The sequence below is a fragment of the Macaca thibetana genome, chromosome 1 (genome assembly GCF_024542745.1).
Source record: "Macaca thibetana thibetana isolate TM-01 chromosome 1, ASM2454274v1, whole genome shotgun sequence".
In the NCBI taxonomy this organism is placed as follows: Eukaryota; Metazoa; Chordata; class Mammalia; order Primates; family Cercopithecidae; genus Macaca; species Macaca thibetana.
This window is the reverse complement of record NC_065578.1, coordinates 79,675,088-79,747,176: the sequence shown is the minus strand read 5'-3', so window position 1 is coordinate 79,747,176 and position 72,089 is coordinate 79,675,088. Positions and strand designations below refer to the sequence as shown.

Below are 72,089 nucleotides of genomic sequence, written 5' to 3'. Positions count from 1 at the left end.
TGAGAATTTCCTTTCATGTTGATGGCCTTTCAAAGGTATTTTCTTTTCATACTTGAAGCTGATTTTTAATAATATTTTACTATTCAAGAGCTTTTAGTGATAGAGCATTTTAGAAATGTTTTGATATTGAATGATATCAACAGCTTTCTAGGCTGAATCCAGCATAAAATAAACTACTTCTACAGCATGATTTACTTGAAATTATACTTCATGGTATACATGGTTTCAGAAAAGATATGATTAAACCATTTTTAAACTTTGAACTAAAAAAAAATCTGTCTATATATCTCCTTATCTATAAATCTGGATGAAAATATGAACTGCCAGTAATGGTTGATACAAATTACCATTTTATACATAGTGGGCCCAGCAATGTGTGTGTGTGTGTGTGTGTGTGTGTGTGTATACATGCACAGAATAGGAAAAACAAAAATAAATACACTGATTAAAAGAAGAAACGAATTTATGAGGCCAACATCATCCTGATACCAAAGCCTGGCAGAGACACAACAAAAAAGAGAATTTTAGACCAATATCCCTGATGAACCTCGATGCAAAAATCCTCCATAAAATACTGGCAAACCGAATCCAGCAGCACATCAAAAAGCTTATCCACTATGATCAAGTGGGCTTCATCCCTGGTATGCAAGGCTGGTTCAACATACGCAAATCAATAAACGTAATCCAGCGTATAAACAGAACCAAACACAAGAAACACATAATTATCTCAATAGATACAGAAAAGGCCTTTGAAAGAATTCAACAGCCCTTCATGCTAAAAACTCTCAATAAATTCGGTATTGATGGAATGTATCTCAAAATAATAAGAGCTATTTATGACAAACCCACAGCCAATATCATACTGAATGGGCGAAAACTGGAAGCATTCCCCTTAAAAAAGGGGACAAGACAGGGATGCTCTCTCTCACCACTCCTATTCAACATAGTGTTGGAAGTTCTGGGCAGGGCAATCAGGCAAGAGAAAGAAATAAAGGGTATTCAATTAGGAAAAGAAGAAGTCAAATTGTCCCTGTTTGCAGATGACATGATTGTCTATTTAGAAAACTCCATCGTCTCAGCCCAAAATCTCCTCAAGCTGATAAGCAACTTCAGAAAAGTCTCAGGATACAAAATCAATGTGCAAAAATCACAGGCATTCTTATACACCAATAACAGACAAACAGAGAGACAAATCATGAATTAACTCCCATTCACAATTGCTTCAAAGAGAATAAAATACCTAGGAATCCAATTTACAAGGTATGTGAAGGAACTCTTCAAGGAGAACTACAAACCACTGCTCAATGAAATAAAAGAGGACACAAACAAATGGAAGAACATTCCATACTCATGGATAGGAAGAATCAATATCGTGAAAATGGCCATACTGCCCAAGGTAATTTATCCCCATTAAGCTACCAATGACTTTCTTCACAGAATTGGAAAAAAAACTACTTTAAAGTTCATATGAAACCAAAAAAGAGCCCACATTGCCAAGAAATCCTAAGTCAAAAGAAAAAAGCTGGTGGCATCATGCTACCTGACTTCAAACTATACTACAAGGCTACAGTAACCAAAACAGCATGGTACTGGTACCAAAACAGGTATATAGACCAATGGAACAGAACAGAGTTCTCAGAAATAATACCACACATCTAAAACCATCTGATCTTTGACAAACCTGAGAGAAACAAGAAATGGGGAAAGGATTCCCTATTTAATAAATGGTGCTGGGAAAACTGGCTAGCCATAAGTAGAAAGCTGAAACTGGATCCTTTCCTTACTCCTTATACGAAAATTAATTCAAGATGGATTAGAGACTTAAATGTTAGACCTAATACCATAAAAACCCTAGAAGAAAACCTAGGCAATACCATTCAGGACATAGGCATGGACAAGTACTTCATGTCTAAAACACCAAAAGCAAAGGCCACAAAAGCCAAAATTGACAAATGGGATCTAATTAAAGTAAAGAGCTTCTGCACAGCAAAAGTGACTAGCATCAGAGTGAACAGGAAACCTACAGAATGGGAGAAAGTTTTTGCAATCTACTCATCTGACAAAGGGCTAATATCCAGAACCTACAAAGAACTCAAACAAATTTACAAGAAAAAAACAAACAACTCCATCAAAAAGTGGGCAAAGGATATGAACAGACATTTCTCAAAAAAAGACATTTTTGCAGCCAACAGACACATGAAAAAATGCTCATCATCACTGGCCATCAGAGAAATGCAAATCAAAACCACAATGAGATACCATCTCACACCAGTTGGAATGGCAATCATTAAAAAGTCAGGAAACAACAGGTGCTGGAGAGGATGTGGAGGAAAAGGAACACTTTTACACTGTTGGTGGGACTGTAAACTAGTTCAACCATTGTGGAAGACAGTGTGGCGATTCCTCAAGGATCTAGAACTAGAAATACCATTTGACCCAGTCATCCCATTACTGGGTATATACTCAAAGGATTATAAATCATGCTACTATAAAGACACATGCACATATATGTTTATTGCGGCACTATTCACAATAGCAAAGACTTGGGATCAACCCAAATGTCCATCAATGACAGACTGGATTAAGAAAATGTGGCACATATACACCATGGACTACTATGCAGCCATAAAAAAGGATGAGTTCGTGTCCTTTGTAAGGACATGGATGCAGCTGGAAACCATCGTTCTCAGCAAACTATCACAAGACCAGAAAACCAAACACCACCTGTTCTCACTCATAGGTGGGAATTGAACAATGAGATCACTTGGACTTGGGAAGGGGAACATCACACACCAGGGCCTGTTGTGTGGTGGGGGTGGGGGGGAATAGCATTAGGAGATATACCTAATGTAAATGACAAGTTAATAGGTGCAGCACACCAACATGGCACATGTATACACACATAACAAACCCGCACGTTGTGCACATGTACCCTAGAACATAAAGTATAATAAAAAAAGAAAAAAGAAAGAAGAAATGAAGAAAAAGCAGTATTTCTTTCACCATCTCTACCAAATGGTATTTGACATTGCTATGAATGATTTTCTGTATTGTGATTGAGGAACAACAAATCTTTCATACTTTTTTTCATGTTTAAATATTTATTTTATGAAATATTTTGTAACATATTTTACAGACACTTCAGAAGAATCAATAATGACTTGATTAGTATCAAAATTAAATAAAATGTTAATTAAACATTTAATTGTAGATAGGTGAGCAGATTATTTTGGCCAAAATATATTAGAACGACAACCATTTCTAGAAATAAGATATATTTTAATATTTTAGCAAATAAGATGATTTTTTATATTCTGAATTTGTTTTCAACTTTCATTTTAGATTCAGGTGGTACATGCTGACATTTGGCATATGAATTATTCCATTACCCAGGTACTGAGCGTGGTACCCAACAATTTTTCATCCCTTGTCTCTCTCCTCTCCTCATAGCTCTAGTAGCCCCCAGGTTTTATTCTTGCCATCTTTAGGTCCCTGAGTACCTGATAGTTAGCTCATAGTTATGTGTGACCCTGAAATATTTGGTTTTCTGTTTCTGAATTAATTTGCTTAGGATAATGGCCTCCAGCTGCATCCATGTTGCTGCAAAGGTCATTATTTCATTCTTTTTATGGCTGCATCGTATACCCTGGTGTATATGAACCCCATTTTCTTTATTTAACCCACCATTGAGGGAGCACCTAGGTTGATTCTATGTCTTTGCTATTGTGAATAGTGTTGTAATGAACATGAGATTGCTTGTGTCTTTTTGGTAGAATAATATGTTTTCTTTTGAATATATATCCAAAATGGGATTTCTGGGTTGAATGGTACCTCTGTTTAAAGTTCTTTGAGAAATCTCCTAGCTGCTTCCCACAGTGGCTAATTTACTTTCCCACCACCAGTGTCTAAACACTCTCTTTTCTTTTCAACCTCGCCAACATCTGATATTTTTCTGATTTTCCAAAAATAGCCATTCTGACTGGTATGAAATGGTATCTCATGATTTTAGCTTGTATTTCTCTGATGATTAGTGATATAGTTTTGATATTTGTCACCACCCAAATCTCGGGTTGAGTACTAAATCCCAGTGCTGGAAGTGGGCCCTGGTGGAAAGTGTTTGGATCATCGGGGCGAAACCCTCATGACTATCTTGGGCCACCTCCTTGGTGGTGAGCTCTCTCTCTGAGTTCACATGAGACCTGCTCACTTAAAAGTGTATGGCACCTCCCCTTCCACTCTCTTTCTCTCTCTCTCTCTTTCTCTTTTGCTCCTGCTTCCACCATGCTATCTGCCTGCTTCCCCTTTGCTTTCCACCAAGTTTGGAAGCTTTCTGAGGAATCTCCAGAAGCAGATGTTGGCATTATGCTTCCTATACAGCCTGCAGAACCATAAGCCAATTAAACTTATTTTCTTATAAATTGCCCAGTCTCAGGTATTTCTTTATAACAGTGTGAGAACAGCGTAATACTATTAGTGATGTGGAGCATTCTTTCATATATTTGTTGACTGCTTGTGTGTATTCTTTTGAGAAGTGTCTGCTCATGTCCTTTGCCCATTTTTAATATAATTATTTGATATTTTTTGCTTCTTTTGCTGTTTAGGTTCCTTAGAGATTCTGGATGTTACACCTTTATTGGATGTGTAGTTTGCAAATATTTTCTCTCGTTTTGTAGGTTGTCTGTTTTCTCTGCCAATAGTTTCTTTTGCTGTGGAGATGGCTTTTAGTTTAATTGAGTCCCACTTTTCAATTTTTATTTTTGTTGCAATTACTTTTGAGGGCTTAGTCATAAATTCTTCCCCAAGGCTGATGTCCAGAATGGTGTTACCTAGATTTTCTTCTAGAATTCTTACAGTTTGAGGTCTTATATTTAAATCTTTAATCCATCTTGAGTTAATTTTTTATATGGTGACATGTAGTGGCCCAGTTTCATTCTTCTGAATATAACTAGTCAGTTATCCCAGCACCATTTATTGAATAGGGAGTCCTTTTTCCATTGCTTATTTTTGTTGACCTTGTCAAAGATCAGATGGCTGTAGGTGTATAGCTTTACTTCAGGGTTCTCTATTCTGTTCCATTGGTCTATTTGATTTTGTGTTTTAATACCATGTTATTTTCACTATCGTAGCCTTATAGTATAGTTTGAAGTCAGGTGATACATGCTTCCAGTTTTGTTCTTTTGGCTTAGGATTGCTTTGGCAATTCAGGTAATCTTTTATATTGTAAATAGACAATAACTGAGGAATTCAAGATAGAATTACTTATTGTGGTTTAATTTACTATTTCACATTGACATAAAAGATTTCAGGTGATGCATTCAATAAAATACCATTGTATTCATTCTGTAGGGCTGCTACAAAAAGAGCAGTACAAACTTGACCACTTAAAAGAACAAACATTTATTCACTCATAATTTTAGAGGCTAGAATTTCAAAATCAAGGTATTTTCAGGCCCACACTCTCTCTGAAGGCTGTAGGAAAGATCCTTCCTCTCCCTTTCTAGCTTCTGGTGATTGCCTGCAATTCTTGATGTCCCTTGGCTTATAGGCACATTACTCCATCTCTGCCCCATCATTGCATGACTTTCCCCCTGTGTGTGTCTGTCTGTGTAACTGTGTCCAAATTTTCATTTTCTTATAAGGACACTAAGGACACTAATCACTGGATTAGGGCCCACACTAATCTACTATAGCCTCATCTTAACTTGATTACATTTGCAAATACCTTATTTTCAGATAAAGTCATATTCACAGACAGCAGGGCTTAGGACTTCAACATATCATTCTGGGGTACACAATTCAATCCACAACAAATAAAATACTTCAATTTTTTTTAGTCTAATAATTATTAAAGAGATGGTGAGCATAGACAATTATATTGAATATGGTATCCAAAGAGCAAATCTAGTTGAAATGAGTTTACAACACATTGGAAGTTGACTGGAGGTTCAATTGTCTTACGTTTTTAATTGAAATTCTTGTTGAGATAATTTTAGGTTAATATTTGAAAGTTTTTAAAATTATAATTAGTTTACATTATTTTAAAATAGTAGGGAGAGATCTCATGTGACCCTTATGCAGTCTCCCCCAGTGATAATATCATGCAAACTATAGTAAAATATCACAACCAGGATATTGACATTGATATAATTCACCAATTTTACTCAGATTTCCAAGTTTCACTTGTACTCGTGTGTGTGTGTGTGTGTGTCTAGTTGTGTAAAAATTTATCGCATTCATTTGTCTGTTTACATCTTCAGGGTCAAGTCACAGAACAGTTTGGTCATTAGTATCTCCTGTGTTGCCCTTCTATAATCACACTCCCTCTTTCTTACCCACAGCCCCCACCACTACTTCTGTCAATCACTAATCAGTTTTCCACTTCTAAGAAGTTGTCATTTAAAAAATATTGTATAAATTAAACACATAATATGTAACTTTTTGATGTTTTCTTTTTTATTTAACATAATTCCCTGCAGATTCATCCAAGCTGTAGCCTGTATCAAGAATTTGTTATGCTTTATTGCTGGTATTAATCCATGGTTTGTATGTATCAGTCTGTGTCTCTGTTCCAGCTGTCCTACTTCTAATAGTTGAATTTTATTTTAATTGCTGTTTAAGTATAAATAACTTTTTTGATTTCACTTCAAATATTTCTGTTGTTCTTTTCCAAAGTTCTTAGGTCATTTTGTATTAGTTTAATGTAAGAGTTTTGTATTGATAAGTGGGGTTGTTTTGATGTGTGGTGAGTTTGGGTGTGAAGAATTAAAATCATAAGTACCTAAAACAAAGACAAGAGAAGAGCAGAACTTTGGATATTCTCTAGTTTTCTTCTCCTTCTTTCAGTTTTTCCAATGAATTATTAAGTTTAAAATACAATGTTACATTCCATTTTCCTTCTAAAAGTGAGATATGAGATATGAGCTATATAAAAGATGTTTATATTATTTGTTATAAGTAGGAGAAAAAATATTAATTAATTATTAATATACTGCAAGTTAATAGTATGTTAATAAATCAACAAATCATGTCAAGCTTTAAAAGAATAATAGTCATCTTCATTAGATTTTTTAATATGCAAAAGAAGAGCATATGTAATTGAAATTCAGAAAATAACCAAAACGTTTTGTCAACAATAATTCTACCATATAATACTTGCTATTTCTGTCTTTTCTGTATTTCACCTTATCCTTGGCACTAAACTTAAGTTTCTTTTTAAGGGAAGATAAAAGGGGATATTATAATTTATTGACTTAATTCTGTGTTGGGAACTTTATCCATATTTTTATCACATTTGGTTTTCACAAAATCACTCTTTTTGCTTATTTTTATGAAAATTAAAATGTAATTCCAGAACAAAAATGGAATACAAATTTGATTAACAGGACAGATTTCTGAAGCTATACATATCTAATTCAGAGTCAGATCTCTATTCACTGAATATCAGGACATAAGCAAGTTACATAAATGCTCTTAAATTCCATATTCCTCACCTGTACAGTGGGGTTAGCAATTTCAGTCTATCAAGTTTTCAATAAATAATTTAATCAATGTACACAAAACACTCAAGATTGCCTTGAGTAGGACTCAGTACTGGAATTTAAAATAATTATTTAAAAGCATTAATATTTTAAATTGACTAAGATTAATACTTAAAAGATAACTAGGAAATTACAGAGAAGAGCTTTAAATGTAAGTCTAGGTGTATCTCAGTTAGGTTTGCATAGGTTTTGCTGCAGTAACATATCTTTCTAAATCTCAGTAGCTAAAAATCCAAAGGATTGTTTTCTGCTCTTTCTACCTGTCCATCTTGGTTCAGTAGGTGGTTTCTGCTAATTTAAGTACCTTAGAGACATACTTAAATAGTGCTTGCAACATTTTGAATTTTTCTAGTTACAATACCAGAGAAAATCAATTTTTATGAATTACCTGTTACCTCTTAAGACTATCCGCATATAACACATTTCACATTTGTTCATATCTCATTGATCAAAGCAAATTATATGGCATATTTGAAATCAAAAGAGAAGTGCCATCTTCTCATGTGCTCAGAATGTGAAAGAAGACTATTTTTTGATAGCAGTCCTAGGGGCTTTTCCATTATACTGTAATAATTCCCAGTTCTTTCTGTCCCTCTCTTGTTCAGTCCACTGACAAGAGTGATGTAGAAAATTGCTAATTTTCATATAGAACACTTTGTGGACACTGAAAAATGATGGGACAGATGATTTTTTAAAAACAGGAAGGAGATGGCATTTTCTTCTTTGCCTTCACATATATGTTCATATTTTCATTCATTAAAACCAACATTCTTTGAGCTCCTAATATGTGTTGGGCATTTACTAGATCACCCATCATTCTCATGTTGTAAGTCATACAGATACTAGTCATTATACTACTCCCGTAGAAACTAAGAGACAAAAACTGTAGTTCAATTTCCAATGAAACGTCTGAAAGAAAAATCAACAGAAAAAACAACCCCAAATCGGTTATGCTTAGACATCACCAAATGATGTGAAGTGAAACAAATAAAAAAAAATTGTTCACTGTTGTTTAATCTACTCAGCATTTAAAAATGATATATCCTTGTCAGGCTACCTGACAATAAAACACAGAGGTTGTAGGTGGAATCTTACTGAAAATTCTGCAACTGAGAGCTAATTAGTGTGTTGGCAAAGCTGTCAGCTAAAACTGTTTTTATCAGTGGAAAATAAATGAAGGTAGGTTTTAGAGATATATGAATACAATTTGGTGTTACACATACATATATAAATATCTTTTATCTTATACCTTTAAGAAACTAATAAAAGTTATTGCTTTAATTTGCCACTTGTACTTGATAAATGGAGATAAAAAGTGCTCATATAAAGGAATTCATTCCTTTATTTAAATACATAATATACACCTAGTTAGAGCAATGAGCATAACTATGTACATAAAATATGGCATATATTCAGACCACACAGTCTGTGCTTGATTGTTGTACCTCAAAAGACTTAAATAAGACATTAAATTTTCTACTTAGGAAAGATGTTGAATGACGAAGAGAAGACAGAGCACATGGAGCTGGGAGTATCGATAGCAGAGAATTCCTCTTGCTAAATGATTAATTTAGTTCTAGCACACAGTCACTAACAAATGCAAAAAGACCCTGAGGATGCAACTAAAGCTAGTCTCCATTGACCTTATAATCACAAGTGCCTACCCAGTGATTACTGCTAGCCTTTCACATTAGGTATATTTTTAAACATTCCAAAGAATCTATGAAATGTTAATATTACAGGTATAAGGAAAAAGAGCCTTATTTAGAGAGGTTAAGTAAAAGTTCTAAAGTGAGTAGTAATTTGTATTCATGCTCATACACATGTTTTGGTCACACAGGTCTCCATTTAGTTTCTGGAATGTTCTAAGCTTTTTGCTCCCTTTGGGCTCAGAATACTTAAACATGCAGTACCCTCTTCCTCTCACTCTGAGGAAAAACTATCTTACCAATTTCCAGCTAAATCGTAGTCTTAATTATGTTTATGAACTCCTTGATGGCAGTTAAGAAACCATAGTGTGGTAAACAGAATAATGGGTCCATCCAAGACATCAGCATTTTACTTTCCAAAAGCTGAATATGCTGCTTTTTGTGGCAGAAAAGATTTTGTAGATGTGATTAAGGTCAGAATCTTGAGCTGGAAGTTTATCCTTGACAATCTTGGTAGGGACACAAGAGTTGCAAGAGGGAATTGGGAAGGTCAGAGAAAGAGATGTGACAATGGAAGCAGGAGTTGGAATGATAAGCTCTGAAGATGGAGAAAGGGGCCTGAGCCCAGAAATGCAGATGGCCTCAAGAAGCTGAAAACAGATTCTCTTCTAGAGCCTCCAAAAAGAACTCAGCTCTGTCAACATCTTGAAGTTAGCACATTCTTATACACCAGTCACAGACAAACAGAGAGCCAAATCAGGAATGAACTCCCATTCACAATAGCTTCAAACAGAATAAAATACCTAGGAATCCAACTTACAAGGAATGTAAAGGACCTCTTCAAGGAGAACCACAAACCACTGCTCAGTGAAATAAAAGAGGACACAAACAAATGGAAGAACATACCATGCTCATGGATAGGAAGAATCAATGTTGTAAAAATGGCCATACTGCCCAAGGTAATTTATAGATTCAATGCCATCCCCATCAAGCTACCAATGACTTTCTTCACAGAATTGGAAAAAAACTGCTTTAAAGTTCATATGGAACCAAAAAAGAGCTCGCATTGCCAAGACAATCCTAAGTCAAAAGAACAAAGCTGGAGGCATCACGCTACCTGACTTCAAACTATATTACAAGGCTGCAGTAACCAAAACAGCATGGTACTGGTACCAAAACAGAGATATAGACCAATGGAACAGAACAGAGTCCTCAGAAATAATACCACACATCTACAGCCATCTGATCTTTAACAAACCTGACAAAAACAAGAAATGGGGAAAAGATTCCCTATTTAATAAATGGTGCTGGGAAAGTTGGCTAGCCATAAGTAGAAAGCTGAAACTGGATCCCTTCCTTACTCCTTATACAAAAATTAATTCAAGATGGATTAGAGACTTAAATGTTAGACCTAATATCATAAAAACCCTAGAAGAAAACCTAGGTAATACCATTCAGGACATAGGCATGGGCAAGGACTTCATGTCTAAAACACCAAAAGCAACGGCAACAAAAGCCAAAATTGACAAATGGTATCTAATTAAACTAAAGAGCTTCTGCACAGCAAAAGAAACTAGCATCAGAGTGAACAGGCAACCTACAGAATGGGAGAAAATTTTTGCAATCTACTCATCTGACAAAGGGCTAATATCCAGGACCCACAAAGAACTCAAACAAATTTACAAGAAAAAAAAACAACCCCATCAAAAAGTGGGCAAAGGATATGAACAGACATTTCTCAAAAGAAGACATTCATACAGCCATCAGACACATGAAAAAATGCTCATCATCACTGGCCATCAGAAAAATGTAAATCAAAACCACAATGAGATACCATCTCACACCAGTTGGAATGGCAATCATTAAAAAGTCAGGAAACAACAGGTGCTGGAGAGGATGTGGAGAAATAGGAACACTTTTACCCTGCTGGTGGGAGTGTAAACTAGTTCAACCATTGTGGAAGACAGTGGGGTGATTCCACAAAGATCTAGAACTAGAAATACCATTTGACCCACCCATCCCATTACTGGGTATATACCCAAAGGATTATAAATCATGCTGCTATAAAGACATATGCACATGTATGTTTATTGTGGCACTATTCACAATAGCAAAGACTTGGAATCAACCCAAATGTCCATCAGTGACAGACTGGATTAAGAATATGTGGCACATATACACCATGGAATACTATGCAGCCATAAAAAAGGATGAGTTTATGTCCTTTGTAGGGACATGGATGCAGCTGGAAACCATCATTCTCAGCAAACTATTGCAAGAACAGAAATCCTGACACTGCATGTTCTCACTCATAGGTGGGAACTGAACAATGAGATCACTTGGACACAGGAAGGGGAACATCACACACCAGGGGCTATTGTGGGGACGGGGGAGAGGGGAGGGATGGCATTGGGAGTTATACCTGATGTAAATGACAAGTTGATGGGTGCTGACGAGTTGATGGGTGTGGCACACCAACATGGCACTTGTATACATATGTAGCAAACCTGCACGTTGTGCACATGTACCCTAGAACTTAAAGTATAATTTAAAAAAAATAAAAATAAAAAAATAAAAACTGTTCAGAATTCAGAAAAATTTTAAAAATCATTTAAACTAAATATTACATATATTGACTATAGCTTAAATTTCAAAATGTAAACATTAATCATCTATTATCATTATAATTTGAATTATCTGGATAAAAAGCAATAAAAAAGTATACAAAATAAAGTAAACATTGTATAAAATGAAGAAAATGAATCCTGAAAATTGAAGATGAATTAAATTGGATTTTCTGGCAAAAAAAAAAAAAAAAAAAAAAAAGATAGATTTCAGACTCCGACCCCGACCCCTAGAGTGTCAAGATAATACATTTGTGCTGTTTTGAGTCACTAGGCTTGTGATAATGTGTTAGAACAACAGAAAACAAATATATATAGCTCATCAAAATCACAACGAGTCCCTCAAATCTTAATATCCTCTCTCCTCAAAAAGGTTCTCATAAATAAAAATGGAGTATGGCAATGAGGTCAAGGGTCAGAAGCATGATCTTCTTTAGTAGAGAAAATTTCTTGTAAATATAATATAAATCTTTACTTGAACCTATCTTACCTCTTTTCTCTTGCCTTTTCCTTTACCTATCTCAAATATTTATATGCCATGGGACAGAGAAGGCTACATGATAAAACTAAAAATTGTAACTACAAGTCCCAGATCTTCCTTAAGAAACCTCTAAAAAAATGAAACTTTAGGAAGATGTGATTTTTTAAAGTATCATCTAAAGATTGGGTCAGCAAGGAGAGAAGAGAACATCTTGAAAGAGAAGAGACGAGAAAGATTCCCTAGGAGGCTCTGGAGACATGTATTAGAACAACACGACCACACAGATTACGTTTGTATGTCAATACAGAGTATAAGTATCTTAATTTGTAAAAGTTTTCAGCACCATTTTACATAACTTTTATCTTAGTTTTTATAAATAAACTTTACACCGCTATGGTAGATATTATTTGAACCAAGGCATGTAATTATCCAGTGACATGTTTAAGTTCACCTTTCTACTAGGTGGTAGAAATTAGATTTAATTCAGGATTTCCTGATTCCAAAATCCTTATATTTAACCACTAATAGGAAAAAAGCCTTGACATTTGACTGTAATATTTAAATAGAAATATCTCTTCAACGTTTAAAGGCAAAAATGTCCAGTGCTGTCTTGCACTGACACACACACGCAAAACATGGAATGGAAAATCTCATACTCAAAGGAGGATTTTATTCCATGGCTTCTAAAACTCTGTTGGGAAGAATTAAGAATTTGTTTATTTGTTTTATATTTTTGTTTTTTGTTTTCCAATCTGTTGAAAGATTGATGTTTTGTAAAGCACTGCAGAAATAAATTACTTTCCTTTTTTCACTGTATCATTGTGAACTGGTTAAAAAAAAAAAAAAAAAAAAAACAGTTTGAGAACTCTAGTCTGTGGAACACATTTCATACAGCTCAGTTTTAGACAAGACCGTGATCAACATAATGCATTTTTCATAATGTATCTGTGTAACACAAATTAACAACTGTCCTGCATGGCTGAATCAATGTCCGATGTACATTCAAAGGAACAGCACTTTGATGCTAGAACTCTTGCTTGATATATTATAGATATGTACAAGTTACTGTGAGGAGATCACTCCAAACTTGACATAGAAAGTTTCCTAAATTTTCTGTTCAGAATTCTGCCCTACTCTTTAATTATTCCAACTTATAGCAAGAGCTAAAATTCCTTCTTCTATCTGTCCATGTCATACTCCCTTTATATACATAATTGTTACATTACCCTGCACTCTCTCCCTGAAATGAGCCCACTTGCTGACCATATTGGGCCAATCTTGTGCAGCTTAAGAACTCAGTGAGTCTCTGGCTTCTACTCCAGGCTTATGTCTCTCACTAACTGTCTGGTCCTCATCTGAAAAATAAAGGAGTATTTTCTGAGGGTGAGGGGAGAGTCTGTAATAACAATGTCTACCTCATAAGGTTACTACAAACATTAATGAGTTAGTATACACACGGTAGTTGGCATAGGACAAATACTGTGTAATGTTAGGTAGTATTATTTTTCATCATAAAGGGAAGCCAATGTGATTTCCTGGGAAATATAGTTCTTTTTATTTAAAGTTGATTTCTTTAAAAAAAAAAAAAAGTTTTACTTTTAAAAAATGTATCTGAAAATCTCTGCCTTTGGGATGTTTAAACCACCTTTAATATAATTTTGAATCTGGTTGAGTTTAAATATATCATCTTACTCCTTGTTTTCTAATTGTTTCACTACTATTTATTGCCTTTTTTACTACTATTCTGCCTACTTCTGAGTTTATTGAGTATTTTTCTGATTTCATTTTATTTTCTCCATTAGCTCATAAGCTGTAAACCTTGATTGTGATATTTTAATGGCTGACTTATGGTTTATAGTATACATTTTTAATTTATCATCATCCACTTTCAAATGATATTATCAAATTAATGTTCTCAATGTGAACCTTACAATGGGATAGAGTTGTCACTCAGTATCCATGGAATATCAGTGGGGCTCCAGGACCTTCTGTGAATACCAAAATCTGTCCCTTATATAAAATGACATTGTATTTGCATATAATCTATGCACATCCTCCCATATATTTAAAATCATCTTTAGAGTACTTATAATATCTAATAAAATGTAAATTTTTGTAAATACTTGTTATACTATATTATTTTTTGTTTTTGTATTGTTATTTTTTGTTACCTTTTTCCTGATTATTTTCATCTGTGGTTAGTTGAATCCATGGGTATGGAAACCACAGATATGGAGCATCAAATGTATTTATTTCCATTTCTCCCCTCCCTGTCTCCATGTCATCATTGTTTTGCATGTTACTTTTGCTAATATTTAAGAAACCTACAAAACATTATAATTATTTTGTTTGAAATAATCAATAATAATTTTAAAAGATTATAAGTACTTACATATAAACATTATAAATGAAAGACTTTAAGATCTTTTAAATAAGAAAAAGTCTTTAATATTTACCTTCATAGTTATCTTGTCCTTTGTCAATCCAGACTTCTTTGTGGCATCATTTTTCTTCTGCTTAATAAACTCCATTTGACATTGCTTATACTGCAGTTCTGCTTATGGAAAATTATTTCAGTCTTCATATGTCCAAAAAATCTTTATTGGCTGGGCGCGGTGGCTCACGCCTGCAATCCCAGCACTCTGGGAGGCCGAGGCGGGCGGATCACGAGGTCAGGAGATCGAGACCATCCTGGCTAACACAGTGAAATCCCGTCTCTACTAAAAAATACAAAAAACTAGCCGGGCGAGGTGGCGGGCGCCTGTAGTCCCAGCTACTCGGGAGGCTGAGGCAGGAGAATGGCGTAAACCCGGGGGGCGGAGCTTGCAGTGAGCCGAGATCGCGCCACTGTACTCCAGCCTGGGTGACAGAGCGAGACTCTGCCTCAAAAAAAAAAAAAAAAAAAAAAAAAAAAAAAAAAAAAAAAAAAAAAAAGAATCTTTATTTCGTGGGTTTTTAAAAGATATTATTGAATTGTAGATTGACAGTAACTTTCAGTACTTTAAAGAAGCTGAAAACTGTCCTCTGGCTTGCATTTTCTAAAAAGTCATCTGCTGTCATCCTTATATCTGTTTCTATGTACAGAATGAGTCTTTTTTTCTGACTACTTTTGTAATTTTTTCTTTGTCATTGGCAGTTTGATTCATGTTTGTTTTACTTGAGTTTGCTGAGCTTCTTGGGATCTGTGGCTTATACTTTTCATCAAATTTAAAAATTTCAGGCAGTACTTTTTTTTTTTTTTTTACAAATAGTGTTTGTATGTCTTCAAGTTCACTATCATTTTTTTCCTGCTGTTATATAGAGTATTTGTCACAGGACAAATTCTATATAACTGTTAGGTAATAATATTTGTATTTTTATCTCAGAAATTGTAGTTTTCACTAAAAGTTCAATTCAGGTAGGTCTTTTTTATATCTCCTGTGTCAATTTAATTTTTTGAACACATCAAATGCAGATATAATCCTTGTTTGATGTTCTTTTATGCTAAATCTCACACTGATGTCAGCTCTGGGTTTCCATTTATTGATCTGGCTCTTCAGTATGGATTGTATTTTCCTGATTCCTTGTATGTCTAGTAATTTTTGATTTATTGTCAGACTGTGAATTTCACCCTGTCAAGTACTGAATGTTTTTGAGTTCCTACAAATATTCTTGAGTTTTGTTGCATGATGCAGTTAAATTACTTGGAAATATGTTGATCCTTCAGAAGCTTGTTTTTAATCTTAGTTAGAGAAGGACAGAGCAACATTTAATGTAGGTATCATTTGTCTCACCATCGGCAGAACCATTCTGAGTATTCTACATGATGGTCTTTAAATGAGGAGGTTTCCTACTCTGGCTGGTAAAAACCGACATCTCTAGTCCTGTATGAATTCAGAAAATCGTTCCCTCTAACTATTTTAATCAGTTCTTTCCCTGGATTTGGGATATTTTTCCAAACATTGATGTGGTGATTAGTATACAAAGCTGAAGACACAAGGGAGGCCCTCTGTAGCCTTTAGAGTTCTTTCTCGGAATAGTTCTCTCCTCTGTGGTACTTTACTCTGCAAACACTAGCTGCTTTATCTTTTCTGATCAACAGTTCTCCTCATTCCAGAGAGACTTCTGGGCTTCCTGGGTCTCCTCTCCTAAGCCACAGGCTAGACATTCTCTTCAGTCAATAAGTGGGGCCATTCGTGAGGCTCACCCCGTTTGCTTTCACCTCTCATGGATCACTGTCCTTTGTTGCCTGATATCAAATACCTTCAGAATTGTTTCTAAATATATTTTGTCCACTTTTTCAGTTGATTCAGTTAGGAAGGTAAATCTGACCTGTACTACTACATCTTGGCTGGAAGCAAAAGTTCTAAGTACAAATCTTATTTTAGTGCATTTCTCCTGGAAAGTTTGTACATATTAGACACTACACTACATTACATTGAACAAAGGAAAAATTCAGGGGAAACGTTACAATTTCTATTCTTTAATCACAGACAATGCAAAAATACATAACCTATTTAAATAATCAGGCTTTGACAATTAAAGAGCAAGTTTAATTTCCTTAGAAATCCATTAGTAACTACAAGCTATTATATATAGCTCAGTGGTGGCATCTTAGAACAGTGTTAAGTAAAAGCTAGATAATAGCTTCAGTGAAATAAAAAGTTCTTGCTTACTCTTAAAAAATATTTTACATTTTTTAATGCTTACACAAATATGCAAATTCTGATACAAGAATATTTTTTAAAATATGAGCAACTTTTAAATGAGTAAGTTGGTTATCAAATCTGTGAAGACAATCAATAGAAAAATGTTATGCAGTCCAACGTAATAATCTCTGGCCACATGTGGCTAGTGGGAAATTGTAATGAGGCTAGTATAACTATGGAAGTGTATTTTTAAATTTACTCAATTTCAATTAATTTAAATTTAAATTTTGTAACTAAAATTTTAAGTGTGGTTTGAACTATCATTTAAAATTGTGACTCTAATTTTTCATGTATAAATTTTATAAAATCTAAATACAAATTAAATATTGTTGATGAAAATTGTGTCCAGATTTCCCAATTGAGGAAGTTACCATAAGTATAAAACATATACCATATTTTAAAGACCATGCAGGGAAAAAAGGACTTAAAATGTCACCTTTTTTTTTTTTCTTTTTGAGGGAGAGTCTTGCTCTGTCGCCAAGCTGGAGTGCAGTGGCTCAACCTAGGCTCACTGCAACCTCTGCCTCTCAGATTCAGGCGATTCCCCTGCCTCAGCCCCCCGAGTAGCTGGGACTAGAGTCATATCCCCATGCCCAGCTAATTTTTTCTATTTTAGTAGAGATGGGGTTTCACCATGTTGGCCAGGATGGTCTCGATCTCCTGACCTCGTGACCCACCCACCTCGGCCTCCCAAAGTGCTGCGATTACCATGTATTACATTCCTAAATGACAAAGTTTTTGTTGTATTAGGTTTACTAAAATATGTCATCAAATTATTTTTACCTGTTTCTTTTTACTTTGTTTTAATATAACTATTGGAACAGTTAAAAGCACATGGGTGGCTGGTTATATTTCTGTTGAACTAGTGCTGATATAAATACTTGTGTTTTGATATATATACCCAATATTTAAGAATTGTTTTGTAAAGTCAGCATAATTCTGTGGTCAACATCTAAGCTAAGAGAATGGAGACTACCATACCTTTTCCAAATCAAGAGAGGTCTCACGTACTATGAATGTTACTGGAATTGCAAATCTGAAGCCTGTCACTGAATTTTGCTACTTAGACATGTATTTTTAAATGATGAATTAATCACCATAAATCAAAGAAATCTTAAAATATGAGACAACCAATTTGTCTTTTGGAAATCAGAGAGAAATAGAGAAGGGGCAGCCAAAGTGTCATCAAAGCTCTAGACATTGCTAACTGGTAACTTAATGTTCAACAATTTATTCGGACTATGACTCCTTAGAGAATTTGACTAGGTAATAGTCAAACTTCCTTCCAGACTTGTTTTATAAGTCTGCAAACACATTAATCAGTAAATATATATTGAGTAGCACTATATGAATATCTTTTAAAATGTATGGTTAAGGAAATAAGATTTAAGCAAAACAATTTGTGAAATAATGCAGTAAATGTATTGGCAATTCCTTGAGGCATACTGAGATAACCCTGAATTTGGCTTTTGGAAAATCTTAAGGTAAAGGCTAACCTGCGTTAACAAAGTAAATGAAATAGAAGCTTATCTCTCTTTCAAGTACTATTCGCCCTAGCCACACTTTCAGAGAAATGCTACTAAGCAATATCTATTAGTGGTCTAGGCTAATTCAATCTTTTTTGTATCTCCTAGATTGTTGATTTTGTCTATGTGATTAATTTTAGATTGTTGGAGTATCCATATGCTGATTTCATGGGAATAAGGAAAAACAAATCAGGGTAAGTCACAGAAAATTGCACATATTACTTCTGCTCCTATATCATGAGTGAGAATTTAGTGACATAGACTAAGAAGTTAGAAAGGTCAGAAAATACATTCCCAACTGTGTGGTCATATGGCCAACTGAAGTTCTTTTATCATGCATTATGGGACATAATGAGGCCTACTAGAAGTAAAGAAGCTAGGTTCTGATGAATTATCTCAGAACCTGAACCTATGCTCTAGTAAATATGTACAGTTGCACAGTGACAGCAATATTATATAAGAATGCTGAGTACATATTGAGAGTTAATCATTGTCAGATACATGAGTATAACATGGCAGCATTTCTATAGAAACTATGGATTTGTTAGTTGTACAATCTCTGCTTGAAATGTTTAAGGAAGGTAAACTTGAAGGGAACCCTAAGACTGAAATATCCTGATCCTCTTCAATCTGTTTGTTTTCTCATTTGTCACATAAACTATATATAGAGAGATCTTTCGGAGAAAGGAAGAATAAATTATTGAGGAAAAATTTGCGAATTTTATTTCTGTCTCCATCATTTCAAAGTTGTTTCATGTTGAGCAAGTTACTTAGTTTCTCTGAATTTCATTTTTCTTATATGGAAATGTTGAAGAATAGCACTGATTTTCAATAGATTTTGTGGAGATAAAATGAGAAAATATATGTGAATAAACCTAGAATATGGTGAGCATCCAGTGTTTTTATGTAGATTAATCAAGATGATGAAGACTTCCACTTGGGTTTTACTTTGTGTTATACATGACAGATTAATGTTGTGTATAACGTAATATACTTATTTTGCGTAAAGAACTTCAATAAGAAGTGCTTGGAGGAAGTCAAGTTGTTTGTCTTTGCAGGCCATGATAAAGATTTTGGATTTTCTCTTTGCAGCATTGAAAAGCCATTGAAACACTTTAAGGATGGCAATCACAGGGTTGAATTTTCTTATTTAACAAAGATTACTCTAGCTGTTACATGTAGAATGGATTGGTAATTTTAAGAATAGATTCAAATATTTCACTTACCTATTCAATAGTTCAGAAAATAAACAATTTTATCCTGAAATAGGGGTAGTGGCAGGTGAAATGGAGAATAGACACATTGAGAGTTATTAAGCAGAGGAAACATTGATACTGTTGATGATAGATTGGATACTGGACATGAGATTAAAGATTAGCTATTTCTTTCATATCCAGTGACCTTGATTTCAGAATGAATCTCTCACTTACAGATTTTCACTCTATGCCCCCAATTGAAAGAATAAATTTTGGGGTTATGATAAAGAATAGAAGTTAAACAATATTTCCCACCTGGAGAGAGTAAAATCAGGACAAAGATTAAAGGTTAGCTATTTCAATTTATGGTACCAACTCGGTTTTTCTATTATACAGTTGCATGGATTCTGGTGTCATTTAGTGAAATAGCTAACACTGAGGAAGGACAAGATTTGAGAAGGTAAGTTATTGGAAACCTTTGGCATGCTCAGTTTAAGGTATCTTTGACATAAGCATCAAGACGAAAGTTAAATAAAGGTTCAAAAGCCAGAAAAAGAATGTAGAGATATAAATGTGGATTTTATTGGTGTATACTGTTCAGGTTATATATTGCTTAATGGTTTAAAACAACACAATTCTATTTCTTATGATTCTGTGGGTTGACCAGTCTGAGCTGGGTGATTCTTCTGCTTCCCATCTTCTGTCCTATTTAATTCATTTGTGGACTCAACTAGATTGAAGTGTCCAAGATGGCTCAATTCACACAGTTGACAGTTTATGCTGGCTGCTGGCTGTGAGCTTGGGTAGGGATTTTAATTAAAAATATGTATACATATATGGGCTCTGCATGTGGCTTTAGTTTCTCAGAAAATGGTGATGGGCTTCTGAGAGGAAGCATTCTAAGACGAAATATTCCAAGAGAAGAAGGAAGCAGACACTGTCAACCTTTTGAAAGTGCAGTTCTGGAACTAGCATAGCATCATTTTGTTTTGTTTTTTTGTTTGTTTGTTTTGTTTTGATTTTTTTGAGACAGAGTCGTCCTCTGTCACCCAGGCTGGAGTGCAGTGGTGTGGTCATGACTCACTGTAGCCTCAATCTCCTGGGCACAAGTGATCATCCCATCTCAGCCTACTGAGTGGCATCTTAAGTGGTTGGGACTACAAGCACACGCCACTATGCCCAGTAAATTTTTATCTTATTACTTTGTAGCGGTGACAGGATCTTGCTTTGTTGCCAAGGCTGGTCTCAAACTTCTGGGCCCAAGAAATCCTCCCACCTTGGCCTTCCAAAGTGCTAGGACACAGGTGTGAGCCAGCATGCCTGGCCTCTGCTTATTTTTTGGTTAAATAGTGACAGGACCAGCTCAGATTCAAGGAGAGAGAAATTAAACTCCACCATCTTTAATATACTATATAATTTCTTTTAAAAATAGGCATGAATGTGATAGCCTACAGAATGTAAAAAAGAAGGATCACTAGGATAAACTAGGAAACTGCTATTTAAGAAAGAAGATAAAAAGAGAAAAATGAAAAGAATAAGGAAAAAATAATTAGAAAACTTTGAATTAATTTATTATATGGACATATCATATAAAATTTTATATAATGAGCAAAAATTATAGAAAGATATGCCATAAAAATAACTGACAAAATAAATCTCATGTAATTACATTAATATCAGTCAAAGTGGACTTCAGTGCAACATTACTAGATATGAAGAGACATTATAATTAAATATTCATTTACTATCTAAAATTTTCAACAAATTGATTTACTCAATACCTTCTACTGTATAAAAAATCAATTATGAGTGTTTTTTGATGTAATATGAAAGGAAAAACAATACAGTTTATAAAAGAAAACATGGGAGGAAAAAGTCCACGACCTTGAAGATCCTTAAACAGAACATTAAAAAAAAAAAAAAAAAAAAAAAAAAAAAAGAAACACTCATCAGGAAGAAAAATTGGAATATATTGAACTACAAAAGCAAAAACTTTTGTTTAACAATTGACCCAGTAATGTGGAAACATAAGCTGGTGGGTGAGGATATTTCAGTACATAAAAACATATAAATCAATGAAAAAGAGAAACTAAAGAGAAAGTCTATCTAATTAGATATTTTTAACCAAATAAAAATGTGACCATCATCACCAGTCAATAAGGAAGTGAAAATTAAAACCAGAAGATATCACTTTATACTACCTGAGTGTCTAATGTTATAAAAACCGACATTATTAATTTGAGTGTATGAGGAACAATTGAAATTCTCATAAACTGCAAGTGATCATGTAAATGAGTACAATCACTTTGACATACTGATTAGTAGTATCTACTATCAGTGAGCATATAGTCCAAGAATCTTATTCCTTAGTATTTATCCAATAGAAATACACATATGTCAAAAGATTTGCTTAAAATAGTTAATGGAAGTATTCCTAATAGCACCCAATTGGAAATTATCTAAATGACCATCATAATAAGATGAAGAAATTATGGGAAATACATACAATAGACTACTCAATAACAGTAAATATTAACAACTACAGCTTTATGGAGTAGCATGGCTTAATCTCAAAAACATAATATTGAGTGAGAGAAACCACACTCAAAACAACACAGTTTCAGTCCATTTCTGTTGCTATAACAATGTCATGGACTGGATAATTTATTTAAAGAAGAAAGAAGAGGCTGGGAAGTTCAAGACATGGTGCTGGCATCTGCTCAACTTCTGGTGATGGCTTTCTCTCTGCATCATAACATGGCAGAAGCAGAAGGGCATGACTTGGCTGGAGGGCAAGACCTTGAGTGTCAACTCAGGTTTATCTTATAAAGCTGCCAGTCTATCATGGAGGGGCCACACCCTGATGACTTTATTTAATCCTTATTATTTCCCCAAAGCCCCCACCTCAAATTAACATATTATTTTATATCATTTCCAACATATGAAGTTTGGGAGACACATTCAAATCATGGCAAACATGTACCATACAACACCATAGAATACCATAAAAGATCATACAGTTCATAAATATTCCATATCATTATAATTAATGACATTGGTTACCTTTTGTGAAGAGGACAGTAGCAGTGATTAGGAAGGGTCACAAAGGGATCTTGTGAGATACAAGAGTGTGCTGTATTTCCTTTCCTCCCCTCCCCTCCCCTCCCCTCCCCTCCCCTCCTCTCCCCTTCCCTTCCCTTTCCTTCCTTTGCGACAGTCTTGCTCTTTCGCCCAGGCTGGAGTGCAATTCTCAGCTCACTGAAAACTCTGCCTCCCGGGCTCAAGCAATTCTCATGCCTCAGCCTCCTGAGTAACTGGGATTACAGGCACCTGCCATAATGCCAGGCTATTTTTAAAATTTTTTTTAGTAGAGATGGGGTTTCGCCATGTTGCCAGCCTGGTCTGGAACTCCTGGTCTCAAATGATCTGCCCTCCTTGGCCTCCCAAAGTGCTGGGAATATGGAAGCAAGCCACCATATTTCTTGATCTTGCTGATAGTTTTCTAAGTTTGCTCATTTTATGACAATTCATGGGATTTTACCCTTAGGATGTGTGACTCAGAGTCTCTATCCTGATTTTACTCTCTCCAAGTAGGAAATATTGTTTAACTTCTATTCTTTATTATAACCACAAAATTTATTCTTTCAACTGGGGGCATGGAGTGAAAATCCATAAATGAGAGATCCATTCTGAAATCAAGGTCACCGGATATGAAAGAAACATAAATGAACTAAGTGATTGTTATCTTGGGCCCCAAATCAATGTGTACATAGGAAAATGTGCTTGTTTTTAATTTCCAGAGAATCTGAAGAATGTGGCATCACAGGCAATTTAGGGTATACAGGATATTACTTACCACAGTCACACTTCCACTACTATAATTTTTATTGGGGAACATAAGTTTATATAATTTATTTTGGAAAAAAAGAGTATAATTGTAATGAGAGAAAAAATAATTTTAGAATTCACTTAAATGTGTGGACATTTAATATTGACCATACAGAATATTCACTGAGGATTTAAAATGAGATATTTGTAGGAATTGAAGTACTGTAAATTTAATAAAATCAAGGTGCCATGTTTTACTAGCAAGTGCTAAGTTTTCCTCATCCATGCAACACACTCAGCAATGTTAATGTTCTTTCCCTATGGCTACAAATAATCTTCAGAAAAAAACTTGATAAAATGTCTCATTTTCAATCTAATGCTGACACTTATGTAGTTAAATATGGCTATGTGCCTTTGATTGACTCATTTCATGGGAAAATAATAATTCTCTGAAACTTCCTGGAGATAGTACAAATTCTCTTCTTTTACCGGGAGAGAGAAAAATCTATGCAAGTCTTATTATAATAAAGGGGGAAAATAAAAGACCCTTGACAATTTTCACCTCTGAAAAAGATGTCTATTTATTGTTTGACATTTTCTTGACAGTAGGTTATTGAGATATAATGGGGAAACTTGGCAGAAGATGCATAGATTTCTTTTTAGATTGTTGTGTATTGAACTTCTCATTTTGTGTCAAACAGCTGGAGGCTGGAGGAAGGATATGTAGTCTTAAAGAAGACGGGCTCGGATGGGATTTTGACTTCTAGGCTGTATCAAATGGCAAAATGATGAATTATTATGGGCAATAGAGGAGAATATTGGTTATTAAAATAAGGAAGATTATTTTTTGTCCAGTTTAAAAGAAAGTTTTGTTCACTAAAGGAAGCTCTTAATTACTTCTAAATTATAATAGCTTTAGCCAAGAGATTGTTTGTACCATAACTTCAAATTCCCACTATGTCTCTAGAACATTTTTAAAATTTATTATGAATTTGTTTAATTCATTAAAGCATTTTGCCATGTATAACAAGAAATCTTTTGGAAAATCAAAACATGAACCTGTCGTATTTATGTTATACTTTTGAGATGTGTCTATAGGGTCAAGCATACATTAATATTCTAAATTTCTATTTAAGAACCTCCCATTTTTTCACAATTTTCTCTTGTTTATAAAATGAAAAGGATGTCCTTCAGCTCCCATTAGGGACTAGTAGTGATTAGCTATTGTGATCAACTGTAGCCTATGTGTAGAACCTCTGTAGCTGGAAATCAGAAACATTTGTTCTCACCTAAGTTCCCTTCCGAACTTTTCCTTTTGCTTTTCATTGCCCAACTTCATTTACTGTCATGAATCTACCCTAATGCAATATAATTTTGCAGTCATCATTTTAAACAATACTTACACAATGTAAAACTTACACAAACTGGGTTTAACTTATAGATAAGGAAACTAAAGATTACATTATACACATTTGGATTATAAATGACACAGCTGGATAAAACATTTTAAAGCAAGATTTGTCTGATCCAGAGCCTATGTTTATTTACTACTTGACTATGTTATTTTCTTTATTTTATTTATATATATATATTTTGAGACAGCGTCTCAAAAATTTGTCACCCAGGCTGGGGTGCAGTGGCACGACCTCGGCTCACTGCAACCTCCACCACCTGGGTTCAAGTGATTCTCCTGTCTCAGCCTTCCAAGTAGCTGGGACTATAGGCACATGCCACCACACCTGGCTAACTTTTTGTATTTTTAGTAGAGACGGGATTTCACCATGTTAGCCAGGATGGTCTCGATCTCCTGACCTCGTGATCCACACACCTCAGTCTCCCAAAGTGCTGGGATTACAGGCTTGAACCACTGCACCCAACCTGTTATTTTCTTTAGAAGGTTTTTAAATACCTCTCTCCTTACTGCTAATAGAACACGTCAATTGTGTTCCCTTTGTGAATAGTGGCATCTGTTTGTAACATGGTTAATCGTAGAAGTACCATCCAACTGTAGGAATGTGCTAAACTAAGTACTTTTAGTGGTCACAGATTACAGATTCATTATTAATTTCATGCATTAAATATAATCAGGCCAACCATCTATGACAGTGTTTACAAGACAGCAACCACCACAGGTTTGGAAGTAAAAGTCTTTCTAATTTGCAAATGTTGCAAGAACTCAAAGAAGTCTAGAAAGAATAAGACATGACACAGTTAGCTGGGGTCTGGAGGATGATGAAGACATGGTAATTATAAGATGGAACGGGATGATAATTGTGCCTCTAAGAAAAATTTTTGAAAACCAAATATAGTAAAATAGTATGTGGACTTAAATGTACAGAAGCACATCCCCCTGTAATATTTAAAACAAAAATTAATATGAATGGAGTTAATAATTCTAATTCTAATGGAGTGGCAGGCTCAAGAAAATTGATCACAATTTTAAATATTCAGTACTAGCGAAATAACAGAATTCACATAGCATCAAAGTTGTTCTGCAAGAGGTTGGCACCTAGTGGTGTCTAAAGAAAATGTAGAACTTCCCTAGTTATTGCAAGGACAATGTTATAATAAAATAAAAAAGAAAAGGTACAGGCCCTCCACCTCCATTTGGTTTAAGTAGTCTTCATTTTCCACAAACTAAATCTTCTAGATATGTCTTATATTCCTCAAAGCACGGAAAAGGAAGCTGACATTCAAAGGTAATTTATCTTAAAATACTTTAATACTATTTTTTTTTGTCCATTTGAAATACATTTTTTGCAATACCAAATTATCCCGTGGAGCATAACCTCTGCTCACGTAAACTTCTGGGATCCAGAACTTCTAGAATGAAGAAAATACGTTTAAATGTATTCCATTTTACCTGTGGAACACATCTAATACCAATGTGAAAAGACATATCACATACTCCCTTGCTGCTGATTGCATTGTCTGGAGTCTCTTCTTTCCCTTTAACTCTACCTGCCTCCCTGCCTCCCTCATTCCCTACAGCAGCACTCCAGCTGTGCTGCCTTGTTGATTAGATGTGAAGGTTTCAGGTCACAGTCAGTGGGGACTACTACTACGTGTGTAAGGGTATTTCATCTGCACCCTTGGTTTTTTTTTTTTTAAAATCATAATGATGATGCTCTTCTAAGTCATCTTTTCCCTACCTTCCTCCACTTACTACCCTTGGCTGAAGCATAGATTGTTACCCTTCGGCCTCCTCTGAAATTGGCCTTAGGTGAGAAAAATCAGGGCTTTTCTATCTTCTCTCCTCTCAGGTTTATCTTTATTGAGTGGTGCTGTTTTTATATTTCTCATCCTCAAGTCCATTTTTATATTGTTATCACCCACCATTTTCCATGACAATTTTTTTTTGTTTTGGGCAGTAGCTCTTAGGTAAGGTGGGAAAGAGTCTCTGACCTTCCTTAGTTTCAGAATGTTTATTTACTCTTTATTAGTCTGGGAAATGAATATTGAGTTCTCAGCCCTGCCACACTCTGCTGTCATCATCAGCTGATATGATTTTTTTTAAGCTCAGGTTTTGATATGGTAAAAAAGGACAGATACCAGTGTTACTCAGACTTACCAGCTCTCAAAGCATTTGGTGGTTAAACTTGAAGAAAAGATGACATATATATATATATATATATATATATATATATATATATATATACACACATACATACATGATTCCTCTGAATAAATTTTATTTTCCTGTAATTCCTTTTAAATATTAAAAAAGGTTAAACAAACAGGCCTCTCATTTGGTCATCTTTGCAATATATTTGAGCCTGGTTTAGAGTATGATAACTGGAACAAATAGAGCCTTGAATTTGGTATATTCACAGTTGGTGGTGTTATTGCTTCTCGCAGTCCTCAGTAGGGATTAAAACATAACTTGTTGTACCTGGCAGATCCTGGAAATCGATAGGCTTGACTTCCTGGCAAACTGTAGTGCCTTCTACTTTTCTGTTCAGGACTACTAAATGCTAAAAATGTGAGATTCATCCTTAAATGTATTTATTGTGTTCTAATATATACATACATATATATACACACAAACACACACACACATAAATAGATAAAAACATACTCATTCCAGGAACATGGAAAAATGTTAATCAAGATCTAAATCTCTAAGTGTTTATTTACCAAAAAATATTTTCCATCATTAAGCCTTGCTAAAAGGCTTAAATGCATCATGCTAAATTTTTTAATGCAACATCTAAATCTGACATTATATTAAACATTCATTTAACAATGAATTCATTTAATGATGAATGAATGAATTTAACAATGAGTACATGCAACATTTTAATAGGTCCTCATTATTTGCATGAATTTCAAAAAATCCATGATCCCACCCTTGCAGTTTATTGATCAGGCTGAATTTGAACAAGCAATTATCATATGATACAACAATTAATATGGCAAAGAAAGTAGAAAGTGAAATGGGAACATGTAGTATAAGCAACTCACCCAATTCTAGTAGATGAGATAAGCACTTAACCACATACAAAACAGATAGGTAAATTATTTACAATGGTAGAAGGTGATATATGCTTCACATGACTAGAGAAGGGTTGCCATTTTAAATATTCTGTTCATCAAGGAAATGTTATTTACACAAAGACCTGAAGGAGGAACAAGGATTATTCAAGAAGTGGTTTGGCTGAAGAGGGTGGCAGGAAGATAGAAGAGCAGGGCATATGTCTTAGTGCCAGAGTATACAAGGGATTTTTGAGGAACAGAAAGGAGGCCAATGCAACTGAAATGGACAAGGATGAGAATAGAAGAGGAAGTCAGAGAAATCAAGAAGAACCAGGTCTTAGGCCATTATAAGAATGTGGCTTTAACTCTGAATAAAATGGAAGTTTCATTAGTGTATTGAGCAGAAGAGTGATATGCTATTGGGCAGCTCTGTGAAAATGAAAAGAGTGAGGAAGTTTCAAAATAGGAAGGCCAGTTAGAGAGCTTTTACAGTAATTTAGGGACAAGGAATGATAATGACAGACCTATAGTGGCAGCAGTAGAGGTAGTGAGAAGTGAGTGGATTCTGGATACATTTTAAAAGATATATTTTAAAGAACACCTTGTTATTTTACATACTTATGACCCTGATAATCAAGTTGTTGTTTTCCATCTTTAATATTTCATCATATTTATAATTGATGAAAACAAAAGAACTGATGCCCCTGCAATGTATTACAATAAGAGCAAATACAAGAATGGAATAATATGGCTATTGGTTACAAAAATCAGCTGTTTGTAAGCTATCTTTTGGGGACTTTCAGAAATAATAAGTATGGGAGACATTTTGATGAATTTAGAGGTGCTCTAGTAGTAGATAACCCAGGGAAAGGTTACTGTCAAATCCCTATTCTCTAGTATGAGGTTCTAAATATATGTTGGCTTAATGAATGAATAAATGAGTGAAACAAACTCTTCATCAGTCAGTTAGAACAGCCACTATGTCAATATGTTAATGGTCAAGACACTTTTAACATGTAAACTGAAACTAACAATGTAAATACTTCAAGATTTCATACATATTTATATATAGATGTTAAAAATATGTATTTTACAAAGTTTTATTGTATTCAATTTAAGACTTTTAAATTTAACTTTATTTAAAATATAATTAAAATTTAAAAAATTCTATATGTCTTAATTTACTGGCTCCAACCAAAATATTTGATTGTGTCTATCTTAATATAATAATGTGGCAATCATAAGATTTAAGTTCCAAAAGATGCCAAGAATATATATTTGCTAGGTTTTATATGAATATTTAATAAATATACGACTCATAACAACCACGTGCACCTAGTAGCAGTAGGATACTTAAATATGTAAACTCTGTAAGCTTTATGCTATGTTTACAATGTCTATACAATAATTATCATTCTTAAAATTAGAAATCTCATACTTCATGTTTTATGCATGTGTGAAAATTATTCTTTCAAGTAGATAAATTTTGAATTTCTAAAACTATATACACTCGTTAAATTATTTGATAAGCAACAAGTTTCTTTTTTATTCCTCTTCATATTTGTAATTCTAATTACACCCAAATAAAATGATCTATTAAATTTACACTAAATGGTATTTAACTGTGTAACAGGAACCTAGGGCATGCCAATGCATATCGAAATTGCTCAGAAATGTAGTGGTGCTCGACTGCCAATCTTAACACAAAGGGATCTTCAGAATTCCTAATATGATAGGCAAGTAAAACTTTTCCATGATATGAAAGGAAAAGAAAGATTCTGAGGTTATTTTTTAAAATGTTTTCTATCATCTTTCAACTGCATCGCTGCATAATGATACAACCAAAGAAAGCTATCTATTTATTGTACTTGAAAAGATAAAGATGACTTTTCTCAGGATACAAAATCAATGTGCAAAAATCACAAGCATTCCCATAAACCCTTAATGGACAAACAGAGAGCCAAATCATGAGTGAACTCCCATTCACAATTGCTACTAAGAGAATAAAATACCTAGGAATACAACTAACAAGGGTGGTGAAGGACCTCTTCAAGGAGAACTACAAACCACTGCTCAAGGAAATAAGAGAGGACACAAACAAATGGGAAACCATTCGATGCTCATGGATTGGAAGAATCGATATCATGAAAATGGCCATACTGCCCCAAGTAATTTATAGATTCATTGCTATCCCCATCAAGCTACTATTGATTTTCTTCACAGAATTGGAAAAAAATTGCTTTAAACTTCATATGGAATGACAAAAGAGTCTGCAGAGCCAAGATAATCCTAAGCAAAAAGAACAAAGCTCGAGGCATCATGCTACCTGACTTCAAACTATACTACAAGGCTACAGTAACCAAAACAGCATGGTACTGGTATCAAAACAGATATATAGACCAATGGAACAGAACAGAGGCCTCAGAAAGAACCCCAGACATCTACAACCATCTGATCTTTGACAAACCTGATACAAACAAGCAATGAGGAAAGGATTCCCTATTTAATAAATGCTGTTGGGAAAACTGGCTAGCCATATGCAGAAAACTGAAAGTGGACCCGTTCCTTACACCTCATACAAAAATTAACTCAAGATGGATTAAAGACTTAAACATAACACTTAAAATCATAACAACCCTGGAAGAAAACCTAAGCAATACTATTCAGGATATAGGCATGGGCAAACACTTCATGTCTAAAACACCAAAAGCAATGGCAACAAAAGCCAAAATTGACAAATGAGATCTAATTAAACATAAGAGCTTCTGCACAGCAAAAGAAACTATCATCAGACTGAACAGGCAACCTAGAGAATGGCAGAAATTGTTTGCAATCTATCCATCTGACAGAGGGCTAATAACCAGAATCTACAAAAGAACTTAAACAAATTTACAAGAAAAAAAAAAAAAAAAAAAAAACTCCATCAAAAAGTGGGTGAAGGATATGAATAGACACTTCTCAAAATAAGACATTTATGCAGCCAACAAACACATGAAAATATGCTCATCACTGGTCATTAGAGAAATGCAAATCAAAACCACAATAAGATACCATCTCATGCCAGTTAGAATGGTGATTATTAAAAAGTCAGGAAACAACAAATGCTGGAGATGATGTAGAGAAATAGGAACACTTCTACACTGTTAGTGGGAATGTAAATTAGTTCAACGATTGTGGAACACAGTGTGGCGATTCCTCAAGGATCTAGAACCAGAAATACCATTTGACCCAGCCATCCCATTACTGGATATATACCCAAAGGATTATAAATCATTTTAGTATAAAGACAGACAGACACACACACACACACGTATGTTTATTGCAGCACTATTCACAATAGCAAAGACTTGGGACCAACCCAAATGTTCATCAATGATAGACTGGATAAATAAAATGTGGCACATATACACCATGGAATGCTATGTAGTCATAAAAAAGGATGCATTCATGTCCTTTGCAGGGTCGTGGATGAAGCTGGAAACCATTATTCTCAGCAAACTATTACAAGAACAGAAAACCAAACACTGCATGTTCTCACTTAAAGTGGGAGTTGAACAATAAGAACACATGGACACAGGAAGGGGAACATCACACACTGGTGTCAGGGGATGGGTGGCTAGTGGAGGGATAGCATTAGGAGAAATACCTAATGTAGGTGATGAATTGATGGGTGCAGCAAACCACCATGGCATGTGTATACCTATGTAACAAAACTGTGCATTCTACACATGTACCCTAGAACTTAAAGTATTTTTTAAAAAGGTGACTTTGTCAGTGATTAGATGTGCTCATGCTAGATAATTCGTAATTTATATTTTGAATTTATATTCTAGGAAATTTACTAAGGCATCAATATAGTTCAGAAGATTTTCACAGTTCAAATGTTTATAATGGTCTGCATTAGGTGTTAAATGTGGGAAAAGTGAAGTAGAAACAAATTTAAAAAAAAATAGACCTCAGTAGCTGTCAAATTTATGAAAATAATTAATATAACATTCTTTAGGTCATGTCATAAATAATTACAGCAAGGTCATCACAGCACATTATTACTGCTAATTTTTATTTGTATAAATATTTAGTTATTAAAGATCAAAATGCTATATTTGCCAAAGAGAATTTTAGTCATTTTAAAAACAAGTATAAAAACTTACAGCAAAAAAAAAATCTAGTTCATAAAAAAATAAATTGTAGCATCTCTGAATACTTCAACAAAGATTTAACTGAGCATCCACAATCTATATTCAATATTTCAGTAATTTCTATGGAAATTCTTGATACTTTAAAACAAAATAAATACATTGTTTTAAGTCTGGAGCACAACTGAGGTGTGAGACAGAGATTGGTTTGGTGGGAGTGTTTCAAAATCTTCCTGAAGTTCTGGAAAACAGAAACAAAACGAGTTATGGGAATACACCCGACAAGCTATAAATAAGTAATTGTATTTTTCACATTTTGATCTACAAAAGTTTTGTTGTACCTTCTCTCAGCCAGAGCACACTTTACAGCTTATTGTATTTTCTTTCTATTGACTTTGAGTAGTTTGTTCTGGTGGATTTACCTTTAGAAAAATACAGAAGCTTTACTATTAGTTCTTCTAGACCAACTAACCAACAATAGTCAAGCCAGAGACAAGCTATTGGTCATCTAAATAAGGAGATAGATTTTAAACTTTGAAATAAGGTTTCATGCCTGAAAGAATTCTCCCTCAGAACATCTATCATTTCACAATTTCATTCAGATAGGAGTACACCAAGATATCTGATGAGCCAACAATGGGTCTTTCACAAGATTGTTTGTAGGGCTTCTTGTCAGAACCAATCAATGGCCTTCAGAACAAAAACTCAGCAGTAGTAAAAACAAGAGAAAGGAAAAAGGGTATTTTGTGGTCCAGGATGCATTTCAATAAGCCTAACCTCAAAGTGACAGATGAGGAATTTAAACTGCTCAGTATACTTCTACAAATAAGGTGTGTGAGAGTGCTTTTCATTAAAATGAGTCTCACTTCACACATGCTTATGAGTCTTCCTGATGGCATTCTCTGACTCTCATTAAAGGACTTGCAAAGTGTAAAACTTCTCCAACAGAGTTTTTCACATCACTCCTTATATGTTTATATATATGTGATATATAAATTTTACCAGGAAAACATCTTGAAAGAGTATTTGAACTGAAAAGTATATTCATAACATGAATTAAACAAGAGTTCTGTTTGATCTTTCCTTGAGAGAAGTGCATTTACATTTTCAAATGTGATCATTTATTAAAGTGCCATAGTTTATGTTAGACATTGCAGAAAAGATCATGCTTGCTTGCTAGGGTACAGGCTTTAGCTAAGAGTGAATAGATTAACAAATGGGTCTTCGGATACATTTTTATTGTTCAATGAATCTCTTAATTCCTTGAAAACATAATCATAACAAACTTTTTTTGATGAGTATCTTCAGGGCTTATATTATAGTGAAAATCAGTATTTACAAAGTCTAAATTAATATTATCCTGATGCTTGAATTATTTTGAATGAATATTCATGTTTTAATTCCTCATTGTTAACTTTTATTCTTGTTATGTTCAACACATTTGTATTATTCTTTATAAGTACACGTGTACACACACTATTTTCACAACAGGAAAATATGCCTTATGTCTGAGTGTTTAAATGCCAAAGAATATGTGACGCCTTACATAGAGAAAACTGGAAACTAAATACTTCACATTACTCTTAGAAATATTTTTTTATTGTGTAAATCAATGGAGTGTTGTTTCACGTTTGCATAATGAAATAATTACCTACTCTTGTGTAGCTATTTTTAGTTATGTGAAGGAACTCTACATGCCTTTTTAAAAATCCAATTTATATAATAAAAACTAAATGACACTGAGATTCCATTACTTACCTTGGTGACTTTTACAAGCTGAAAGTTTTGTCCTGTGATTTATGTTTAATAATTTAACACATTAATAATATTTTAGATGTGGATTGTTGAACATAAGCATGGAGATTATTTAAATGAATATTTAATTTTTATTCACCTTGCCAGAAGACAGAACATGGGTTTAATTGCCTGATATGAAAAATAAAAAGATCAGTAAAAATGGTAATGTAAAAAAATGTTATAAAATAAAAGAAATATATGTATCTTACTTTTGGGCCATGGAATATATAATAATTGGCTGAGTGTTTGATATTGTAGAATAAAAATTATAGTACAATGTTCTCTTATTTTCCTACTTGAAGAGATTGTCTATATGTGGTACATACTCTCAAAATGTACATTTTTAAGTTCCAGTTTTTCGTTCTGAATATATAAAATAACATTGTGAATATTTTATATAGCAAACTTAGCACTGTAGATACAATGGATATCTGATGAATAGTACTTCTTTTGTATTTTTCTTCCATGTTGATTGCCACAAAAACACTCTAGAGAAAGCGACCATTAAGGCAGCGTGGGATACTGACCCACTGATAGACAGGATGTTGCTGTGAGCAACATTCTTTGAAAATTGCAGACATGAATATTTTAATACTAATATGGAAAGAAGGGTGAAATTTATGGTGGCACTACAGTCTAAAATACACAATTCACGTTTATATATACTGGATATTTTCCTACCTTCTTTGGAGTAAATTAGCGATTTAGAGAGCATAGTATCTCACACATACACGTGTCCACACGCATACACACTGGGAGGACATGTATACCAGAAGCTTTGCTGTAACTATATTCTAGGGACTCATACAGGGTGAGTTAACGATATTCTTTTGCAAACTCAAATTATTTTATTGCAGTTCACATGCTGAATTCTGCTCTATAGCAAATACTGTTTAAGGACCCTCCAGTGTATTTAGAGCGCTTAATATAGCTGAATGATTGGTGAGAGTTGACAAGGGAACATCTACTTTTGAAAACTTGCAAATCAATCTGTAGCACTTCCCTCAATGTCCATTTCACCCACCTTCTCCTTTAACTATTTTCTCTTCATGCTTTTTTTTTTCTCATTTGCATCTTTTTAGCTTTAAAAACTAAAATTGTGCCGGACGCTGTGGCTCACACTTGTAATCCCAGCACTTTGGGAGGCCGAGGTAGGAGGATCACCAGGTCAGGAGATCGAGACCATCCTGGCTAGCATGGTGAAACCCTGTCTCTACTAAAAATACAAATAATTAGCCGTGTGTGGTGGCGGACACCTGTAGTTCCAGCTACTCGGGAGGCGTGAACCCGGGAGGCAGAGCTTGCAGTGAGCGGAGCACTCTAGCCTGGACGACAGAGCGAGATTCCATCTCAAAAAAAAAAAAAAAAAAAAAGAACTAAAATTGTGGTTGATGGCATAATCAAGATTGAAGAATATTATTGCCATTTCTGTTACTTCCCTTCCCAGAGTGCCCCATACTTTACCACACCAGCTTTGCTCTGTCCCCTTTCCCAACATCCATTCTTTTGTACATATGACTTGATTTAAATTGTCCCAATTTTGAAGTCACATTATAAATAAAGTCTGTCCTACAATAGGCTGCAATTTAAAAAAAGAGAAGAACCCTCAATATAAAACCTTTTGTGTGTGTGTAGAAGTGGGGATAAATTCCTCCAAATTATTGGGCTGGAATAATCCCTGTAACCTCGTCTGCAGTTTACACTGACTGGGTAAGATGATTTCTGTGCTATTTAGCTCAGTTACAGGCAAATTTAGTTTCAGGAACTAAAATTTGTGAACATTGGAATGTTTCAGGTACTAATATCTACGTTTTATTATCTTATGATGAGCAGTATGCTTAATTAAGGTGAGTAGAATTGACTCTGCCCGAAAATAGGAGTAAATGGTTATCATTAGGTAGTTTAATTAATTCTAGGGATCCAATTTTTTCCCCTAAAAATGCATGATTACTGTCCTATTTAAAAGTAAAATTCAAGATTTCTTTTTAAAAAAATGTCCACACACATCCATGGAAGAAAACATAAAGAAAAACTCCACACAAAATCTGTATAAATAGATGGACTGTTAAAGAATTTTCCCCAGTCCAATCCAAATCTCAAATTCCTTTGAAGCTTTCATAGTAATATGTCGTGTAATGTTAGAGGTAGCTTTTTGAGGCACTTACTGCTTAAAAAATTTTCCAGTTAGGATTTGTACACAGATGTACCAAACTATTTCTCATTTTTAGAAACTTTATGAAAAATAAGTAGAAATGTATTGATGTTATTGCTCTTTTTTATTTTTAAGTTAAAGAGAAAATTCAGGTGCCATGGTAAGAGGCACTGTTGAGTTTTACAGTCAGTTTGTGGTGTGATATCTTTATTTTAAACAACTACGCAAACTATTGGTAAGTGAGCCAGAGCTTCTGAGTTTGATCCCAGAGCTGTCATTAATTTCCTCTGCTGTAATAAGTATGTCATCTGAGCCCTGTCTTCATCTTCTTATCAGTAATACCAGAATAAGACTGTAGTACTTACTGACCTCAGAGAGATAAAATAACAAGTATTGTAATAGAAGAAATATACGTTTAAAATGTCTGGAAGATTACCTGGCTTTTTTTAAAAAATATGCTAGATAAATATATTATATATATTCATTTTTAAAAAAAGTTCCCTTGTGATTATCACAAAAGACAAGCCATGTATTTGTGAGCTAAAACTGAACTAAAACACTTTATTTTAGAGTTTTTTAGTTTCCAATACAAAGTCTTAGGAAAGCAATTGGACTCCTACCCTGTTGAACAATCCTGATATGTGTGAGATTTTCATTGCATAAAAAAAATTGCTTCTGTTATTCTCAAATGATACCCTGAAATTGGAAGATTTTGTGCATGTATTGAAGAGTGGAAGCTCTATTGGTTAAAAATATATTTAAAGACAAAGCAAATAAATAATTTTAACAAAGTTAATATAAACAATAAGACAACAGAAGACAGTACCAAGCTATTAAATGCATAAGGGACCTCAAAATTCATTAGGCCATTCCACTCCCTCATTAAATGGTATTTGTCCTTTAGAAGTGTATCTTATCCAATATCATCAACAATAACTTATTTTAGGGATTATAATAATTCAAGTCTTTTCTCCTGTGACATTCACTCCTTTGTAGCTTACCGACAAAGTGAATTAATTCTTCCCACACAAAGAAAACATCACATTTCAAGGAACACAAGTTTAGTGTTTATATATAGTCATACAAAACACTCTTTGACTTAAAGATTTTTGTGTTTAAATAATTTCTTGCCTGGAACTAAATAGATATTTAGTTCCTATATACAAGATATAGAGATATTTTGTAAGAGACCATTTTAATAAATTTTTCCTCAATTTAACTTGTGTAACTATGGATAAACCAGATGTCTTTGCAATTTGAAATTGGTTTATTAACTACAGTGAACTGGACTTGAAAGCTTCTTTACATCTAAAGCAAAATAAACATAGCATATTGATTAATTTTGATAGGTTTTAAAGATTATTTGAATTTTCTCTAGTATAAATTATTATTTTGGAGATATTAAACATATGTGAAATATACATATTTTATTAGTATTTATGCTTCTTTATAACATAAAGTATTAATGACAAAGAAATTATTGAAGATAGGAACCTTGGCTTATTGACTCTTTTTAGCCTTAGCACCACCTATTTTATAGTATTATTAAACATCTATAATACTTCTGTTGAATGAATGAATTATTCATTTTGGATTATGTGTATCAGTTAATATTGGAAGGTTTAAACTACATGTGAATGCAATATGGGTTCCATAAAATAGACAATTCAAAGGCCTAAAATTTATTTAAAAATTCATATTCAGGAATAATTTTAACTTCTACAGAAATTAAACTTATTCCAGAATAGAATGTAGTTGCTTTTTAGAGAATGGAAAAAAAGATAACACATGGAGGGTCAGAAATTTTCAAATCTTAATCTCTAATTTGTTACCTACTAACTATATCGCCCAAGACAAGACACTGAACCTCTCATTTTACCCAATTGTGGGATAATAATACTTACCTACATTACATGGCTATTGTGTTCATTAAGTAGACAATGATTGCAAAGCTCTCTGAAGATTGTAGAATACATCATAAATCCTAAGCCAAATTCTCCCATTCAATACCTTCTACTGGGTTATAGACACAGAGAATTCTAACTGTACTAGAAAAGTTTGTGAGGAGTAACTGATCATGAGACTTTGTGAGAATTTTTGTTGGACAGAATGTTGTTATACAATTAAAAATTATTGCTTGGCATATAGATCAGAGCTAATGTTCCTCAGTTGCAGAAACAAGCCATACAACTTCTAACAATCAACAAATGGTTAACGAATCCGATTTGAGATTCGTTAGGTTACTCCTTTCTGTCCACCCGCCGAGGAAGCATCGTTCAAGTTTCTCTTCCTACTACTGTCATGTCTAGTCAGTTTCCGAAAGAGCCCGAACAACTGCAGAAACTCTTCATTGGACGGTTGGGCTTTGAAATAACTGATGAGAGCCTGAGGAAACATTCTGAGCCATGGGGAATTCTGAAGGACTATGTGGTAAGGAGAGATCCAAAGACCAAGTCCTCCAGGGGCTTTGGGTTTGTCACATATGCCACTGTGGAGGAGGTGGATGCAGCCATGAATGCAAGGCCACACAAGTTGGATGGAAGAGTTGTGGAACCAAAGAGAGCTGTCTCAAGAGAAGATTCTCAAAGATCAGGTGCCCGCTTAGCTGTGAAAAAGATTTTTGTTGGTGGCATTAAAGAAGATACTGAAGAACATCACCTAAGAGATTATTCTGAACAGTATGGAAAAACTGAAGTGACTGAAATTATGACTGACAGAGGCAGTGTCAAGAAAAGGGGCTTTGCCTTCATACCCTTTGATGACCATGACTTCGTGGATAAGACTGTCATTCAGAAATTCCATACTGTGAATGGCCACAACGGTGAAGTTAGGAAAGCCCTGCCAAACAAGAGATGGCTAATGTTTCATCCAGCCAAACAGGTCAAAATTGTTCTGGAAATGGTGGTGGTAGTCGTGGAGGTGTTTTTGGTGGGAATGACAACTTTGGTTTTTTGGGAGGAAACTTCAGTAGCTTTGTTGGCAGTGGGGATGGCTATAATGGATTTGGTCATGATGGAAGCAATTTTGGAGGTGGTGGAAGCTACAATGATTTTGGCAATTATCACAATCAGTTTTCAAATTTTGGACCCATGAAAGGAAGAAACTTTAGAGCCAGAATCTCTGGCCCCTATGTTGGTGGAGGCCAATACTTCACCAAACCAAGAAACCATGGTGGCTATGGCAGTTCCAGTAGCAGCAGTAACTATGGAAGTGGCAGATTTTAATTACTGCCAGGAAACAGCTTAGTAGGAGAGGAGAGCCAGAGAAGTGACAGGGAAGCAATAGGTTACCACAGATTTGTGAACTCAGCCAAGCACAGTGGTGGCAGGGCCTAGCTGATACAAAGAAGCCATGTTTTAGACAATACTCATGTGTATGGGCAAAAAACATAAGGACTGTTTTTGTGACTAATTGTATAACAGGTTATGTTAGTTTCTGTTCTGTGGAAAGTGGAAAGCGTTCCAACAAAGGGTTTTAATGTAGATTTTTTTTTTTTGCACCCATGCTATTAATTGCTAAATGTAATTATGATGCTAAATAAATGTGTCATTTAAAAAATTTTTTGATTTGAATATTGTGTTTAGTAGTTAAAAACTGATATATGTAGAATGAATTTAAAATACATTTAACAATTATATTCATCAGATGACTGATAAATTAGAATTAGAATCTGTTGTGAGTTGCTGAACACCCCAAATGAGAGTATCTTAAATAAAGCATATTATTTATTCTCAGTGCCATGTGCCCCCACCAAGAATTCTATTACTCTCAGATGTATAGATAGAGTGGTACAAGTTAGCAGTCCTATAGCGTCTTTATCAACGTACACCTAGAGACTGTTAAAATACGTAGCCATATCTTAAGATGTAAAGAGCTACAGGACATCTACAAAAAGAAAGAAATTACAGATGATTTTTTAAATATAGTGCTAAATATTTGTCATATGATAAATTAAGGAAAAAATCAATAATAAATTAAATAGTAAAAACTGGTTCATTTATTCTTACTGACTTTTCCCAAAAAGAACTATACTCTTAGAGTGATGGATATAGAAGTCTAGGTCAGAAAATTATTAAATGAGTAATTATAATTGAAATCCACTGGAGTGATTCTAATTGGATGGTTTAGTTGGCTAACATATTATTTTCTCAAAGATATGGTAGATGTGCAATTCTGGCATCAGAGAACTGGCTTTGATATGTTCCATTGTTCTACATACGATTCTAGGCTTTAGTAACCTGTCTTAGATATAATTTGTTTATTGTGCTAATGAAATTAACTGATTAGAGATACTTGATGGGATAATGAAAAATTTATTACTTCCACTGGGATTGAAGTTAAATCAAACCAGGACAAGAGGAAAAAGTCTTATATTTATTGAGCAGCTACTGTGTGCCACACATGCCTGGTACCTCTTCACATGTTACTCATTTATTTATGACAGTACTCTTATGAGGTAGATGTTATAACACCTACCCCATAAGACTACTGTCATAAATAATTTATAATTTATTCAACTAAACATTTGGAAGTATAAAAATTTTAAACTATCTGAATAAAATCTGACAGCATACCAAATCACATACCCAGAATTCACAGGCAGATACATTGGACTCCCACTGAGTATTCCTTCTATTACCATGACACATCCCAAAAGAAGTCTGGTAACATAATTTCTATATTTGAAGACACCTCATAGATGTCAATAAATAGCACACATATTTTACAAATAAAATAAAAAATGTTAAAAGTCCATAATAATAATTATCCTCATAACATTTAACTAGTACAGTAGTTTAATAACAGTTCATTTTTTTAAAGTACATAATTATTTCAGTATTAACTTTAGGCTTATTTTAGAGTGGTTCTTTAAAGGTAAAATAAAAGGAGGTATTAAACATTTGTTAAATATCCACACTTAGTCACACATCAATCAGCAATATATAAATGTCTATCTTTAAAATTTAGAAATATTTGTTTGGAAAATATTTATACTCAGGTTTAGAGAAAGTGCCTCAAAGTAAGCCCAATCGTGTTGTTAATGGGTGAGTAAATTGATACTACCTTTTAGGAGGGAAAATTAGCAATACTGCAAGAGTGTTAATAATTTCTCTACCCTTTGAATAATGCCCTTTGCATTCTGTTCAAGGAATCTGCTGTATGGCAAATAACTGGAAAGTAGAAAAGATTTATATACAAGGTTAGTCATTGAAGCATTATTTAATTAGTAAATATTATCAGAGTTACATATCCAAAAAATGATAAACAACTGTCTAGATTATAATATAGCTATGTTGTGGTATATTGTTATATTGTTAAAATTACGTTTTCATACTATTTAATAACATGGTGAAATGCCGCACAGTGAATTGGAGAGCATGCCAAGGTCTTATAAATAATTTGGGGCATTATTTTTAATGCCAACAGTTCCGTAGGGTATTACACAAGAAGTGTCATTCCCAGGTTATAGCACCATACTTTCACCAAAGGAAGAGGAATTAAGAAACAACTTCTTCTTCCTTTCAGTATAGCTGTATGTATCAGATTATAAGGATCTTGGATTTCTTCACCTAAAAATAGTTTGGCTATTACAACATTTTATTCTGTATATATTTAGTAGTTTAAAAAAGACTGTGTCAAGAGTTTGACATTTTTAAAAATGTTGTTTCTAGTCTTTTGTGGTTGATATCTTTTTAGATGAACTTGCTCGAATAATTTCATCTTTTTCCTTGTGCCTCAGTTTCCACAGTACAAGACAAAGACATCAATGATAAACTACCTCCCAGGGATGCTTCTGAGCATTAGCTAATGTTTGTAAAGCCTCCATAGAGAGTAGGGGATGAATAATGAAATAGAATCTCAATGTAGTGTTATCATTCGCATCTTTCTCATTAGTCTCTGAGAGGCTTCATGCTAACTTTAAGCGTTTCGGCTGCCAGAATGAAGGGTTTCTATTTTAATTTTGCCTGGAAAAGTGAGCGTTGCTTGAACATCTGGGGTTCACCCCGGCATAATTCCAATAATGCTTCTATGGAATCAGATATGTGAGGTGTGATGGCCAGTACCACAAAGGAATTCATATCTAATTTTAGGCCTGCTGTTTCAATTTATAATTTAGCTTACATTTTAAACCTATTAGGAAAAGCAGAATCTAAGTAACACGTTTGAGATTTATTTGAAGTTTTTAAGTGAGAAATTTTTTGCTTAAAATTGAATTACATTAAAACCATGTCTACAGGGAGTGGGCAAAAGGAATGGAGTTATGATTTTGGCCAGCTTCTTTTACCGCATTTTTCACGGCCAAAACATGCACACATGTATAAATTTTTTTTAAAATCCACATCATTTCATTCATTCATTCATTCAGAAATGTATTTTTGAGGTTCTTATTATATGCCAAGTGGTGATGGTACAAGCCAATGAAAATGCTAACCCATGGAGGGCACATTCTAGTAATACCTATGAGATCCAAGATTACTTGATCATATTTTTATGTAATCACTGTGTTAAACTGTCTGCCACTCAGTGCAAGTTTGATGGAAGATAAAGAAAGAATGAGTGACTCAAACATACCAATGCTGTATACACACAGCCAAGATTTTCATTTACAATAACCTCATTTCTGATGACTTATTGGAGCTGCGCTATAATAGGCCAATCAGAATTAAATAAATGTTTGATTAGTTTTAGAAATTAGTTTTATGTTTCCTTTTTATTAATTATAATACCTCTAAGAATGAAATACATACAAAGCATATAAATATAAATTTACAATTGCTGATATTTTTTCAGGATATAAGAAATTAATTTTCATGAGTATAAACTAAGGAAGCTGAGAGGGAATAAAATAGTATGAAATCATATTAAATTGACTCAGGTAGTATAGGTAATGGTCTGAATGTCTGTGTCTCAAATTGCTCTGCAGTGCAACCCACCTAGAAACTTTCTATAACAATGGAAATATGTGTGTGTGTGCGCGCATGTGCACACACGTGTATCCTGTCCAAGATGGTAGCCGTAAGTCATGTGTGGCAATTAAGTACTTGAAATGCAGGTGGTACAAATGAAAAATTGTATTTTTAATTTTACTTTATTTTAATTACTTTAAAATTAAGTAGCCATGGCTGCCATATTGGACAATCCAGTTACAGAAGGAAAAATGATTAACAATTAAAAGAGCTGCTTTACAAAAATTTCTGTGTGACAATCAAAACACGTGTATCATTGATTATGGTAGCAACAACTTTGGAAATGATGAATAATAATCTGGTGGCTGGGAGCTGAGAAAGTGATCAGGTCTGTGATTAAAAGATCCTACCGAGGAATGAGACAGACCACGGCTTAAATTCTAATTCCAAAATTTCTATTTCTATGAGCTTGGGCAAATTAGCATGCCCTAAATACACTGTGAGACAGGGATAATAATATTGATTATACCCATATCAAAGGTTGTCATGAAAATTTAATAAAGCAGGTGCAATAGCTGGCATTCTGTCACTGTAGCATACGTGATTGCTATTATTACTATTATACTGTTATTATCCCATCTGAGGGTTCCTCAAATGATATGTGTATAAAGTGAAAAACATGATAATATGATTTGTTATTTGTTCTGATATTCATTTAGTCTGAAACGCCCACTGCCCATTGCTCCCTCTCCCTGATAATATCTTATTATTTCATCAAGTCCTGATTAAGCAACTTACAATGAAGATTTACTTGAAAACAGTAGAGAAAAAGGTAGTCCCTCTAAACAGGGAGATTGTAGGGTGCACACATGCTACTTTGTGGTACTTTGTTCATAATTGTTGCCACGCTGTTTAGGATATACTATTCAGGATTTTTACATGGTAGATGGTTAGTTTCTCTTGGGGAAGGGCTCTGCATCATTTTTACTACTGTTTTATAAATAAGGAAACTCAGGTTCAGAGAACTCTTCATTCCAGAACTGTTAAAACATTGACTGTAATCACTACCCTCTTGTGATAGACTATAACGCAGAAATTTGGCATTCCAGTTCTTGACGGTAGAATGCTCCGGTTGTTCTAGGGTTGATGACACCATAGACACTCTATGACATCCAAGAGGAACGGGTTAGGTAATAGCAGATCTGCATGTTTAGCAGGTAGCCATTGGGGCCTGTAGATGACATTGGCCAGTTTACCCCACACAGTTTATATGCTAGGAGATTAGATGGCCAGAGTGAGTCAACTAGAGGAGATGATCATGAAACAAATTTAGGTGCTTGTGATCAGCATTTACAAATGAAGTATATTAAAACAAATATGAGAGTTCATTACAAACAATAAAGGTAGGCATTTTCCACAAAACTTTTCTCAATTATATAAACATATGTGTATACATATGTGAGTCTGTACTAAGTCATGATGTGTAAAATACTTTCTATTTGGTTACATTAAAAAATATTCAAAAGCCCACCTATAAGGGTATATTTTTAGGGACTATGTGGTCAAAGGGAGAATGCAGCTTCAGATAATAATGCCAATAATCACATAGGTTGGTAGACAGCAGTGAAGGGCAGTAGAGTATTGTATACTGCCTGGAGCTTCAAAGGAGTTAAAAGGATAACTTAGGAAACAAAAGAAAATACAAAAGAAATGAATCATGATTTAAAAGAGCAAGGAAAAAAGAAAGGAGAAAATAAAATAATCTAATAATAAAGAGTAAGTTTCCAGTAAGGTCTTCAAATTTTTACAGAATAGCTGAACTAAGAATTTTGCTGAGAAAATCTGTGAGTTTCTACAGAAGTAAATTTATTATTTTGCCTCCTAGTACTACTTCTTTTTTCTAAAACCATCACTTTCCACCTCCCAAATGTCACTTTTTCCTCCCAACCCACTTCTTCAAGGAACCGCTGCACATACTTTACAAGGATCTGATTCCTATGAGAACTGCTATTATCCTGTGTGACCTTCCTACAAACCCTTGATTGATCCAGAGTTGGGTGTATGACTAAGCCAAGTGGAATTTTTTAATTGAAACCGAGAAAGAGTTTCTCTCCAGTGGTAGATTTCCTCAGATGTAAAAACAATGTTTACAGACGTATTTGAGCAGCTGTTCTGCAGAGAGAGAATGAATCTGACACTCAGAGAGAAGAAAAGATGGGTTAGATACAGAGCCCTGGTGGATTTAGGATCCTGTGCTCTGTTTGTTTCTGAGGTTCAGCCATATCTTTATCCTTTCCAAAGTTTAGGTTTCTGACCTTTGTTGGATTCCAAAATCCAATAAATCTCTTTTTAAACCTAAAGTGTGAAATGAGGTACTATTACTTGACTAATACAGTTATTGGAAGTACAACAACCAAGGATAGTTATAACAGGGAAAATGCAAGACATTGAAAAAGGGGAGCAAAGTTCAGCACAGACTAAGAATACACAGAAAACCAGAAATACATACAGAAACAACATGACGAGACTAATATCAATACTTGGTTGAGATGGATGCTCAAAATGAGAGGTATATATGAAGAGATACCTTTAAGTACTTTTGTTTACATATGTATAAAAATAACTATGTATATATGATACATATGGCTAAGTTAAGTATTTAATAAAATCTGTTGTTCATCATGCTCGTGGCTGAGAATGCTGTGTGTTTATCAAACTCTGTTCCCTTTTCTTTCAACTTCAGAACTTAACTACATTTCCTAGCCCTTCTTGCAGCTTGGAGTTGCCATGCCATTGAAGTCTGACCTATGAAACATACACATTGTGATGTGTGTGACCTACAAACCTTCCTCAAGTGATTTTCACTCTCTTTTCTGAAACGTTAGCTGAGTATAAACAAATGTGATGATACAGAGAAGAGGAGATCACAATATGAAAAGACCCCAGTGACTAAATTACCACATAGATGACTACCCAACCAGGATCACCAGCTTAGTTTAGGATATGAGCTAGAAATATTCCTATTATTACTCCACTGTCTCAGGAGAGAAGGGGTTATCTGTCCCAGAAGCCAGTGTTAGCTTAATGAATAAAGTGTTATTCAGTTGTTTTCAAATAATTAAATTATACATTATGGCTAATTAAACAATTGAACATTAGGATACTGTTAATGTAGCAATAGCCGAATTAGTGCATTCTACTCACTAGCCAGAGTCTGACAACTGACAATGTATATGAATTTAAAACCATGTTTGCATCCCTGTTTCAGTTTGCTCAACCTCCGTGCACTAAAAGCAGCAGCACTTATTCTCAAATGGCCATAGAAAAACTTAAAATTTGATATTTTTCCATATCTGTGAGAAACTTCTGAGTCTACTCCACATTTGTAACATGATTTCATTGATTCTCATACATCATGTTATTGGCAAATTAAGGTTCCTAAGGGACAAATAGATTTTGATAGTCTCAACCATGTATGGCTATGGGAGAGCTGCTGAGAATTTCAAGGTTATACTTAAACAGACACAAGCTTGTTCTGAGAGCTCTGTGTTTCTTATTGAAATTGCAGAGGTGATCTTTAAAGATATAGGAATCTTAATGAATTTAGAAATGAATCTATAAAAAGTGTTATTTGATTTCTCTTTGTTGAAAAAAGCAAGCTATCTACTACTCTCAAATTTGTTTTACTCATTGTTATAGCTGAGCTTTAAGGCAGTCTGCTAAAGAAAATGAGTAATTTAGGATGTATATTTGGACTCCCATATCTTTTATTGTAGAAATAAAATGTTGTAGAGGTTGAATGGAGATGAGAAAGCCATAATTTTGTCTCATACTTCGAGCAACAATCCTTGCATGAGAATTGATGTGAACCAAAACAATAAAGCTATTTGCTTTACTTTGTGTGTTTTAGATAAAAGAAGGCTTTTCTATAAATTCAGGTAAGTTTTTCAATTTTCTTTAAGTTTAGTGACCAATCGTTGCTTCTTTATTGTTAATTGTCAACCCTAAACCCTAAATTACACCAAATGCCCAAAATGAACTTCATTTATGCTATCTCTGGGACTGTATCCTTTTTGTCTATTAGGTCCCCTATATTATATGAAGCTGGACCCTGTAGTCGGCACATTTTCCTGTTTCATCATACAGGGTAATACCAAATCATCTTCCCATTATACAAATAAAATATTTAACAATCTTAATCTTAATTTTACAAATATTAATTCTTTCACTTGGGAAGTTGGTATTTTATAGGGGTTAAAAATGTTAGTCCAAAGTCATATTGCCTGGGTTCAAACTAACCATGTCTTTTCTGTGTAAACTTAGACAAGCTACTTAGCCTCTGTTAGGCTTCAGTTCCTGTAAAATAGGAATAGCAATAATTCATATCTCATGGTGATATTGTGAGGATAATACAAGCAAGTACATAGCATGTTCTTGTGCTATGGTGTAGACATGGTTTGTTTGTTATTACCAATCTTATGTTGAAATTTGAATGTGGGGCCTAATGGGTGGTGTTTGGTCACGAGGGTAGAATAGTTTAATGAATAGCTTAATGCTTTCCTTGGGGAATGAGTCAGTTCTCACGTTATTTGCAAGATCTGGTTGTTAAAAAGAGCATGGCACCTTCCCACCTCTGCTTTTCTTCTCTCTTGCCACATGATCTCTGCAAAAATGAACTCCCTTTCACCTTCCACCTGAGTGGGCGTAGCCTGAGGCTCTCACAGATGCAGATGCCCAATCTTGAACTTTCCAACCCTCAGAATTGTGAGCCAAATAAACCTTTTTTTCCTGATAAATTATGGAAACTCTAGTATTTCTTTATAGCAACATTAAACAGATTAAGACAGCTTGGAACAGCACCTTTAGACAGTAGTGTTTGCTATTTGTTTTGTGTGTGTGTGTGTGTGTGTGTTTGTTGTTACTCTTAATGTCACTAGGTATAATGTTTTATATTGGGAAATGTGGGTAGCAAAATGGATTAGACTGTAATCCCAGCTACTCGGGAGACTGACACAAGAATTGCTTGAACCTGGGAGGTGGAGGTTTCACTGAGCCAAGATCATGCCACTGTACTCCAGTATTCCAGCCTGGGCAACAGAGTGAGACTCTGCCTCAAAACACAAACAATATATACACACATACATATATACACACACACAAATATACATATATACACACATATGCACATATACAATGCTTTAAGAGTATGGACATTATTATGAGTAATAATATAATTTCAAGAGTAACCAAATTTATTTTGGGATGTAAGAAATTTCACAGGGAGTTACATTTGTTTTGGGCTTAAAAGCATGAATTGTAGTAGATAGAGAAAGGTAGGGAAACTTTGAAAGCATAGAAAACAGAATGGGCAAAGCACAGAGTAGGAAAACATCATGTGTGTTCAGGAAATAAAAAGGAATCCATTAGTTCAAGAGTAGTTCAGTAGTTCACTGAAGGTGGAGCTGTGATTCTCAATGGGCAACAATTTTGCTTCCTCTCCAGGAAACATTTGGCAATGTCCGGACACTTCTTTATTTCCGTGTCAAGGAGGCGCTCCTGCCATTTCATGTGTAGAAGCCAGGCATGCTGCAAAATATCCCCATGTGATGGAGAGCCCCTCACAGTAAAGGATTATCTGATCCAAGATTTACTTGTGCTGAAGTTGAGAAATCCTGAGCTAGAGAATAGGGCAGGCAGGGAGAGTGGTGGGCTATACAAATAGGAATTTAGGTTGGAATCCACTTTTAAAATGGTTCATTATGCAATTATAAAGAAGCTACATTATGATGGCTACATAGAACTCTGATTTATTGACTCTCTGAGGTTCCAGGACATTTATCTTTTGATAATCAACAATCTGCCACAAACTTTATTTAGAGTGTTTTCACTCTTGTCAGGAAAATGGCACATTTTCCTCCGAAATCTTTTTTTGTTGTTGTTGTTATTGAAATTAACTTTATGGTCATTTAAGATAAAAATTCTGTCTTCATAAGTGCCAATTCATGTCACCCTCAGGGTTTATAATATGTTTCAAAATCACCTTCCGCATCAAACACTTTCCCTTCCTCGCAACCCTTTTGTCTCTATTTGAGTAGGCTTTTCCCCTTACCCATCTCCCTCCAGCAGATGTTCCCTATACTCTGTGGTATTTCGCTTCCTTGATTCCTGTTAGTCTTGGAAAAACAAAAGTAGAGTCTTTTTCATACATGTTTGTTTGTCTTTTTAGGTAATCGAAGGAACAAAGAGAAAGATAGAGAGGGAGGTAAAGATGTGGAAGGATCACAGCAAACAATCACTTTGAAGGTTTTAGCTTTTTAGTAAAAATGTTTCTCTAACAACATACTGCTGTATGACTAAAGGAATTCAGGAGCATTTAGATAATAGGAACAACAAAACAACATCGTTTGCTGCTTTTCCAGAAGAAAATCAAAGTATTGCTGAGGGTCTTCTACTTCCTGCTGATTTTGTTTTTGTAAAAATGTGTATTGATTTCTTCCACCTCAGAGATTCATAAATGTTATTAAAAATGAATGGCAGGTCTGATGTAAATTAAATGTCAGGTGGTTGATAGGTTTCATAATACTTTTTTAAAATTTTAATGACATTCTTACTTGATTTTGTATTAGAGCCATGCGAAACATAGAATACCAAAATCCACAATAGTATGTGCTAAATGAATGCATGAATAATGAAGCTCTTGCTTTTTAAAAATAAAAAGGAACTGTGTATCTTTATTTGTTATGGTTTATTCCAAAGGCACACAAAGCTAAATAACCCCAAGTTTTTACTCATTAGACAAGACAGAAACCCCACCTTTGACCTCTGGCTCCTATTTTTGTCTTTTAAGCGGGATAATTATGTGAATAATACCAAATTCCTTGCTGATTTGGAAAGCACTGCCTGATATCAGGATGTAAAAGTAGGGCAAAGGGTTGCAATTTATTATACTCTATTATAATCTCTTTGGGGTGAATGTCAACCTTTCAAAATGCCACATTGTATAGGACTCTATGAAAAAGTCTTTTTATTGCCCAAAATCGCTTGTCATGTTTTAAAGGTCTAGAAGAGTAAAATATGCTTTATATGTATTTAAAGGCAGTTTTCTTTCTACTCTTTGCCTTTGCCCAAGTGAGTGTTCACTGGCCATAACCACGCACACATTATACATTTCCAAATGCTTTATCCTCAAACACTTGATTACTCTAAATACAACCCCTGCTCTGAATCTCCCCCACCTGAAAAGCATTCAATTGATCAGAAAGGAGAAGCAAGGATGTTCTGAAACCACTACTCCAGGAACTTGACTAGTTTATCACAGGTAGACAATTTGTGTTATTTTCTCTCTTTGTGGAGTTCACCCCATGCTGCTCCTTACAATCCAAAGTAGCACTTTCATATTTTCTGATAGTGCTCCCAGTGGATGCTGGAACACTCTGCCACCTCCACTTTACTGATGTGTGCATTTCGCCCCCCTGTGAATTACCTCTGTTGAATTTTCTTTTTGCTTTTTTTCCTCTGCTCCTGCTGACAAAACCTGCAGACAGCAATGTACAACCTTAACAGACAGAGTGCCCTGCTCTCAGCAGGGCAACCCAGGCGTTCACAGCTCACACACACCGTTGATCAAGTGCTTCACCAAGAAAGCTGTCTGTGTGCCACAGGCAGAGGGTGAAAAACTTTTACTGATTCTCGGAGGATCTAGACATTCACTCTTGTCAATGTTTTTCAAAGTAGGAAAGAGCATAAGGTTCATGCTGTTGTATATAAAAACCTTTCAGATTTCTTGCTTCCCTGGTCTGAAATAATTTCTATTCTAGGGTCAGGCAGTAAGAAATGAAAGGACTTAATATCATGTATATGTGAATTCGTACTTAGTTGGATTTCTACTCAATCATTTATTCATTTAACAAGTATATTTCAATCCCTACCACCCTCAGGGATGGACCTAGACCTAATCTGTCTTTAAAATTTATCTTACTTTCTTTATTTTTAAACATGTTGACTGTTTTACCCTGTTACTATAAACATCTCCAGAAAAATAAATGCAGTTGGTTACATGTGATATTTGGCATGTCACCTCCTATCAGGTGGCGTTGAACTCTGACATTTTCAGCAGTTTTAAGATCAAGAGTACAAATATAAAATTGTGGTGCTGAGTAGATTCATTGTAAATATCTGTCATGCACTGTGTTTTATTTTAGTGCCGTTTCTATTGAAGAGTCAGTATAAATGGTGCAGAAATTATCTAATGGACATTATAAAAACAAAAATAATTCATTTTCTTTTGTCCAAATATTGTTTATATTGATTTATTTAAAGATAAGTGCATCTGAAAGCAAAAAGAAGAACATGAATGTTGAAAAATATGATTGCAATTTATTATCCTCTACCTGATTTCAAAAGCATAGTTCAAATGTTAAAATTGTTTTTTGTTACAAATCTTTTTGTAAGGCTTGTGTTTATTTTAATGGTTCTACTTACATAGCACCAAAACCAAAAATTACTTCACTGGGGAGAAGGAAAACAAGTTAAAAACAAAACAAAACAAAACAAACAAAACCCATTGCTATTACTTTTCTTTAAAAAGAAAGTTATCTAAATATTTTAATTTTAAATAGAAATTTTAAAAACGTATAAATGGTACAGCGAAAGAACCAAGTTGCAACACAACTGCAGAATCTGATATGGTAGAAATAACCCGGACTATAGCTTCAAATCACACGTAGCTGTTAGAGTACTGATATGGTTTGGTTCTGTGTCCCCACCCAAATCTCATCTCAAATTGTAATCTCCATAATCCCCATGTGTTGAGGGAGGGACCTGGTGGGAGGTGACTAGATTATGGGGTCAGTTTCCCCCATGCTGTCCTTGTGATAGTGACTGAGTTCTCACAGGAGCTGATCATTTTGTAATTGTTTGACAGAACTTCTTTCACATGTTCTTTCCCGCCACCTTGCAGAGAAGGTATTTGCTTTTCCTTCACCTTCTGCCATGATTGTAAGTTTCCTGAGACCTCCCTAGCCATGCAGAATCATCAATTAAACCTCTTTTCTTTATAAATTACCCAGTATCAGGTATTTCTTTATAGCAGTGTGAAAATGGACTAAGTACAATGCCAATCCTAGAAATAATTGAATGATTAAAGTATAGCAAGTATTAATCTTACTATATTTAAGACTAGAAATTATTGATAACAATAATTCAGAGTGTCAGTTTTCTTATTTTTCATGTACATTTAATATATCTCCTACTAGGTTGGTGTGAGTTTTCAATGTGATATCATCCATGAAATGACCAAATCAGAGGTCTAACCATACTGTAGAAGCTAGAAAATACAGTACTGCTTTTCATGATCTTATTTAAGGGATGATAATTTCATCTGTTTATTCTTTTTAATTTTTTTATTTGTTTAACTGTTCTTTCACAATAGCCTGTGAGTTTTTTAATCCTGTCAATGTCTTTAATTTCTACCATTTTATGAGAACTGTCTCCCAGTAACTGTCAGAATATCAGGCATGGTTGCTTTGCAGCTAGTAAGAAAATGGCAGAGACCCACTGGCTGACTCCAACTAACTGAAATTAATACAGATGAAACCTTCTTATTGTCTCTGATTGAATCTGTAAAGATGCAACTCTTGGTTTGCTGCATGGGTGAAAAATATGTTCTTTCTCACAAAAGCCATGACTCTTCCTAACAAATGAAAAAGAACTAGACAGTTTTGAGATTTTCTTTGAGAGATGGGATCTTGCTAAGTTTCCAGGCTGGAGTGCAGTGGCTAGTCACAGGAGATCATAAAATATCGCAGCCTTGAACTTCTGGCCTTAAGTGATCTTCTTGCCTCAGTGTCTTGAGTAGCAGAGACTACAGGCATATATCTAACTTAATCATCAGTGTTAATTATTTGGACTAAATTGAATGAGTTATAATTTATATTCATTAAGATGATATAAGTAAATAAAGCAATTAGATATGTGTTCAGTCATCCTTGAATGAATGAGCTCAAAAATATTTAAAAGTGGAAAAATTTGGAGAATGATTAAAGATACAAATGATTCAATTCAATTACACAAAAAGTTAATTCATAAAATAGCAAAGACAGGTATAAAGCATCTTAAATTTGAATTTCAATTCTGGCTAAATAATCTTGAACAGGTCAATTCTTAGCTTTGTTTCTTTTTTTCATTTATAAAAATAAGAATTAAAAATTCTTCTTTCCCTAGTATACAAGACTCTTCTGAGAAACATAATGTACTACTGCACTTTATTAACTCTTATGCAATATTCAAGGGAATTGTTTCATTGAATATATGCGTGCCCTGTTGCAAAGTCTCAGAGATGGTTCAATTATGAGTAAAATGCAATCTTTATCCAAAGAGGGTTTATAATCTAAGAAACTGCTGGACTTTTAAAAAGTTTTAGCAAGGCTATATTGAGCTGATATATAAATAAATAAATAAATATATATATATTATTCATTCTGTATGTTTATCATTTAGACTGTCTTTCTGTGGTTTGAATTTTTAAAATTTGAGCATTAAGTTATTTTTTATTTAATATATTAAATGATGAATGTTGATTTAATTCTTCAATTTTATTCTTCAATACTTTAAAAGACTCCCTGGAAATAGTAAACACACAGAAAAACACAGAATAGTATAACGCTGTGATGATGGTGTGTAAACTGTTCTTGGTAACTACAACAACTTTTGAAGACATAGTACAATAAGACATAAAGAAAAACAACCTAAAGTTTAAAAAGGAGAGATGAAGTTAAAGTGTAGAGTTTTTATTAGTTTTATTAGTTTTCTTTCTGCACATTTGTTCTTGTTTCTTGCACTTGCTGCTTTTAGATTCTTTCTTTATCCTTGATTTGTGGGAGTTTCATTAGTAAATGCCTTTAGCAATGCCTTTTGCAATTAGTATTAAATCATCATCAGTGTAAAATGTGGGTTATAAGATTGTATTTGCAAACCTCACAGTAACCTGAAACTGAAAAACATACAACAGATATACAAAAATAAAAATAAAAAGCAAGAAATGAAACCATACCACCAGAGAAAACCAGCCTCACTAAAAGAAAAATAGAAAATAAGGAAAGAAGGAAGAGAAGTCTGAAAAACAACTAGAGCACAAATAATAAAATGGCAGGAATAAGCTCCTACTTATCAGTAATAACTCTGGATATAAATAGACTAATCTCTCCTATCGGAAGACATGGAGTGACTGAATGGATGAAGACAACAAGACACAATGATCTGTTGCCTACAAGAAACACACTTCACCTATAAAGATACACATAGACTAAAAACACAGAAATGGAAAAAGATATTCCATGACAATGTAAACCACAAAAGAGCAGAAATACTTATACTTAGATCAGACAAAATAGATTTCAAAACAAAAACTTTAAGAAGAGATAGAGAATGTTATTATATAATGATAAAGGGGTCAATTCAGCAAGAGGATCTAACAATGATAAAGATACATGCACTCCACATTGAAGCTCTTAAATACCTAAAGCAAATGTTATCAGAGCTCAAGAGAGAGACAGACCCAATACAATAATAGCTAAAGACTTCATTATCCAACTTTCAGCATTGGATAGATCTCCCACACAGAAAATCAACAAAGAAACACTGGACTCACTCTGCACTGTGGAACAAATTTATCTGATAGATATTTACAGAACATTTCATTCAAAGGCTGGAAAATACACATTCTTTTCCTCAGTATATGGCCTGTTCCCAAAAATAGAGCATATGTTATGTCACAAAACAAGTTTTAGAACATCCAAAAAAAAAAATTGAAATAATATCAAGCATCTTCTCTGACCACAATGGAATAAAACTAGAAATCAGTAACAGAAGGAATTTTTGAAACTATATAAACATATGGAAATTAAACAATATGCTCCTGAATTACCAGTACATCAATGAAGAAATTAAGAAGGAAATTGAAATTTTTCTTTGTAATTTGTTTTGAAACAAATGACAGTGAGAATATAATATACCAAAATGTACAGATACAGTGAAAGCAATACTAAAGGGAAATTCATATCTATAAGTGCCTACATCAAAGCAGAAGAAAAACTTCGAATCAATAACTTAATGACACATCTTAAAGAACTAGAAATGCAAAAAACTGAACCCCAAATTAAAGAAGAAAAAAATAATAATCGGAGCAGAAATGAATTTGACATGATAAAAAAACTCAAGAAATCAATGAAACAAAAAGTTTGTTTTTTTAAAAGATAAACAAAATTGACAAACCTTTAGCCAGACTAAGAAAAAAGGAAAGAAGACCCAAATAAACAATATCAGAGACGAAAGTAGAGGCATTACGGTTGATACCACAGAAATTCAAAGTATCATTAGTGACTACTATGAACATTTATATGCCAATAAATTGTAAAATCTAGAAAAAATGGATAAATCCATAGGCACACACAACCTACTGAGTTTGAACCAGGAAGAAATCCAAAATCTGAACAGACCACTAACAAGTAACAAGATCAAAGTTGTAGTAGAAGTCCTCAGTAAAGAAAAGCCCCAGGCTTGATGACTTCATTGCTTAATTCTAACAAGTATTTAAGAACTAACACCAATCCTACTCAAACTGTTCTGAAAAATAGAGGAGGAAATACTTCCAAACTCGTTCTCTGAGGCCAGTATTATGCTGATGCCAAAACCAATGAAACATCAAAAAAAGAGAATTACAGGCCAAAGAATATTGATGAATCTCTCATGAATATTGATGCAAAAATCCTCAACAAAATACTAGCGAACCAAATTCAACAATACCTAAAATGATCATTCGTCATGGCCAAGTGAGATTTATCCATGAGTTGCAAGGATAATTCAACATACTCAAATCAATGTATGGGATATCATATCAATAGAATGAAGGACAAAAACCATCTAATCATTACAATTGATGATGAAAAAGCATTTGATGAAATTTAACATCTTTTCATGTTAAAAACCTTCAAAAAACTGGGAATAGAAGGACCATACCTCAACATAATAAACGTTGTATACAACAGACCCACAGCTAGTATCATACTGAATGAAGAAAGACTGAAAGTCTTTCCTGCAACATCTGGAACATGACAAGGGTGTCCATTTTCACCACTGTCATTCAATATATTACTGGAAGTCCTAGCTAGAGCAATCAGATGAAAGAAAGAAATAAAAGGCACCCAAATTGGAAAGGAAGAAGTCAAATTATTCTTATTTGAAGATGATATAATCTCATATTTGGAAAAACATAGATGCCACCAAAAAACCATTACAGGTGAAAAACAAATTCAGCACAGTTGCAGAATTTTAAAAAATCAGCATACAAAAATTAATAGCATTTGTATATGCCAACAGTAAACAATCCGAAATAACTAAAACATGTACTCTCATTTACAATAGCCATAATTAATATAAAATACCTAGGAATTAACCTAACCAAAGATGTGAAACATCTTTAAAATGAGAACTATGAAACACTGATAAATAAATTGAAGAGGATACCACAAAATAGAAAGATAGTCATATTCATGGATTGGAAGAATCAATACTGTTACAATTTCCATACTACCTGAAGCCATCTACAAATTCAATGCAATCACTATCAAAATACCAATGGCATTCTTCACAGAAATAGAAAAAAAATTCTAAAATTTGTGTAGAATCACAAAAGACCCAGAATAGCCAAAGCTATCCTGAGCAAAAAGAACAAAACTATAAGAATCACATTACCTGACTTCAAATTATACTAGAGCTAAAGTATCCAGAAAGCATTGTACTGAAATCAAAACAGACACATAGACCAAGGGAACAGAATAGAGAACCCAGAAACAAATCCACACACCTGCCATAAACTCATTTTGGACAAAGGTTCCTAGAACATACACTGGGGAAAAGACATTCTCGTCAATAAGGGGCTCTATTTGAGAAAGAATGGGACCCTGAGGCGTAGAATAGGGGCACAAGCATAGATAGCCCTAAAAATATTTAATCACTGTATTACCCTGAGGTCTCTGAATTGGTAGAAGTGGCCTACTGTTTGATAAACTTTACCACTCACTCCATGAAAGAAGATGCAGCCACCTCCGCCCCACAACAAGACAACAGGCATCCTTCACTCAGAATTTATCCCCACCTCCTCTACTCAGTGTTAAATGAATAACTAAAATAAAGTCATAATACATAACCAAGGCAGGAACTTGCTATGTCTCATTAGGAAGGAAAATGAACTACAGGACCTCATCAATAGAGTGAGGAAAATAAGCGTAGAACTGAATTCTATAGATGTATAATTAGGGAGACAGAACATAGGCAAATATGAGCAATATTTGAGAATTCACATTTACAAGAAAATCAAACAATTTTGGAAATATTTTGGTGCCCATGAGGGGTACACCACTATATCATGTAAATAATTACATTTTTAGCAACATACCAGCACTATATGATTACATAATGAAGTTCAGTAAAGAATATTTCTTAAAAATTCAGAATAATATATTCTAAATATACAAAATTTCTGACGAATTGACATGATTCGGAGATAAATATGATGACATAAACAGAAAATCCATTACATATGACTTGAGAAAAACTCCATGAATGTTATTTTTCACAACAAAATTTTCAGAAAAACCAAAACAAAAAAAGGCTCGAAGAAGAGAGAAACCAAGATTATATTACAGTCAAGTGTTGTAGTCCAATAAGGACTATATATTGTCCAATAAGGGATGAGTGTATATTTTAACAACTAGATGGGGGGTTATCTTATGGTTGGTAAGAACACTATCTAGGACAGCTGCCTGAATGGAAAGCTGCCAACATCTGTACAAGTTGGTAAGTGGAACATATAGGAGCAAGTAAAAACTGATCTCAGATAACTGCTCTAAGTCCAGTTCAACACATGGGCAAATGGACAATTAAGAATCAAACATCTGTTGCCTTAAGAATGTCTTTAATAATTTCAGTCTAGAAATATTTGAAGCAGATATAATGAGTTACCTATGACAACTTTAATAAAATTCAAATTTAACATCTTTATGACCAAACTATATTGTGAACCCCACAATAGGAAGTAAATTCATAAACTGTACTCCTATATAACTATAATTATAACCTGATATCTAGAATTATTAAATATAAATCAATAGTGAATATAATTTGTTAATGAAACTAGTGCAGATTTTTTAAAGAAACTATTACATAGCAGAACAAGTGCTATTAAGGTGATTTCTAATGTATGAGTCAAATCAGCCATTGGCATCCATAAAAAGACATATTATTTCAGAAAGACATACATTCAAAATAATCAATAATGTGTAATCATAAAGACATTTTTAACTATAGATAAAATAACTGCATTTTTCTAAATTGTTGTATTTTTAAAAATATTCTTTTTTTATCCTAACTTTCATGACAGTATATAAACGTCAATATCAAGGGAAGCAAGAAACAAAACACTCCATTGAAAAGGAAACTTTAGATATCTTAAACCTTTTGTTTAGAGATGAGGTAGTTAGCATACTCAGTTTGTTCTCTCTATATATTTTTTCTTTCTTTCTCTCTTTTTGTCCTAAATTGAGACTACATGCATCGTTTCTCTACCCTTCAAATTACTGCAATCTGAAATGCTGAAAGAGCTCACATTTTAATGATCATGGGAACAGAGATAGCATTCGAAATTTTGCACACTTGATAGTTACTGTTCTATTTATTCATTGATTGACTACTGGTAAAAAAAAATCAGGGATATTGCCGTGAAGTCATAACTGAGAGATGGTGGAAGAAAGAGAATAATCGTCCAAGATTCCATTTGATTTTTGTCTAAGAGAAAATCCTATGTAGCAGGCATTTCTTACTAAAAGAAAACTCCAATTGACTTTGCCATGAATAATGTCAACAAGGTTCAAAGGAGGGAATTTAACGGAAAAGAGGGAAAAAAAGAACATGTGAAATATATGTTTGGAATTGGAATATTATTGGAAGTGAATTCTTGTATTCCAGTCTCTATGTGACTCTGGCAAATGAACACAATGGAAAGAAAACAGACTTTGATGTGAGAGGAACCATGTGATCTATGTAATTCTCCCATCATTTACTATGCAAGTTTCTTAGTCTCCAATATCTGAACTGTGCCTCAGTATATCCAATTACAAAATATCCTCTGTGATATACAATCTGATTAGTTTCTAGGCAGTGGTCACAAGTTTATAAAAATAAGTTGAAATCTTGTTATTTCCTGTATCCATAATATGATTTTTGTGATTCTGTACCTGAAAATAAAATTTATATTATAAAAAATACTAAAACTGGTGTTTGAACCACTTCCTTTTCATCCTGTTGCTGAGAAGGGATTCCTGCCCTAGAACTATGAAGATAGCCAAACACATGACTTTGACACTGAACAGATGAGATTGGCAAGAGTTTATTAGTCATGTATACTCACAGCCCAGGGGAGAAGTATGCAGAGAGCCATGGAAGGCCACACAGAGGATGTCCTTGGGAATACAGTGAACAAACAGATTATGAGAGGCAGGCTTTGTAGGATCAAGAGAGTCGGTGACATCCTGGTTCCTGAAGGAAGATGTGATTGGCTTGTTTGAATAATTCAATGGACTGGCAGGGACCTGAAAGCAGCTGCTCACAGATGAGCAGAAACTGCACCTGCTCTTCTCTTTTTAATAAAGCGGCTTATTTGGCTATGAGACTTCAATGGTAAGAGGAGAGAAGGGATGAGAACCAGCAGTTAGGACATCAAGACACTCCCAGTGTTGCTCTATGTCAAGGCAGCACATAATATTAAGATTTAATTTTAGGCTTTTCACCACAACTGGTCACAAAAAATAAATATATAAATCAAACACAATATAGCAATATAGCCTTCTAAATATATTTTGAAATTTGTGAAATGAGCCCTTAATATGACATCTACATTGCAAGTGGTCTTTTTAAGAAAAAAAATTCTATTTAAGATGAAATAAATGATGCTTCTTTTCATAGTAAATCTTTTGTAGCAGTAATCGGTATGTTTAATTTTCTAAGTGCTTTTGAAATGCATTCAGAACAGGGGTCAGTTGTCTTGAAAACTTTTATTATTGATTCAATTTGCAAGAATTTCTTCAAAAAGACTTTTAATGTTAAATCTTGACAGTTTTCATGGAATTTCTTCTCCTTGAATTATTCTTTATTCACTAGTTCATAGACATTAAATACGTTTTATGAAAAGCATCCTTCCTCATTAATGGATTTAGCTTTCTTTTTACCAAAAAAATTAAAACTTTCTCTATGAGGGGTCATTAACCATTCTTTAAATTCTGCTATGCTCTTTAGTTATACTCCCAAATCAATTACTCCATACTTTTCTCTCACTGAAATTTTTCATAGATATTCCATTATTTGTTCAAAACATTGCTCGGCAAAATCACGTTTACACATTGTTTCCAATCATGAGTAGAGGAAATCTAGTTTTTGGCTTATGGGTCAGCCATCATGTTTTCTTTCTTTTCTTTTCTTTTTTTTTTTTTTTTTTTTTTTTTTTTTTTTTGAGACGGAGTCTCGCTCTGTCGCCCAGGCTAGAGTGCAGTGGCCGGATCTCAGCTCACTTCAAGCTCCGCCTCCCGGGTTCACGCCATTCTCCTGCCTCAGCCTCCCGAGTAGCTGGGACTACAGGCACCCGCCACCGCGCCCGGTTAATTTTTTATACTTTTAGTAGAGACGGGGTTTCACCGTGTTAGCCAGGATTGTCTCGATCTCCTGACATTGTGATCCGCCCGCCTCGGCCTCCCAAAGTGCTGGGATTACAGGTGTGAGCCACAGCGCCCGGCATGTTTTCTTATTGGTGTTGATTATTGCATTGGCCAAAAACCGTAACCAGCTTGGCACAGCACTGTATCGATTATTGGTTAGAAACTTCACGTGCTCACGTTGTCCGTATGAATGGAGTGTTGTTTTTTAATGTAGAAACTGACAATGAGAAAGTCTTTAAAAGTTGGGTTCACAAGTATAATTCCCTCTAATTATCATTCACTTCTTAAACCTGTGTTATTATACAGTGTTCATAAGTGTTTTGTCTACTGAAAAGAATCATTCAGACAGTATTCTTCATAAAAGTACTTCCTTGATTTTTAGCACTCTCTTCTTCAATATCTGTTTTGCTTTCTTGTAAATTCCACTTTATTATTTTTCTGTATTAATTCCATATGGAATGTTAAAGTGAGCTCAACCTTCCACTTTATTCATTTCTAAATCATCTTGGAATGTAATCAATTCATCATTGGAACTTAATGAGTAAATCTCTGTTCTTTTTCTTAACAATAGGAATATATTTGATATTTGGAAAAGAATAGCATTTATGTTTGCAAATTTGTACATATTTTTCTGTTAAAATGATAGCAAAATATATTTTCACAAAAGAAAACTGTCAAATGTACTAAAATTATTGAAAACATGTACAGAACATAATTTTGTCTTTTCATGTCTATATGAACACTATGGAAATGTGTGTGTGATTACACTCAAGCATCAAAACACTCAAAGTTTTAAGCTCAGAACACTCAAAGTTTTAGTCATCATTATTTTTACAATTGTCTAAAATATTAAAACAGATGTTTAAATTAATCTTGATACTTGTGATTAAAATCTTGCAACACATAACAGGGTTTTGGCAAATGAAGAATTGCGTATACAATGGCCATCCTATGAGACTATAATAAGGCTGAAAAATTCTTATTGACTGGTGATGTAATAGCCATCATTACGTCTTAGTGCAACAAATTACTCACATGTTTGTGATGATGCTGTTGTAAAGAAACTGCAGTGCCATTTGTATGAAAGTATGGCACATACAATTATGTACACTATATAATACTTGATAATGATAATAAACAGCCGTGTTACTGGTTTATGTATTTTCTATACCATAATTTTTATTATTGTTTTAGAGGGTACTCCTTCTACTTATTAAAAACAAGTTAACTAGTTAACTGTAAAACAGCCTCAGGCAGGTCCTTCAGAAGATACTCCAGAAGGCACTGTTGCCAAAGGAGATGACAGCTCTACGCATATTATTGCTTCTAAAGACTTTCCAGTGAGATAACATGTGGAGGTGGAACAGTGATATTGATTATCCTAACCCTGTGTAGGCCTAGGCTAATATGTACCAGTAATGTGTGGTGCATGACTGTGTTTGTGTCTTAGGTGGTAACAAAAAAGTTTAAAAAGTAAAATAAATAGTTTTAAAAAATTTAAAAATTCATAGAATAAGGATATAAAGAAAGAAAACATTAGGTTGGTGCAAAAGTAATTGTGATTTTTCCAGTGGGGGTTTGTTTTGTTTTGTTTGCACCAAGCTAATATTTTTGTATAGCTGCTTAATGTGTTTGTGTTATAATCTAATTGTTATTACAAAAGTCAAAAATTTAAAACATTTAAAAGTTTATAAAGTAAAAAAAACTACAGTAAACTGACTAATATATTCTTGAAGAAGTAAAAAATGTTAAAATAAATTTAGTGTAACCTAAGTGTATAGTTTTTGTAAAGTCTACAATAGTGTACATCATAATGTCCTAGGCCTTCACATTCCCTCACTACTCACTCCATGACTCACCCAGAGCAACTTCCATTTATGGTTAAGTGTCCCATACAGGTGTATTATTTTTTATCTTTTATGTCATATTTTTATTGTACATTTTCCATGTGTAGATCACGTTTAGATACACAAATACAATTGTGTTACAACTGGCTACAGTATTCAGTACAGTAACATTCTTTGCAACGTAGTAGCCTAGAACAATAGGCTATACTATATAGCCTAGGTGTGTAGTAGGCTATAGCATCTATAGCATTTATAGTCACATAATGACAAAATCACCTAACAATGCATTTGTCAGAATGCATCTCCATTGTTATGCATTGAATGACTGTGTTCATGCATAGTCAGAGAGACACCATTAGATGGGGGAAAATAAAAAGCTGTCTAGTATTCCTTTTATATTCCCTTTCGGTCTCTTTCCCTAATACTCTGTCAGTGTGCATGCCGTATACCATATGGGAGGCAAGCTATGCTATGGTGCAAATTCTCATAATTCCATGTGTAGCAGAGGGTATCTAATCAACATATTGATAAGCTATTGAGAATAAAACAATATTCAATTCAATAAAAAAAATAGTAGCATAATTTAAAAATCTTTGACTGCCTTGGAAAAGATGATACAGATTATAAACATCTCACTGCCATCCAAGTAGAGAAAGATCCAAGTTCTTTTGAGCCTGAAACCATAATTTGGAAAACCCAGGTTAAGAAAATGAGTACAAAACTAGAAGAACAAAATTAACTTCAGATCTTTTAACTAGGCTGGTGAAGCTAAGATGAGTGAAGTATAAGTTTCAAGGGCTTCATCATAAATCTTTCTCTGTGTATATGAATATCATGTATAAAATTCAACATCCATGACTAGATAAACATATTTAATTAAATACTGGATCTATGTTCACCCTAAATCCACTTTGTTTAGAATGTTTACTCATTGTCTTTTGGAAGGACTCAGAATATTTATTTTCCTCATATTAGTCTTTTAAATGTTTGATTTAAACTATCTCTAACCAAAGTTGTTTTTCTTTTTCTTTTTTTCTTTTTTTTAATTTCAGAACCCAATAATCTCTGATTGATTCTATCCATTATTCTTTATGTCATAAGCTTTCTGGATCTCTATGAATTCTCCTAGCTTGACTTTATTCTTCTCAATGTGAAGGATATAAACTACATACAACTCAGCAAGTATTAATGTAGTAACTTTCCATTTTTCTATCCCAATATTATGGTGAATCAGTCCATGTGACCCTAATGACCCTCAATGACACTGCGAGGGGTGAAAATTATCTGTCTTCAAGGTAATTCCATGTTAATGCTAAAAATAGTTGTCTGGAGTGGCATCACACCAGAGAATTTGTCCTAGTGTTATGTAATTTTTTTTTCTTTTTTTTTTTTTCTTTTTTTTTTTTTTTTTGAGACAGAGTCTCACTTTGTCACCCAGGCTGGAGTGCAGTGGCGCGATCTCAGCTCACTGCAAGCTCTGCCTCCCAGGTTCATGCTATGCTCCTGCCTCAGCCTCTCAAGTAGCTGGGACTACAGGTGTCCACCACCACGCCTGGCTAATTTTCTATACACACACACACACACACACACACACACACACACACACACACACACATATATATTTAGTAGAGACAGGGTTTCACTGTGTTAGCCAGGATGGTCTCAATCTCCTGACCTTGTGATCCGCCTACCTCGGCTTCCCAAAGTGCTGGGATTACAGGCGTGAGCCACCGCGCCCGGCCAGTGTTACTTAATTTTATATTACTTTAGTGTTAAGCATTTTATTGTTCACATTTATTAACTGATCCTTGAAGAAAGAACCTGTCTTTAGATATCTTGTTTGTTTTTTCTCACTATAGCTACCTTTCAAAACATTCTTCAGTGTTTCTGTATAGGCACTTAAGTATCCCCTTGAACACAAATGACATGCCAGGCCATTTCTCTTCTTAGCATAGGATTAAAAGGATGTATTCTCACTTTGCAATGAGCATACCTGAAGAATACTGCTTATTAAAATAAAATTGTATTTGTTTGCAAGTTTAATTTAAAATTAAGTATTCTTTTTGTTGTACTCAGTTTAACCCAGGATGTATTTCAGCCACCATAGATGCCATGATCATGATTGTTCAATCATCTGAGGAAATGAATAATGCAATTTGTAATTACAACTATTTCTGTGGTAACTAAATAGAATGATAGGATAGGACATTCAAGTTGCAAATGGAGGCTTATTTCAAAATTACACTTTTCCTATCTTGTCACTTATATTTAGAAACACAGCTGGCCAGAGGTGAGGGAAACAAATAAATAATTGCAGGATTTGTAATGAAATAAGTTATCTTTCATTCACTATTTATCCTGAAGTGTGAAATATAATACATGTATTAGCCTGATTAATTTGTTTGTTAAGATATGCTCCAAGTATTCTGGTTTACTGTATATTTCATGCAGTGTTTTATCTACTAAATATTGAACTCATTAAGGAAATAAATTTTCTTGTCTTAGTTATTATTAGAAATCTTCTGCCAGTTAGGTAACTGATGTTCAAATAAATTGAATGTGTGGATTTCACAAACTCCCTTTCCTTCCTTCCTTCCTTCCTTCCTTCCTTCCTTCCTTCCTTCCTTCCTTCCTTCCTTCCTTCCTTCCTTCCTTCCTTCCTTCCTTCCTTCCTTCCTTCCTTCCTTCATTACTCCCAAGGCTGTTGTATGGTCTTTTTCTTTTTCCTTTTAAACTTTCTTCATTGTAGTTAAATAGCTTATCTTGCAAACAGATTGAAGCTTTTGAATAATGAAAACTGCCTTTTGAATAAATTACGTGACCTGTTATGTTTCATTGTAATTATTGAGATATCTGTTCTGTCACTATGCATTTACTGTTTTTTATTTCTTATTTTTAACTTTTATGGGTACATGGTAGGTGTATATATGTATGGGGTACATGAGATATTTTGGTAGAGGCATGCAATGCATAACCATGTCATGGAAAATTGGGTATCCATCCCCTCAGACATTTATTTTTGTGTTACAAACAATCCAATCATATTATTTTAGTTATTTTTTAAATGTACAGTTAAATTATTATTGACTATAGTCTCCCTGTTGTGCTATCAAATACTGCCTCTTAGTCATTCTTTTGTTTTTTGTATCCATTGACCAATTCCATCTCCCTATCCCACCCCACTCCCACTACAATTCCCAGTCTCTGGAAACCACCTTTCTATTCTCTATCTCCATGAGTTCAATTGTTTTGATTTTTAGATCCCTACAAATACGCAAGAACATATGATGTTTGCCTTTCTGTGCCTGGCTTATTTTACTTACTGACCTCTAGTTCTATCCATATTCTGGCAAATAACAGAATCTCATTCCTTTTTTTTATGATCGAATAGTACTCCATTGTGTATATGTACCACATTTTCTTTATTAATTCATCTGTTAATGAACCCAGGTTGCTTCCAAATCTTAGCTATTGTGAACAGTATTGCATCAAACATGGGAATGCAGATATCTCTTCACCACACTGATTTCCTTTCTTTTGTGTATATATTAATACCTAGGAGTGGGACTGCTGGATTGTATGGCAGTTTTTTAGTTTTTTGAGAAACCTCTAACTGTGTAGGAGGTTTCTTTTTTCTCCACATCCTCAACAGCATTTGTTGTTGCCTGACTTTTGGATAAAATTCATTTTAACTAGGATACCTTATTATAGTTTTGATTTCCATTTCTCTGATGATCAGTGATATTGAGCACCTGTTCATATGTCTGTTTATCATCTGTATGTTTTTGAGAATTGTCAATTCAAACCTTTTGCCTATTTTTTAATTGAATTATTAGATTTTTTACCTATAGAGTTGTTTGAACTCCTAGTATATTCTGATTATTAATTCTTTGTCAGATGAACAGTTTGAACATATTTCCTCCTCTTCTCTGGAGTTGTTTCTTCACTTAGTAAATTGTTTCCTTTGATGTGAAGAAGCTCTTCATCCTGATGTGATCCTATTTGTCTATTTTTGCTTTGTTTGCCTGTGCTTATGGGGTATTAGTAAAGAAATTTTTAGCCAGACCAATGTTCTGGGGAGTTTCCTTAGTTCTTTTGTAGTAGTTTCATAGTATGAGTTCTTAGATTTAAGTCTTTAATCCATTTTGATTCGACTTTTGTATACGGCAAGAGATAGGAATCCCATTTCACTGTTCTGCATATGGATATCTAGTTTCCCCAGCACCTTGGTTATGTATAGTGACTTTATTTTAGTTATTGGTTTAATACTGAGTAGAGGAGGTGGGGATAAATTTTGAGTGAGGGATACCTGTGGTCTCGTTCATTGGCGGAGGAGGCAGCGTTGCATCTTCTTTCATGGAGTGAGCGGTAAAGTTTATCAAAGAGTGGACCACTTGTACCAATTCAGAGACCTCAGGGTGATTAAATATTTTTAGGGCTATCTATGCTTGTGCCCCCATTCTATGCCTCAGGGTCCCATTCTTTCTCAAATAAAGCCCCAGCCTCAATATAGCAGACCTGCTTATTATTTTGATACTATCTAACTTTTTCTGAAACTTTTCACCTCCTACAATTAAATTATGCACTTGGTTCCCATTTTCTCTGCCTTTTGATGGATGGATATGAGAGAGGCTCTTTAAATGCCAACAAAGAGACCCTCTGGCTTTTAAACACAGCTTTAGTTGGAGTAGTCATTCTCAGCTTTTAGTTATCTCTTTCCAAAGCCTCACTCAATCTCAGCAACATCTACCTAATCCAACTGCTCTTATAGTGTTCACCAGCTGTGTCTCAAACCCATGATCTACGGTTACACAAGCTAGTCCATTTCCTCCATTAGCATTCCATCCCAGGCCACTACGTGTAAACATGTTAACAATTGAACTGGGTACCTTGTGCCTGGGAATATCTGTGCTAGCCTCACCACCAGTGATAGGATTGTTCTTACCAGCCACATGGCCAATAATGCAGTTCCCAAATCCCATTCTATCACCTGTATTCTCAGACCACTCTAGGCATCCACTGTTCCATGTTGTGTCCCCAGGAAGCCACAGGAGATTGCAAAGAAGGAGAATATATTGGGAAGTATCGGCGGATCAACATTTGTGAAAAAGAAGGCAAGTAAATAGAATTGGGAAAGAGTTCTGATACAGTATTAAGGGACTTCAGCCAACCTGGCTAAAGGATCTGAAGCTGGGACAACCTCTCCCCACTATTCTAATAATGAATAATAATAATGAATAATGAATACAGTGTTGTGCCAAACTGCTTATAGTTTTAGGCCAATGCAATAATCAACATCAATAAGGACCCAAATCGTTATCCCCCTGCTTCTGTCAGTCATTGGGCATAATCTGGGCGTGATCATTGGTAAGGCAGCTCTCTTTAGCTGACGCACATCTTCAGTTTCTCGGAAGGAAGCTGACAACTGAGAGCTTTCTGACGGCAGCATTTCCAGCAGCTGAGAGACGAAAGACTTTCATTCCTGAGGGGAGTCTGGGAAGTGCGTCACATCTTCCATCATATAGACTATTAAATAGTTGCTCATATAATGGGTTCTACTGATATTGAGAAGAAATCGGTTGTACTTCATCATGTTACGAGCCTTCTTATGTTTATTGGCCATTCAGGGTTTTTTTGTTTCTGTGAATTGCAGTTTGCATTTTTTGCCCATTTTAAACTGGATTATTTTGTTTTTATGTTGAATTGTAGAAATGTTTTCTAGCAATATACATATATTTATATACATATGCATACATAGTCTGAATAATAATTCTTCATAGTCTTTATTCATTATAAAGAAATTCTGACACTATTCCCGTTTTCAACTTAACTAGGAATTATTTTGGTAGATAGTAGGTTTACTTTAATATACCCAAATTCACAATATTTCCTTTGATTTGTGCTTTTTGTGTCTTGTTCAAGAACACTTTTATATGCTTTGAAATCATAAATGTATTTAATTATTTTATCTTATAAAGCTTTCCTTGTTCACATTTGTTTCTTTTGTACCCTGGAATAAATATAAGAACATTTTATTTTATTTCATATGGCTAATAATTGCCATAGCAACAGTCACTGACTAGTCCATATCCTCTCTGCCTTCCCCTCCCCCATCATTTGCAATGCCATCTTCTTACCTTATGGATTTGTTTCTTTTGTCTCCAATTCTTCCATTAGTCCATTGATTTATCCCTGTGGCAACCCTACTCTGATTTACTTACTATAGTCTGAAAATAAATCTTGAAAACTAGGGGGCTGAGCGCGGTGACTCACGCCTGTAATCCAGCACTCTGGGAGGCCAAGGTGGGCAGATTGCCTGAACTCAGGAGTTCAAGACCAGCCTGGGTAACACAGTGAAACCCAACTCTACTAAAATACAGAAAACAGCTGGGCATGGTAGCATGCGCCTGTAGTCCCAGCTACTCAGGAGGCTGAGGCAGGAGAATTGCTTGAACCCAGGAGGCAGAGGTTGCAGTGAACTGAGATCACTGCCACTGGACTCCAGCCTGGGTGACAGAGGGAGACTCCGTCTCAAAAAAAAAAAAAAAAAAAAAGAAAGAAAAGAAAACTAGGATGACAAGTTTTTCTTACAAAAGTTTTAGTTATTTTTACCTTTTGCATATTTCTCCCTCTTTCAAAACCAACTGTAGCAATATTTTTGTAATTCCATTGAATTTATAGATTAATTTAGAGATAATGGAGACTTATAAGTCACTGAGCCTTTTCAAAAACAATTTTTCTTGCCATTTAATTTAATTTTCTTTAGTAAATTTTCATTTGATGATTACATTTTCTTTATAAAGATATTACTCAGGTTTTTAAAAAATCTTAATATATGCTAGCTCATATTTTTGTTGCTTTTGTAATTGTTACCTGCTATGGACTTAACATTTGTGTTCTCTTAAAATTTGTATGTTGAAGCCTAATTCCCAATATGATAGTATTTGAAGATTGGGCCTCTGGGAGGTAATTAAGTTATAAGTATAGAACCCTCATGAAAGGGACTCGTGCTTTTATAAAAAAACCATGAGATGATCTCTCACTCTTGGTCATGCGAGGCTACAGAAACAAGTTGGCTGTCTACAAGCCAGGAAGTCAACCATCACCAGACACCAGGTCTGCCAGAGCATCGATCTTGAACCACCCAGCCTCCATAACTGTGACAAATAAATGTTTGTTGCTTAAGCCACTCAGCCTGTGGTATTTTGTTATAGCAGCCTGAGCTATAAGACATATCCTTTAAAACATTTACATGAAAATATTATTTGCAAATATAATTTACCAATATTAATATCATTAATAACATAATTATATATCTTAATATTTGCTAATGAAAAATAATTCAATTTATATACGTATTGTCCTTTTGTTAAGAAATCTTTATATATCTTTGTTAATACTTAGAATTTCTCTTCTGAATAAATTGGGTTCAATGGTAGCAAATTATAGTAGCTTTGAATAATCTCACATTTATGTATTACTGTACTCTGCTGGCCTAAACCAGTATAGCATTATATAGTGATTTTATACTCATATGTATATATTTATATTCAAGTAAAATTAATGCATAATGATATTCTGATATATATATACACATACATACACGCACACACACATACATACATACACACATATACAACATACATATATACACACATATATATATACACACACACTAAAGCTGATACAGTGACCTTCTTTAGTTTTCTGATTTTCAAGAGAGGCTTCTAACATTATAAAAGAAAGTATAATGTGGTTGTAAATTTCGGTAAGTACCCATTATCAGCTTAAGAAGGTTGCCTTTTATTATTGGAATAGCATGATATTTATTATAAATGTTATTGAGTTTCACTGGATAATTTTTTGAACCCATTAAAATCACAATTTCAATTTCTTTACTTTAATCTAACATTTTCATAATATACATGTATTGTTTTCCTAGAGAGAAAACATTTTAACCTTCCTAAGATACACATATTTGTTCATGAATAGTTTCTTAAAATATATTAATGTATTAATTTAGCTGATGCTGTTTAGAAGTTTTGAATCTCTAGTCTATGATTGAAATTGACCTATCATTAGCCTTTAATATTAATATTTTTGTCAGATTCTATTATCAGGTTTATATACCATCTCATAAAAGAATTAGCAGGCATTTCAATTAGTCTATTTTTGCAAAGGTTGTAAATAATGCTTGATAGAAATCTCTTACAAAATTTTCTGAGACCCGTAGATTTTACATTGTATAGGGTTTATATCTATTACTACTCATTCTATTGGTTCAATTTGCTAATGTTTACAGGTCTATTCAAAATTTTTATTTTCATTTTTTTACCTTGAGTCAGTTTCCAGTAATTGTGTTGGGGGAGTGAGGTGGGATAGAATGTTATTTACTTCCTACTTTACAACTTATTTACCTGAAATTGTTGGTAGTATTATTTTATCATTTAGAAATCCTCAGCTCTACCTGTATTAATTAAGATCTCTTTTTAGTTATTAAAATTGGTTATTTAGTCTTTCTCTATTTTTTCTTGACCAATCCTAAGAATTTTTTGGTATTTCATTAGTCTTCACTAAACTCTAAATATAGAATTGGTTGATCCCCTGTCTTCTGTGTTCTTTAGCATTATTTTGTTAACTCTATATTTTTCCTGTATGTATTATTTAGGCATATTCTGTTTATCATAACATCCCAACTTGGAGGCTAGACTTAATTTATAACAAGTTTCTCTTACAAAAAATTTTAGTTAATTGTAAGAAACTAAAAGTTTTAGTTATTGTAAGTTAATGCTCAGCCTTTCTCCTTTACTATTAGTGTAAACCCTTAATGCTTATAATTTCTCCCTATGTATATCTTTTTGTAAAATTTGTTCAATATATGTGACTATTTTTATCCCTAAAAATACCATTTTCCTTTAAAGAAAGCAACATTAGCTTTTTATTGCTTAATCTTTGACTGATATATCTTTTTCCATTTTTTTCATCTTTTTACTTGCAAACTATTTGCATCTTAATATGCTAGGTTGCTTGCTAACAGCATATAACTAGACTTTGTGTTTTTACAAAATCCATTCTAATAATTTGCCACTGAAATAATAAATGTATTTTATCTATATTTATAGGGATTACTAACATATTTAGATTTTGTTTTCTTATTTTGTATTTCCCCTTTATCGTCTCTTTCCAGTGATTCCTATCTTTTTTCTTTTTTAATTTTCTTGTCTTCTTTTTGATTGGTAAAGTTTTTTTCTAATTCTGCATTTTTCTTGATACTTGTTTTTTAATTTTTTTTTGTTGTTACCGATTGCATTTAATATTCTATTTTTTCTAATTATCTCTCTCTAAAGATAATTTCTGTGCTTCTGTTTTAAACATACAGGATTTGAGGACAATACTTCTCAAAGTACTAGTGGTAAAATACTTTTTTTTTTTTCAAACATTCCAGTTACTCATGAAGTGATAAGTCTATAAAATAAAATAG

General features: G+C 34.0%; 1 pseudogene; it reads left to right on the top strand.

Moving 5' to 3' along the window:
* The first annotated feature begins 38,392 nt into the window (after positions 1-38,392).
* Positions 38,393-39,315, top strand: LOC126943816 (heterogeneous nuclear ribonucleoprotein A1-like; annotated as a pseudogene).
* The last annotated feature ends 32,774 nt before the right edge of the window (positions 39,316-72,089 follow it).